A 72,089-nucleotide genomic window follows, 5' to 3' on the forward strand; every position below is an offset into this window, starting at 1 on the left:
GTCCAATAATTTTTAAGATTTGTAGTTCTTTTATTATCTACTCGTGGAGGGGCAATGGAGGTCGCGGTGGTGCTGGAGGCAGAAGAAGAAGAAGAGAAGAAACGAAGAGAAGGCTTTTGTTGGGAGTAAAGAGGGTAGTTTGGGTATTACAATTTAGTAAGGGTAAAATGGGGTTTATGAAAATTTGGACATGTCCACGTCATCAGATAATGGAGTTTTCTAACAATAGGGTACAATTGATAGCAAGTTTGAAAAGCAGGGGAGGGGGAAGATATTTTTCAAAACTTGGGTACTGGATTGATATTAGGCAAACTTAGAGGGGAGGGGGATGATATTTTCCCTTTATTTAAAGGCGAGGTTGAATTATACGACTCGATGTGATGACATATGATGCAGGTCCATTCTTGGCTTGGTCCTGTACTCGTCAAAAGTCTCGGGCACCAGACTGACAAACCTAACCCAGCAATTGATGCAGACATCCCCATTGTCGAGTCTACCTATACATTTAATGTTGATTTGACGGGCCACCGTTGAGTATATCAGAATACTCCAGCACCTTCGCTACCATGCCAAGTTAGATCTTTTCTTCAATCCCCCTATAAATACAGGGCGGGATTCCTAGGTAAAGGATTTGATCCATTTTTTGTCGACTCAACTTGATTCAAACCAATCTTGGACTCTCTTACTCTCGTGTATCCTGTGTGTTTCTCACCCTTGACTAGTTATCTCTGAGAACTGACTTTGGCATCGGAGGATCCCCCAGAGTCTTCTCTAGTCCCCTCTTGAGCCTTTCTTGGTGTGTGCAGGTCCATCCCTCGGACGGCCAAGATCTTTTTGCAGTTTTCTCCCACATCAGTCACGTAGCAAATTTTGAAAATTAATTCAATAAAATACCATCTCATGTATTAGTGTGCATCCATATTTGTGTTTATACAGACCTATGGTACTCTACCAACTATTATATATTCTTCCATAGTTTTGATTATTTTTAATTTTTGAGGCCAATAGGAGCGTGCATGGAAGTATCAATAGGGGTGGGATTTTCACCTTTCATATGGAGACGGGGCAATCATTTTGCTCCATCTTGTGTGTAGGCACAGAGGCCATACTCCCAGATAGAGTCCTTTTCCCCTTATCTTTTTAACCAATTTTCAAACTCAATTTAAACTAAAATTTTACATGTGATTAACGGACCTCAATTTTACACGTCCACAAAATTGACCCCATCCAATCTGTCACGTGGCTGCTAGGGATTTCAAAATGTGAACTGAACTGAGGCTTAATGGATCAATTTAAGTTGGAGTATTGTGAAACTGATTGAAACCAGACTGCACTGAAATCAATCGAACATGGAAAAATGGACCCAAACCGATATAAAAACAATAAACAAATTGATACCAATCTAAAAATCATTACAGAAAACATGGTTTTTTTTTCCATAATTATGTATACATATATACATGACAAATCAAACCAAACCCAATATCAAACCGATAACAAACCAATACGAGAAAACCAAAATAAACCAAATTCAAACCAAATCGAATCTGTTGAAAACCAAATCTCCCCTTATTGCTTTGATTTCGGATTCACTCATTTTCACACCGAAACCAAATCAACTTATTGACAACCCTACACATGGCAAATTTTCGGGCTTCTTTGAGAAATTTATCAAGATACACATGGCGAATATTTGGGTCTCTTTGAGAAGCTTATCAAGATACCCCGTTACATAAAGTTAGGACCAAGTTTCCCACATCCAAGCAACAATGGGGATATTATCGATCATTCATAGATAAAGGGGTAGACATTTTTGGTCATTGATGATTATAATTTTATTGGTTATTTCCAAATGCCCTCCTGAAAATGGCCAAACTTACAGTTGCCCCCCTGAACTTTCACTAATTCCATGTGCACCCCTGCTTTCCAAACTAAGTACCACTATAGTCCCTGCCGTTAGACAGAGACGTTATGTTATAACGGATCCCAGTTTTTGAACTTTGATGGACCATTCTGCTCCCTTGATAGGGTAAAATGGCCAAAATGACCTTACCTAAAAAAAAAAAAAAACCTGCAACTCATCTTCCCCAAATCGTTTAGGGTTTGGGGAAGATGAGTTTTTGAATCAGAAATGGAACAATTTCCTGCACACTTACCCAGTAATCAGACGAGATGTTTGTGCCGAAGACGATTGATGATGGTAAGCTCAGCGAGAAAATCATCGATCCCCTTCATGTTATCCCTGGAGAACTTCTTCACCGCGACTTCGATGTTCTTCTCCGGGAGAACCCCCTTGTAGACTACCCCGAATCCACCCTACCCAAGCTTCATCTTCTCGTCGAAATTGTTGGTAGCTTTCTTCAGATCCCCAAATCTAAACTCGCTGGGTGATGAACCTGAAATAGAGCTGACCAATCAGAGGCTGCCACGTGGCAGAACCAGAGATGAGCCATACCAAGGACAGGAGAAGACCGGGCATGGACCACCCTCAGGCCAATGCCCCCTTGGGCGAACACTCCTTGGGGCGAACTCCCTTGGGTGTGGTCCCCTCGGGAGAACATCCCTTGGGGTGAACTCCCTTGGGCGTGGTCCCCCTGGGAGAACACCCCTTGAGGCGAACTCCCTTGGACGTGGTCCCCTCGGGAGAACACTCCTTGGGAGGAACACCCCTTGGGCGTGGACCCTTGTGTACGGGGACAGATGTGCTGAAGCATGGTAGATAGACGGAGTACTACCACCACCAACTGCAGGACTCACACTGCCTCCAGGACTCTAGGCCACCGCCTGCCAGTCAACGTAGTCAAACTGGACTCGTACACTCAAAATCTATCTACAGTCTATCCGTCCAAGAACCAAGCCCATCATGATACATTGTCTCTAGGGAAGACGACCTATCAAGAGTGAGCCCTGCTATCCAGGGACTCTATCTATTATCAAGGACACCTCACATCAACTGGGACTCTCCACACTGCCACACTCTACTATAAAAGGGAAGGTAACCTACCCCCTCAACCATCTGGAATTCTAATTATTCACTCATTTGTTTGCTCAGAGAGATCTAACTTAGGCATCGGAGAGTCCTAGGCCGGAACCACACCGGTTCTCCTTTGTCACCCAGGGTCTTTTGCAGGTTACGACACTCGAAGGACAGCTAAGCGATTTTTTGACGCAACAGATTGGCGCCGTGTGTGGGAACGATGCTAGCCAATGTATCTACTAGCTTGTTTCCATAATTGTTCAACAATGGCACCACGAAGCAAGAAGACCGCTCCCTCCACTAACAATGCTGCAAGGGAAGGGGGCGGATCACCTCCTCTAGAGAGCTCTCGTCGCAGAGCCAATGACCCTGACCATGTCTCTCTAGAGAGGGGGATCTCGGATAATGATCAAGTTGCGATAGTCGAACCCAACAACAAAGTAGTGGTGGAGGTAGTACCTGACCCCAAAGCACCAGCAACTATGGGTCAGATCAATGACCTACAACGTCAGATCCTCGATGATCAACAACTCTTTCGAGACTACCTGAGGCAGCGGGTGACGTCCCATCACCGCCGGACATCGCCAGCATCAAGGGCAGAGCCTGTACTTGGATAGGAGCCGAACCCTAGGAGATCATTCCCTAGGGGTCAGAGAGATTGGCAAGGCAAACCACCCCCACTCCCCTAACAAGGGGGGCCTTCTCGGCATCCTTAGAGGACGAGGGACCTCCCAGTACGGTCAGATCGTGGAAGGACATCAACACACAGAATGAGGGTACCTAGCCCAAAGATGCATCAGGAGGCCTGTGTTCCAAGGTTGACTAGGAGGAAGTCACACACCAAGGCGGAGCCAAACCTACCTAGAAGAAAGCCTCTCCCGATCATGCCAGGTTTCGTTGCGACTTGACCATTCACCATCTCGCCAATACTCAAGGCGGGAGGGGACTTTGAGGAGAGGACATGAACAAGGTCGTAGTGAACATCTGGTAGGGTGGGAGACACGGGATGAAGAGCTCGATAAAAGACTCCGAGAGTTGGACGAGAAGTTGGAAGGACTGAAGAAGCAGACTAAAGGCGAGATGCACTCAATACCTGGACAACACCCATTCTCAACAAAGATCATGTCAGCCACACTCCCCTCCAGGTTCAGGTTACTCACCTTCGAACTCTACAGTGGTACCACGGACCCTAATGACCACATCAACTATTTCAATGGTATGATGACACTGTATGGTGGATCGGACATGGTTTCCTGCCGAACATTCCCTGCATCCCTCAAGGGTGCAGCTACTTCTTGGTTTTCCAGACTACGACCAAGGTCGATAGGACCGTTCGTAGAACTGTGCGAGCAATTTGTAACCCGCTTCCAGAGCAGCATTAAGCAGAAGAAGACCATGGTTAATCTATTGAACGTAATACAGAACCCTGGGGAGTCTCTCAGGGAGTATGTTAGCAGGTTCACTAAGGAGTCCCTGGAGGTTTGAGACTTAGATGACCAGCCCCAGCATGCAGCCTTGGCTGGGGGTATTAGGGACCTCGACTTGATCAAAGACCTAGCACGTCATAAGACCAAGACGATGAGGGAGCTTCTGGAGCGGTGTAACGAGTTTGCCAACATGGTTGAGGTAGTATAGGCTAGGAAGAAGGTGATCGAGGCCAAGCCACAAGACAACAAGAGGTCAGTGCCAGATGACCACAAAGAAAGTAAGAGGTCAAGGACCGAGCGTCGACAAGAGAAGAGAGACCACCCATCAGGAAGGGCGGACCGTCGCCCAGAGAGGAGTGAATGAGCAGGCAGTCAAGAGTTCACACCTCTAAATACTACTAGGTCTCAAATCCTCATGCAGATCCAGGACCGTGACCTACTCCGTTGGCCACGACCCATGCTAGCAGGACCCGAGAAGCGTAACCTCAACAAATATTGTTTCTTCCACAAGGAGAATGGACATGACACAGAGGACTGCTACCAACTAAAGAGGGAGATAGAAAACCTTGTAAGAGCAGGGAAATTGAACAAATACATAAAAGGGAGACGTGATGGCTGTTCGAGCCAAGGAGGTCGAGGTCGTGACCAAGAAAGGGAGGAACCAAGAAAGGAAGAAAGAAGAACGGATCGAGATAGAGAGAGAGATTGCACAGAAGAGAGAAGAGATGCAGCAGAACCAAGTGGCACTAAGGGAGCCCCCATCCTCACCATTCTTGGGGGACCAGGGCAAGAGTCTACTAGAAAAGCCAAAGCCCATGCCAGGTTCGTGGGAATAGCAAAGAAGCCAAGCAAAGTGGCCAAGACCGAGACGGTGATCTCCTTCTCGGATGAAGACTGGGAAGGACTAAGCTTTCCACATGAGGATGCCTTGGTAGTACAGGTGGAGGTAGCCAACCGACCTGTACACCGGGTGTTGATAGATACAGGAGCCTCAGTAGATGTACTCTCCCTGGAAGCCTACCGATAGTTCGGGTTCAGAGACGATCAACTCAAGCCAGAGCCCACCTACCTCCATGGGTTCTCGGGTGCCACTGCCTCCATCAGGGGCACGATAGAGCTACCCGTCACCTTTGGAGAACATCCTCGGCAAGTAACCATCATGGTGAACTTTATGGTCATCAAGTCCGTGGTGTAGGGCGACCATCCCTGATAGCCCTTAGAGGAGTCATGTCGCCACTCCTCCTGAAGATGAAGTTCCCCACTGACAGCGGAGTGGGCGAGGTTCGAGGCGATCAGAAGAAGGCTAGAGAGTGCTATGCCACCTTCGTCAAGAGGAACAATGGTAGCACTTGAGGAATGGCACTGTGCATGGAGAACTTGGTCAGCAACCAGAGGGATGAATGGACAGAGAGAAGAGGAAGACCAGTGGAAGACCTCATTCCTTGACCGCTCAGCAAGGACGACCCTTCCAAGGTCGTACAGGTTGGCTCACTGTTGAGCAAGGAGTAGAAGGATGAGCTTGGACACCTTCTCCAGGCTAATATGGATGTCTTCGCATGGTCGACCTCTGACATGATAGGCATACCACGATCCATAGTAGAACACCGGCTACATGTCGATCCAACCTGGAAGCCCATCCAGCAGAAGCGACGTAACTTCGCCCTTGATTGACAAGCAGCTATCAAGGAAGAGGTCGAGAAATTGAGCCAGTCCGGGTTCATCAGAGAGGAGAAGTTCCCTACCTGGCTCGCAAACATGGTGATGGTACCCAAGCCCAATGGGAAGTGGAGAATGTGCATCGACTACACTGACTTAAACAAGGCATGCCCAAAGGACGAGTACCCACTACCCAGGATTGATTTGCTGATCGACGCTACCGCTGGACATAAGATGCTGAGTTTCATGGATGCCTACTCTGGTTACAACCAGATCCTCATGCATGAGGATGATGAATCTTACACCGCCTTTCGAACGGACAAGGAGAACTACTTCTACCGTGTCATGCCGTTCGGACTGAAGAATGCAGGGGTCACCTACTAGAGGATGGTCAACAAGATGTTCGAGGAACAGATTGGGTGCAACATGGACGTGTACGTGGATGACATGCTTGTCAAAAGCGTCCAAGCCCATCAACACCTAACTGACCTGGAAGAAGCATTCACTGTACTGAGAAGGAACCAGATGAAGCTAAACCCTGCAAAGTGCACCTTCGGAGTAACATCAGGGAAGTTCCTAGGGTTCATGGTCTCCATACGCGGAATAGAAGCCAACCCCTCCAAGATCAAGGCCATCCAAGAGATGGCACCACCTCGGACGGTCAGGGAAGTACAGAGGTTGAATGGGAGGATCGCCGCCCTTTCAAGGTTCGTGTCACGATTAGGAGATAATTGCCTACCATTCATCAAGACTTTGAAGAACCTCTGAAGTCTTAAAGACTTTGCATGGATGGAGGAGTGCTAGAAGGCATTCGAAGAGATGAAGGAGTACTTGGAGAGCCCACTGCTGCTTGGGCGAGCAGAGCCCAATGAAGAGCTACAGGTCTATCTAGCTGCTACCCCAGTTGTCGTAAGCATCATACTATTGAAGGAAGAGGGTAAGGTTTGGAGACCCATATACTATGTCAGTCATGTTCTGATCGATGCAGAGACCAGGTACACAAGGATTGAGAAGGTGGCCTATGTACTAGTAATCGCAGCTAGGAAGCTAAGACCATATTTCCAGGCCCACACTATCACAGTGCTCACCGACCTACCACTAAAGAAGGTATTCCAAAAGCCAGACATCTCCAAATGATTGATAGCCTGGGCGATAGAGTTGAGTCAGCATGACCTCAGGTTCCAACCACGGACGACCATCAAAGGCCAAGCTTTGGCGGACTTCGTCGTCGAATGCACCCTATCGGAGGTCAAACCAGAAGCAGAAGAACCAGAAGAGCATAATCGAGGATTGTGGGAGATGCTCGTAGATGGCTCAAGTAATGCGGTAGGAAGTGGGGCAAGCTTCATACTTACCAGCCCCGAAGGATTTTGAATCCAGTACGCTCTCCTATTCACCTTCCTAACATCCAATAACGAAGCAGAGTACGAAGCATTACTCGTTGGACTCCGGGTAGCCAAGGCCATTCAAGTCACACATCTGTCTATCCGGAGTAACTCCCAGCTCGTAGTGAACCAAGGGAATGGAGAGTATGAGGCAAAGGATGAGCGAATGACATCATACCTAACACGCGCCCGAGCGCTGATCGAGGGGTGTGTGAAGTTCGAGATGGTTTGAGTCCCTAGGATCGAGAATGTCGCCACCGATGCCCTATCAAGGCTAGCCAATGATGAGCTTCGAAACTTGGCCAGGGTAGTCTACATTAAGATCTTACATGAGCCAAGGTATCAGGAGAAACGGGTCAATGAGATTGAGGAAGGGCCTAGCTGGATGGACCCTATACTCAACTACCTATAGAACGACGTCTTACTAGAAGACTAGGTCGAGGCAAGGAAAGTAAGGATGAGAGCTGCAAAGTACACTGTCCTGGAAGGAGTACTATACAAGAGGGGGGCCACGGCACCACTACTCCGGTGCCTAGGACCCAAGGGAGCCCAGTACGCCCTAGCAGAGGTCCATGAGGGGATTTACGGAAGCGACATGGGGGGACGAGCCCTAGCCTACAAAGTCCTCTGCCAGAGACTCTACTGGCCACGAATGCAAGAGGAAGCAATACAGTATGCCAAGAAGTATGAGCAATGTCAGTTGTTCACCCCAGTACCCCATCTACCTGCCACTAAACTGACATCAATCCTCAACCCCATCCCCTTTGCCATGTGGGGGGGGGGGTGGACATCCTAGGCAACTTCACTACAGCATCAGGGAATAGGAAGTACTTAGTCGTCGCTATAGACTACTTCACCAAATGGGTTGAGGCTAAGCCACTGGCCAAAATAATAGAGAATGAAATGGAGAAGTTTATCCGTGACGACATCATCTACAGGTTCGGGGTACCAAAGATCCTAGTCTCAGACAACGGCAAGCAATTCAACAACCCCAAATTCAAAATATTCTGTCAGAGCTACAACATTAACTATCGGTCTGTCTCGGTAGCATACCCACAGGCCAATGGTCAGGTAGAGGTGACTAATAGAACATTGCTAGAAGGGGTCAAGAAAAGGCTGGAAGGAGCCAAGGGGAAGTGGGTCGAGGAACTACCAAGCGTTTTGTGGGCATACCGAACCAGCATAAGAACACCCACAGGAGAAAGCCTATTCTGCCTAGCATATGGCACAAAGACACTGGCACCAGTAGAGGTACTAACTATGTCCCATAGAGTACTACACTTCAATGAGTGCACCTATGTCGACGGACTACGGGCAAACCTAGACTTTATATATGAGATCCGAGAGAAAGCACTCCTAAGGAATGTGGCATACCAGCAGCTCATAGCCAAGTACTACAATGTCAGAGTTAGAGAAAGGCTATTCCACCAGGGCGACCTAGTGCTAAGAAGGGCCAACGCATCATAGCCATGGAAGGAAGGGAAACTGTCAGCCAATTGGGAAGGACCATATATAGTTTCCAAGCAAATACGTTCAGGGACCTACCGCTTGAAAACTCTAGGGGGCAAGAAGGTAGACCGTACCTGGAACTCAGAACACCTGAAGAAGTACTACTAGTAAAAGTAGTAGTAGCAGTAGAAGCACTGAAGCAACACCGCCAGTAAGAGTAGTAGTAGCAGTAGCAGTAGTAGAGTCGGCTGTCAACCATGGTACACACTAGATAGCAATTTTCCAGGATAATTTGAAAAATCTCATTTGAAGTAAATAGTTGATTTCAGGTATACTTGTCTACTTCTACTACTCAACCGGATCACCTCCACCACACCAAGGTCCGTCAACCACCAAGGTCCGTAGACCATCAAGGTCCAATGACCACCAAGGCGTAATGCCACCAAGGTCCATAGACCACCAAGGTCCGATGACCACCAAGGCGTAATGCCACCAAGGTCCGTAGACCACCAAGACGTAATGCCACCAAGGTCCGTAGACCACCAAGGCCCGATGGCCACCAAGGTCCATAGACCACCAAGGCGCAAGGCTACCAAGGTCTGTAGACAACCAAGGCACAATGCCACTAAGGTCCGTAGACCACCAAGGCCCGTTGACCAACAAGGTCCGTAGACCACCGAGGCGCAATGTCACCAAGGCCCGTTGGCCAACAAGGTCCGCTGACCACTAAAGACATGACACCCCAAAGGACTACAGACCACCAGGGGTTGAAACTCATTGAAGCAACAAGGATCACATAAGTGCTACATCCACATCAAAGGAAGAAAGAATCAAGTACTACAATTCGAGAAGAAAGTAAACATCATAATCCAAAAGTTCAAATCCAAAGAACACATAAGCTCAGGGAGCATCTGATGGAGGAGCGGCATCCGACCCAGCAGAGGACATCATGTCAGCCTCTACAAGGCGAGAGACGCTCTCCTCTAGTAAGACTGCACCCTCCTCTATCATCGTAGAACCCTCCTCGGGAGAAGCACGAACCCCAGCAGCAGCCTCAGGGAGCAGCGTGGTGACCTCCGGGAACTCCGAGAAATCATAACCTGGGGTCTTCTGTAGAACGTGAACCACCAAGTCCCTGATGCTTGCATCATATATCTCCTAGTTGTACTTATAAAAGTACGCAGTGATCTTAGAAGATTACTGATACCCCACTACCGCTCGCTTCCCTGCCTCAAACAGCTCAACCTCGTGACTCTGCCTCAAGGCACGAAGCTCCTCCTCCAAAGCCCGGACTCTAGATGAACTCTGAGCCACTGCTGTAGTAGCCACCCTGTGCTCCTCCGAGACACTCCTCTCACGAGCCACAGCCTCCTCCTGGGAGGCCTTATGACCCTGAAGCTCCCTCTCCATGATCTGCATTGCATGCTTTAGGTGAACCTCACGAAAAGCATGACCCTCCAGATGGAGCACCGCCTCTATAACATGATGCTGGACCTGCAACCAACATGGCTGTCAAGGGAGAGAAGAATGACTCACAAAAGTCATATCCTGGTAGAGGCCCTGCGATAGGAAGGCGTCACTAAACCCCTGAATGACAGAATGCTTCGCAGGGAGCCTCCCCATATCCAACCACTCCCGACATACTCCACGACTGGCCAACGTCGCTCCCTCCTGAAGATCCACAGGAAGCTCCAAAGGGGAGGAAGTCGGCGGGGCTATAGCAGCGTCAACAGAAGAAGAGACCACCCCTTTGCCCTTAGAAAGGGCTGGAGCGGCAGATCCAGGGGCGGAGACGGGAGGAGACGTCCGTGGAAGAATCATGCGTGGCCCAGTCCTCACCGTACCAGAGGAATCAGGACACCCTTTTGCTTGGTCCCAACAACTGCGGAAGGAGAAGAAGTAAAAGCGGACGGAGCCGCACCAGCAGAACCATCCCCAGGAGAGGAAGGCTGAGTACTCCTCTTCCGCAGGTTGGAGCAAAAGACATCAAGATCTGGTCGTATGTCTACTACACAACGACATCCAATAAAAAACATAAAGCAAGTCAGACAAGGGGTACATGAAAGAAAATTATATGAGCAAACACCAAAGAAGCCAAATATCTTACTAGGACTCAACTTCCAAAGGCATAGGAAAGCCTCATAATCCAACTGTTGGACGTCGAATGGGTTGCATCCCTGACACCGCCGGAGGGACTCATGCTCAAAGTCGCCTAACTCAAGGGGGAGGTTCATACTCCTGACATCAATGGCCTCCCAGGCAGACCGTAGTGCACATCGAGGGACCATGGCAAAAAAGAAGCGGTCCCTCCAGGTCTTCACCGAGTTAGTGATCCCCACAAGAGGATCAACAGAAGCAAGGGACCCCTTAGGGAGGCGACGTGCGAAGTGATAACATCCACTGATGAGCACATTTATGTGTGAAATTTTAGGGCATAAATTATACATTTTACCACATTGGACAGAGTTACTCGGTGCTTTCTTGTGCTTTTCAGGGTTTAGGTGAATTCTTGTGAAAATGAAGGAGATGATGCTAAGGAGATGTTTTTAAGCTTTTTAGAAGTGTAAATGGATGCATAGCCCATCGAGTCAGCTTCGCAATGGTTCAAACGGCACTTAATTCCGAGTTGAAACGAAGGAGTTATGGCCGTTTCCGTAACGACGCGTGAAAATGGTCTGTAGGGGTTTATTTATAATTATTGACAGTCGGATGGGGACAAAGTGAAGCGGAAGTTCGGATTTTAGGGGCCTTAATGCAATTATCAAAAGTTACTTTACTGTACCCGAAAGATTCCATTTGGAAGGCTCTGGACAGTCCAACTTCAACTTGAGATATCTTGGGCTCCCTAACTCCGAATTGGATGAAATTTGGGTCTATTTTGTGTGATTTTTCGCAAGGAACACAATGGTGAGACCTATATAAGCACCCCATGCTCCACGTTTTCTGAAGGACAGAATGGGTATTTTATTTATTCTTGAAGGAATCCTAGTCATCACCCTTACTCTCTCTTTCTTCCAACTTCTCAAGGGCACTTCTGGAATTCTACTTGGGATAGATTTATATTTTCTCATCTATGGAAGGTTGAAAAATCAAAGATGCTTTGATTTTATTGCTTGGAGAAGATATCTACAAAGAAAAGGAAGCACTTGTTAGAATTGGAAGTTTATTTTTCTAGGAATAGAAAGTCTATGTAAACAATCTTCTCTTCTTCTTCTTTCTATTTTTTCTTTTTTCTTAGGATTCAAGGCATTGTAAAAGAGGAAAGAGAAGAGAATATTCTCTTTTCTTAGGGAATATTTCTCCTACACTTCCATCTTCTCTCTTCTCCTCTCTTCCACCTATAAATACCCCCTACCTCTCTTGTAAAAATTTGCTCATTCACTTAGTGAAATTTCTTCTCTTCTTCTCCTTCTAATTTGTGATTTTTGGCTTTTCTAAGTTCTAGTTTGCTTTTATAATTTTTAGTTAATGGTTATAATAGGTTTAGTTTATGCTTTAATTTCAATTTAAGTCTTCAATTGGGTTGTAATTTCTTAATTCTAGTTTAGATTTTAAGCCTTCTAGTCTAAGTTCTTAAGTTGAAGACAAGACTTGAAGATTTAGAAGAGGAGGCCATGGTAAGTTTATGCAAGTATTCAAGCTTTTCATTTACATTCATGCAAGCACATCCAGGTTTTACTATCTAAACTCTCAATCTCATTCTCCATCTCCTCTATCTCTCTCTATCTTCTTCTTCTTCCCTCTCTATTTCTTTTATTTTAATTTTATATGGTTGTGGTTTATGGATGCATTTTTATTCCCTTATTTCTTTTTATGTGGTTAGTATGTGTGGCTGCATTTTTATTCCTTTCAATTCGCTTTAGTTTGATAGGTTAGATGCTCATGTGTTAGGACGCCGATTTAATCCCTTAATTTTGTTAGATGCTTATGAGTTAGGATGCATTGATTTTCGTTAGTTTAATTAGTTTAATTTAACACTTTAATTTGGTTCATTTTGCATTACTTTTAAGTTAGTTAAATAGAGTGGCGTATATCTCCTCGTGTTTGACCCGTAGCTACGATTGACCCGTACGGCTTGCGGTTTTATTTTAACTCAAACAAGTTTTTGGCGCTGTTTCGGGGAGATTATTGTCCATTTTATTTATCTGATTTTTAAGTAGTTCAAGTGTTTTAGTTTATTATTTTTCTTTTTTTTTTTTGAAAAAATAAATAAAAAAATCAGTTTTTGAAAACCTCTTCTTGTTTCTCTTCTGTTTCAAATAGTGTGCGCCCAATCTAAAGTTCTTCATATGCTTCAACCCTCCATCTTTTGGTGTCCCTCATAGGATTAAGTTACCTATGACGCTACATCTTGACTTGGTTGGGTGGATTGACATGTGACTTATCTTTGGAGGTGACCACTCTTGATAACAGAAAGCGACATAGTGAGAGTGTTGGAAACATAAACGTATAGTAGACCTCCATTCTACATCGAATCCATATTGAGTCGCACGTAGGTGGCTATAGAAGACTATACGGGTTCCCTCTGTCAACCTATATGGCATCCTTACGCCTTTTGAACCATTGTTTCGATTTTTGAGGGATAGAGATGCACTATCTACCTTGGGGTCCCTCTTGTTTCTAGTTTTTTTTTTTTTTTTTTTTTTTTTTTTTTTTTTTTTTAAGTGTTTTATTTTTCTTTAATTTTTCTAAAGGAGACCTCATATCTATTTAGGTGGCTAAGGTGTGGACTCGTGATTCAAGTAATCGTCTTATTAGAAGACCACCTTCTCTACCACCTTTGACCATGGGTGACCAACAACCCAAGACTCTTAAGGATAGGTTTTACCCCACCAGGGCTGCACATGCCCTCATGCATTAGTCCGCTGTTGTTACAGGGAATAACTATGAACTCAAGACCAACTTCATCAAGATGCTACCCCATTTTCATGGGATGGCTAATGAGGATGCATATCTCTTCCTTAGGGAATTTGAGGAGGTCCGTGTTCTAATTAAGGTCCGAATTTGACCGATGATGCAGTTAGGCTTAGGTTTATACCCTTTGCCCGAAAGACCAGGCCAAGAAGTGGCTCTATGGATCGCCAACAAACTCCATCAATACATGGGATGAGTTCACCATTGTCTTTTTGAGAAAATTCTTCCTCTTCACAAGACCAATAAGCTTAAAAGTGACATCCTCCATTCGGCGAAACCACATGAGTCCTTTTCTAAATTCATGGAAAGATTCAAGGACCTCCTCTTAGAATGCCCTCACCATGGTTTTGACTTGTGGCACTATGCCAAATTATTTATGAGGGTATTGATTATCGACCAAGCAACTTGTAGAGTCTATGTGTCCAGCAGCTTTACTTCTTTTTCTCGAGGAGAATGATGCATGGACATTCTTAACCAACTTGGTCGATAAGACTAGGGAATGGGAATCTTCCCAAGAGGCTGAAAGGACCACTAAGGGGTATCTCATTGAGGGTATGCCAGCCAAGGAGGCCAAACTTGATAGCCTCATAAAACGGTTGGAGTCCATAGTTCTTAAAGAGTCTATACCAGCTTAATCCGGTCAACCAGGTCAACCATGTGTCGGTATGCGTTGGTGCCAAACCCCTGGACACCTTTCGAGGAATGCCCCAACACCTTGGTGGGCAATTCCAAACGAGAATGTAAATGCTCTCTACCAAAATAACCCATATAGCAATACTTACAATCCAGGATGGAGAAATCACCCCAATTTCTCATGGAATCAAGGGAACCAAGCAAGCCCATCCAACTTTAACCATCAAGGCCAGGTTGGTGCCCAAAGGACCAACTATGCACCACAAAGCCAAGGAATGTCTCCTAACCCCTTTCCCCTCGTCCTCATCCAGGACCTTCTATTAATTCCGCTAGGCCTCCTCTCCTTGCACCTTATCAAGAACCCCGTGGTTTACCAATATAGGAGAGGCAACAAGACGAATGAGATGGACAACAAGATAGCTCTTCTCATGACAAGCCACAATAACATGGAAAAACAACTCAACCAGCTTGTCACAATCGCATGAGAGGGAAACAGGAAGTTACCTAGCCACTGAGCCAAATCCTAGGCATCAGGTTCATATTAAGCAAGGTACCCAAGCTCCTCCAACCAATGTTGCACAAGGCCAACAGCACCAAGGGCCCTCCGCAGGTAAATGTTGTTTATGTTTTAAGGAGTGGCCGTGAGTATCAACAGCTAGTGCACCTCGTCTTTATCATCTCATACTCTTGTTGACTCTCCCCCTTCGAAGAGGCCATTGAAGTGCCTCTTATCGTTTCGTTTCTCGATGAACCTAAAGATATACAGATGATTTGGTTGAGGAAACCAAAGAGGATTCTCGTTGAGGAAGTTAAAAAGACCAACCCCGAAAGAATTTATACCCCACCGCCCCTTTCCCAAATAGGTTGGTTAGCAAGAAGTCTCCTTCGTGGAGAAGATATTGGATGTGTTCAAACAGTTGGTGAATATCCCCTTGTTGGATGCTATTGCCCTGATCCCTTATGCTAAAGTCCTCAAAGACTTATGCACCCAAAAGCGGACCACCAATGTGCCCAAAAAGGCATTCTTGGCTGCTAACATTAGTTCTCTAATCTCACAACTGTAGCAGCCAAGCATAAGGATCCGGGAAGCCCCACCATCTCTTGCACTATAGGCCATACTACTATTGATCATGCCTTATTGGACCTTGGTGCAAGTGTGAACCTCTTACCCTTTCATGTCTACCAACAACTGGGATTGGGAGAACTAAAACCGACCAAAATTACTCTTCAACTTGCAGATCGGTCGGTTAAAGTTCCTAAGGGAATGATTGAGGATGTCCTGTTGAAGGTTGGGGAATTTATTTTTCCTGTAGATTTTATTGTTTTAGATACCCAACCCACAGCCAACTTCAAGGACCAAATCCCAATCATATTGGGTAGACCATTCCTAGCTACCAGAATGCTTTAATCAATTGCAGGAATGGTCTCATGAAATTATCTTTGACAATACTTCGTTGACTTCAATGTGTTTAGGTTGGGCAAGCAGCCGACATGGATGAAGAGGTGCATATGCTTCAAGGATTTCCCGATGATATTGATACGTTCTTTGAGATTGATTTTGATTCGGGATTTCAAGAATGTATGCAAGAATTGGAGGGTGTTGATGATACTCCCTTATCTGAGGTCTGGAGCATCCAACCACCTTTGGAGCCCCTTGGACCCCTATCCACTTCCATTCCCAAATCCTCTATTATTGAGCCCCCCACATTAGAGTTGAAGGCATTGCCCTCCAACCTCAAGTATGTCTTCTTAGGACATGATCATACTCTTCCTGTTATTATTGCTTCGATTTGACTTCTATTCAGAAGAAGAGTTGATTAAGCTTCTAAAGGATAATAAGGAAGCCATAGGTTGGACCATGTCTGACATCAAAGGTATTAGCCCCTCCATTGTTCAACATCATATACATCTGATGGAGAGTTCCACACCTTCTAGGGAACCCCAAAGGAGGGCTAATCCTGTGATGAAAGAGGCAATCAAGAAAGAGATCCTAAAATGCTTGGATCATGGCATCATTTATCCTATTTCTGATAGCCAATGGGTGAGTCCTGTGCAGGTTGTGCCTAAGAAAGGAGGAGTCACTGTAGTTGAGAATGCTAAAAATGAGTTGATTCCAACCCGTATCCAAACAGGATGGAGAGTGTGCATTGACTATAGGAAATTGAATGCGGCAACTTGGAAGGACCACTTCCCCTTACCTTTTATTGATTAGATGTTAGAGAGACTAGCTGGCCATGAATATTATTGTTTTCTTGATGGTTATGCAGGCTATAACCAAATTCCTATTGCTCTAGAGGACCAACACAAGACCACTTTCACATGCCCTTATGGAACCTTTGCTTACCGGCGTATGCCTTTTGGGCTTTGCAATGCCCCTGCTACATTCCAAAGGTGCATGATGAGTATCTTTTCTGATATGGTAGAGCACTTCCTAGAGGTGTTTATGGATGATTTTTCTATTCATGGCTCTACTTTTTCTAATTGCTTGCATCATCTCTCTTTGGTTCTTAAAAGATGCATAGAAAAGAACTTGGTCCTAAATTGGGAGAAGTGCCACTTCATGGTAAAGCAAGGTATAGTTCTTGGTCACATTGTGTCCAAAGAAGGGATCAAGGTTGATAGATCTAAGGTGGACCTTATAGCCAATTTACCACCACCCAAGAGTGTGAAGGACATTCGATCTTTTCTTGGCCATGCAGGTTTTTATAGAAGATTCATCAAGGACTTTAGCCGATAGCTAGACCTCTCACCTCTCTTTTGGCAAAGGACTGCCCATTTGATTTCTCTTCGAGTGTCATGATAGTTTTGAGCAATTGAAAAGAGCGTTGACTTCAGCCCCCATTATTCAAGCTCCAATTTGGACAGCTTCATTTGAACTTATGTGTGATGCCTCCGATTTTGCTATAGGGGCTGTTCTTGGGCAAAGAATCAATAAATTGCCCCATGTGATTTATTATGCAAGTAGGACTCTTAATGATGCACACTTAATTATACCACCACCGAGAAAGAATTTTTAGTCGTTGTGTTTGCTTTAGAGAAGTTTAGGCCCTACTTGGTTGGATCACATGTGATTGTTTATACCGACCATGCAGCTATCAAATATCTTGTGCGAAGAAAGATGCCAAGGCTCGCCTCATTAGGTGGGTCCTTTTGTTACAAGAATTTGATCTTGAAATTAGGGATAAGAAAGGGTGTGAAAATTTGGTTGCGCACCATCTATCCTGGCTGCCTAATTCCTTGATCGTTGATTCTCCACAACGAGAATTTTCCCGATGAGTATCCGATGGCGGTGTCTAGTGAACCTTGGTTTGCCGACATTGTTAATTATCCGGTTACTGGTGTGACACCGCACATTGGTCCACCCAAGATAAGAATCGCTTTCTTTTCACAAGTTAAGTATTTCTTTTGGGATGATCCTTATCTTTTAAGACCGCCCGGATCAAGTAACCGGAGATGTGTCCCCGATCATGAGCAACAATCTGTCTTATCTTTTGCCATGATCAGCTTGTGGAGGCCATTTTGGGCCTAATAAGATCGGCCAAAGTTTTACAAAGGTGGATTTTATTGGCCTAGTCTGCTTAAAGACGCTTTTACTTATTGCAGGGCATGTTCTTCATGCCAATCCTTAGGGCGTCTTACTAAGAGAAATATGATGCCCCTCAACCCAATTCTGGTGGTTGAGGTGTTTGATGTATGGGGTATTGATTTCATGGGGCCTTTCCCTAACTCTTTTGGTAACCTGTACATATTACTTGTCGTGGACTATGTGTCCAAATGGATTGAGGCGTTGCTTGTAAGACCAATGACCACAAGGTGGTTGTGAAATTTCCGAAAGAGAACATCTTCTCCCGTTTTGGTACTCCGGCTCTCATTAGTGATCGGGGCAAGCATTTTTGTAATCGGCCTTTTGAGGCCCTCATGAAAAAGTATGGTGTCGTCCATAAGTTGGCCACACCCTACCATCCCTGCACATGGCCAGGTTGAGGTTTCAAATAGGCGATCAAGCAAATTCTTGAGAAAACCATCAACCCGAACCGCAAGGATTGGTCTAACCGATTGGTAGATGCGTTGTGGGCCCATAGGACAGCCTTCAAGACCGATCTTGGTCAATCTCCGTACTGCCTCGGTGTATGGAAAGGCATGTCACTTACCTGTAGAGATTGAGCACAAGGCCTTTTGGGCTATCAAGAAGCTTAACTTTGACCTACGCACCGCAGTGCCCATAGGAAACTCCAACTATCCGAGTTGGAAGAGCTTAGGAATGAGGCATATGAGAATGCCCGAATTTACAAGGAAAAACCAAGGCTTTCCATGATAGGCACATTTTGAGAAAATCTTTGAGGTAGGCCGAATGTTTTGTTGTACAATTCTCGCTTGCATATCTTTTCGTAAGTCTGCGTTCTAGATGGGATGGGCCCTATATTGTTCAAAAAGTTTATCCTCATGGGGTGTTGAAGTCCTCAATCCAAGTACAGGAGCTACTTTCAAGGTCAATGGCCAAAGATTGAAGCCGTACATAGAGATGCCTACTCCAGCTTGACGAAGAGGTCATGAATCTCCATGAGCCTCTTTACCTTGACCCCGATATCCTGGTATGTATCCCCTCCCTTGTCCTTATTCTTTCTTTCTCGCATGCATTGAGGACACTGCATGAATTAAGTCTCTTCAAAGATTGAATTTTGAATTTTGTGAATTTTGATTGTGGCGATAGTTTTTGGGTATGTGCATAAGTCTCTTCAAATTGCAAAGCAAGAGTGAGAGGGAATTAGGTGCCCTCCTAGCATGCGAAATAATAAAAAAATCCCTTTTCAAGGATGTTAGTTGGTTTGTATCCGGTGATGGGGATTGAGTTTGAAAATATGAGTGCTACTTCATGTGATGGTTAGATTCTTCTATGTGTTTATGGACCCCTTTGATCTTTTGGCTAGTAGTTGAGACCAATTTGTTTGTGCCAAGGCAAGGCATGAAAGTGGAAGTGAATGAAAAAAAAGAAAAAGAAAAAACAAGGAACGAAAAGAAAGTGGAATTCCTTAGGACTAGACAGAATCGTGCCTCATGAAGCAGGGTGACTTGATCGAAATTCCTTGGAAGGAAACTCAAAAAAAAAAAAAAAAAAAAAACTCTTGCATCAATGTCTCAATGTCTTATGGATATATGCAAAAGCGAAGCTACCAAGTATTTGGGTGAACTGTGTATGCTCCACCATGTCATTCAGAGAACAAAGAGTGGAGTAGAAATAGAGTTTGTGGTTGAGAAAGAAAAAACTTTTGCCTTAATGCCTGAAAAAAAAAAAGTATGGTCAACAATACTCAATGCCTAAGTCTTTGGTTCCATCGATGCTATGGGGGGTTTACTTGAAGGTGAGTAGTGTTCAGAAAATATGAGGAGATCCCTTGAACTTGATGCATGCTTATTACTTGAATTGATGTGGGGTGATAAAATTCAAGTGTGGGGGAACCTTTGGCTCCTTGATCTTTAGTTGAACACTTTTTTGGGATTATGTGCACTGTCCTACTTATGCCATGATTAAAATTTACAGCATTTATTTACAATTGAATTTTGGGTGTATATTCACTGCAAACACTCACGAGACACAACTCGTCCAATAGGGGTAACCTAGGGGTTTAAAGGCTTGTTGCACATGCTAAGTGCAACCGTGATTCCTACGAAAGTGAGTTAGGATTTTCTGCATTCTAGGTTAATTTTTGTTTTTGCTTTACTTGAGGACAAGTAACGTTCAAGTGTGGGGGAATCTGATGAGCACATTTATGTGTGAAATTTTAGGGCATAAATTATACATTTTACCACATTGGACAGAGTTACTCGATGCTTTCTTGTGCTTTTCAGGGTTTAGGTGAATTCTTGTGAAAATGAAGGAGATGATGCTAAGGAGATGTTTTTAAGCTTTTTAGAAGTGTAAATGGATGCATAGCCCATCGAGTCAGCTTCGCAATGGCTCAAACGACACTTAATTCCGAGTTGAAACGAAGGAGTTATGGCCGTTTCCGTAACGACGCGTGAAAATGGTCTGTAGGGGTTTATTTATAATTATTGACAGTCGGATGGGGACAAAGTGAAGCGAAAGTTCGGATTTTAGGGGCCTTAATGCAATTATCAAAAGTTACTTTACTGTACCCGAAAGATTCCATTTGGAAGGCTCTGGACAGTCCAACTTCAACTTGAGATATCTTGGGCTACCTAACTCCGAATGGATGAAATTTGGGTCTATTTTGTGTGATTTTTCGCAAGGAACACAATGGTGAGACCTATATAAGCACCCCATGCTCCACGTTTTCTGAAGGACAGAATGGGTATTTTATTTATTCTTCAAGGAATCCTAGTCATCACCCTTACTCTCTCTTTCTTCCAACTTCTCAAGGGCACTTCGAATTCTACTTGGGATAGATTTATATTTTCTCATCTATGGAAGGTTGAAAAATCAAAGATGCTTTGATTTTATTGCTTGGAGAAGATATCTACAAAGAAAAGGAAGCACTTGTTAGAATTGGAAGTTTATTTTTCTGTAAATAGAAAGTTCATGTAAACAATCTTCTCTTCTTCTTCTTTCTATTTTTTTCTTTTTCTTAGGATTCAAGGCATTGTAAAAGAGGAAAGAGAAGAGAATATTCTCTTTTCTTAGGGAATATTTCTCCTACACTTCCATCTTCTCTCTTCTCCTCTCTTCCACCTATAAATACCCCCTACCTCTCTTGTAAAATTTGCTCATTCACTTAGTGAAATTTCTTCTCTTCTTCTCCTTCTAATTTGTGATTTTTGGCTTTTCTAAGTTCTAGTTTGCTTTTATAATTTTTAGTTAATGGTTATAATAGGTTTAGTTTATGCTTTAATTTCAATTTAAGTCTTCAATTGGGATGTAATTTCTTAATTCTAGTTTAGATTTTAAGCCTTCTAGTCTAAGTTCTTAAGTTGATGACAAGACTTGAAGATTTAGAAGAGGAGGCCATGGTAAGTTTATGCAAGTATTCAAGCTTTTCATTTACATTCATGCAAGCACATCCAGGTTTTACTATCTAAACTCTCAATCTCATTCTCCATCTCCTCTATCTCTCTCTATCTTCTTCTTCTTCCCCCTCTATTTCTTTTATTTTAATTTTATATGGTTGTGGTTTATGGATGCATTTTTATTCCCTTATTTCTTTTTATGTGGTTAGTATGTGTGGCTGCATTTTTATTCCTTTCAATTCGCTTTAGTTTGATAGGTTAGATGCTCATGTGTTAGGACGCCGATTTAATCCCTTAATTTTGTTAGATGCTTATGAGTTAGGATGCATTGATTTTCGTTAGTTTAATTAGTTTAATTTAACACTTTAATTTGGTTCATTTTGCATTACTTTTAAGTTAGTTAAATAGAGTGGCGTATATCTCCTCGTGTTCGACCCGTAGCTACGATTGACCCGTACGCTTGCGGTTTTATTTTAACTCAAACATCCACCTTCCCCCTTCTTTAACACATAGAAGTACAAGAATAGGGGGATGGTAGCAACATGCCCCAATCGGGCAAAGAACACATAAAAGCCCAGGACCACCCGCCAAGAGTTGGGCAACACCTGCCCAGGGATGAGATGATAGTGCTCCAACACTAACTCCACAAAGCGGGGGATAGGAAAGCGAAGGCCATGGACGAAGAAAATGTAGTAGAGGCAGACCTCATCCGCCTGGTGAGAATAGGCATGGTCATCAGGCCCTGGGACGCGAAGCACGACCTCAGAAGGTATATGGAACTTTCGACGAAGTGACACCAAGTCTGAGGGGGTCACGATGCTAGGAATGTGGGCCGACTTACTCTGAGGATCTCCAGCAGAAGAGGAGGCCTTGGAGACCCTGCTACGACCCCCACGGGAGGTAGAATCCCTAGAAACCTCCTCCTCCTCATTACTAGCAACAAGGGGAGACAATGGAAGGGAAGTGTTCGCAGAAGAGAACGACCTCGAAGAGGACTCCCTGGAGGGAGACCTAACCACAACTATAGCCGGGTCGGAGTGGCTAGACGATGACATGGACATATAACAAGAGCAGGTTAGCTACTTACTTAGAGCGACAACCTCACCAAGTCAAGCAACGGACCACAAGTGAATGGATGTCAACCTGTAACCATCAACATGCACAGCCCGTCACACAAATAATGATACCAAAAAAAAAAAAATGTATGCTTACCGAGTACAAGTGGGAGTGGATCGAGGACACCCAAATGGGAGTGGATCGAGGACACCCAAGTGGGAGCGGATCGAGGACACCCAAATGGGAGTGGATCGAGGACACCCAAGTGGGAGAGGATAGAAGACACCCAAGTGGGGGTGGATCGAGGACACCCAAGTGGGAGAGGATCGAGGACACCCAAATGGGAGTGGATCGACGACACCCAAGTGGGAGTGGATCGAGGACACCTGAACGGGAGTAGATCGAGATGAGGACGTGCGAATGGGCGAAGATTGCTGGACCGACGCGAAAGGGCAAGGTCGCCCCTAGCGGGCGAGGACAGCGAGCGGACGCGAATGGGCGAGGATGTGAACGGGCACCGACCAAGGCGGGGACGCCCGATGGGCGACCCACGAATCATGAACGGCTTCCACCAAGGACGAGCACTGATGTGTGTTGATCAGGCCCCAGACGAAGCGTGGTCAAGGCAAGCTAAGCACCAACCAAGGATGAGCATGTACGCGAAGCAACGGCCAAACACCAAGCCATATGTGCCACAAAACCAACCATGGCCCAAGGACTAGAAGAAGCCAAGAGATAATGGTCAACAAGCAAAAGGATGGTACACCACTCTTTGTCACCAAAAGACAAACACCTTGTGGGCAACAAAAAGTGAAGGCCAAATGCAAAGCAAAGGAGGAGATTCAAAAAGCAAAAAGTGAAAAGCAAGAGAGAGAGAAGTGAAAAGCTGAAAAGCAAGAAGAAGACAAGAGTATATATCTACAAAAAGAAGGGAAAAAGAGAAGAAAAGACAAAAAGTGGGGAGAGGAGAGACCTAAACCCACAACCTCTCCCTTACCAAGCAATTCGCAGGCAAGACCTTGAAGAAGAAATTATTTATTGAAAACCCCTTGAGGGGCACACAAGCATGAAGGATACTCTCTTGAGCACTCCGCTCCAAGAGAGTGGGGGGCAAATAATGAACCCGAAATAGAGCTGACCAATTAGAGGCTGCCACGTTGTAGAACCAAAGATGAGCCATACCAAGGACAGGAGAAGATCGGGCATGGACCACCCTCAGGCCAACGCCCCCTTGGGCGAACACCCCTTGGGGAGAACACCCCTTGGGGCGAACTCCCTTGGGCGTGGTCCCCCCGGGAGAACACCCCTTGGGGCGAACTCCCTTGGATGTGGTCCCCTCGGGAGAACACTTCTTGGGAGGAACACCCCTTGGGCGTGGACCCTTATGCACGGGGACAGAAGTGCTGAAGCATGGTAGATAGAGAGAGTACTACCACCACCAATTGTAGGACTCACACTGCCTCCAGAACTCTAGGCCACTGCCTGCCAGTCAATGTAGTCAAACCGAACTCATACACCCAGAATCTATCTACAGTCTATCCATCCAAGACACCAAGCCCATCATGATACAATGTCTCTAGGGAAAACGACCTATCAAGAGTGAGCCCTGCTATCCAGGGACTCTATCTACTATCAAGGACACCTCACATCAACTGGGACTCTCCACACCGCCACACTCTACTATAAAAGGGAAGGTAACCTACCCCCTCGACCATCTGGAATTCTAACTATTTACTCATCTGTTTGCTCAGAGAGATCTAACTTAGGCATCGGAGAGTCCTAGGCCAGAACCACACCGGTTCTCCTTTGTCACCCAGGGTCTTTTGCAGGTTACGACACTCGAAGAACCGCTGAGCAATTTCTCGACGCAACACTGGGCATCCCCCAACCACAATCTTCACCAACTTCAGATCCCTCTCTTCCGGCAGAGCCTCCACGGATAGCTCCCATCTGAGCACGCAGTTAAACTGCGCCAGATTACCTGTTGATGCTGAGAACCCCATGCAAGAGATCAGAATTAAAAACCAAAATAAAACCACCTGAATTAAAACCCTTAGCCAACAATCAAACAAAAAAACCAAAATAAAACCATCAATCCTTGACAAGGGTTCCGCCACTTCTCTTTGCACACACGACCCCCCCAACATCCTCACAATATATGTTCAATTACTACAAATTGCATAACAGTTTGAACTTTAAAGCTTACAGCTAATTAAAAAGAACCAAAATAGCACTATGTAATCTACTCTCAAAGATCAGCATAACAGTTCTTCAGGGCTGAAACCACCTAAGCCCTCTCACCACGAATCCTCCTGGCCAATTGAATGTCCTTAGGCATTATCGTAACTCGCTTAGCATGAATGGCACAAAGTTCTCAATGATTACGTTTCTGAACTCCTCGTTGTATGAAATTGACATTCCAAAAAAGTAGGTTCCCTAAGTCCATACAAATTGAAGGAGGCGACAATATCTGAGTCCGTTGATGAGTTTCTGCTGCTGCTGTTGCTGCTCTTGTTCTGTGGTGAAGTTGATGAGGAAGAAGATTCTTCCCAGAGCTTGAAGGGTTTGAGAAGCATGACGCGCCCGGACTTGTTTAAGAGTTCGTAGACCTTGTTGTTAGTGTCGGGTGTTAACTGAAGGGCTTCTCTATTGATGGATGCATCGCCTGAAAAATCGAACTCGCCAAGGTTCTGGGCTGGACTGAAGCCGCTGAAATTATAGTAGTTTTGGGGTTTTTCGCTGAAGATGTGGCCGGGGATAGAACTAATAACAGAAGAAAAAACACAACGTCGGCGGAAACAAACATCTCGTCCGATTACTGGGTAAGTGTGCAAGAAATTGTTCCAGTTTTTATTCATAAACTCATCTTCCCCAAACCCTAAACGATTTGGGGAAGATGAGTTGCAGGGTTTTTTTTTTTTCCAGGTAAGGTCATTTTGGTCATTTTACCCTATCAAGGGGGCAGAATGGTCCATCAATGTTCAAAAACTGGAATCCGTTATAATATAACGTCTCTGTCTAACGGTAGGGACTATAGTGGTACTTAGTTTGGAAAGCAGGGGTGCATGTGGAATTAGTGAAAGTTCAGGAGGCAACTGTTAAGTTTGGCCATTTTTAGGGGGGCATTTGGAAATAACCCTAATGTTATTATACCTTAGGTGCAAGAAAACTTTCTCCATAAAATTATATTCTTTCGAAGGACAGGAGATCAGTGCCAGATTGCATGGCCCCGCACCCAAGCACAAAAAGGATGTTGGAAGCCTATGCATACTCCCATTGGTCCCGCACTAGTGTAAGGCCACGCCACCTGGCAATCTTCTTTTTTCCTTTTTCAAAATTATATTTTACCCCCCTCTTGCACACTTTTTGTTTTCTTGGTAAAGCTCCTCTTTTTTTTTTTTTTTTTTTTTTTTTTTTTTTTTTTTTTTTTTTTTGGGTATGATGGGACTTGGATCCTGTCAGCGTGCAGCAGTGTGCAGCGCCTGGGATTGAACAGGCATTTTTACCGCCTTGCCCCCTACCCAACGCCCTGCCTAAACAAGGGTAAGGCGGTCAAAGTGCCTGCTCAATCCCAGGCGCTGCACAAGTGCTGCACGCTGCCCGGATTGACAGGATCTTTTTCCCATAGATTGGGGCTAAATATTTCAATAGTATAGGACAATAGTATATTCTATCCCATGGTGTCCATATGTAATGCTGAATATAACGACAGTTCACCAAAGATGGTGTCATGGTGAGATCCATATGCTGAGTTTAATCTATATAGTCTATAGATATTATGAGTAGATTACGACATTATTGGACTGTGTAGTAGGGACTAGGGACCACAAGAAAAGCGATAGTTGTTTGGCGGCCCAATGACAATGTGACTTCAGCTGTGGTGGTGGTGGTGATGGTGGGGACGGCGGGGTACTGCAGAGGATTTTAAGTGAACGCGATGAATGAGCAGCCCACCTTGTCCTTCCCTGCACCCGCCAACGCCTGGTTGGAGGTTTGCTTCGATTTTATCATCACTACCATTAAGGAAAGAATTAAGAGCGAGAAACAAGGGTGGGGAGAGAGGGACGTACGGGGAAAGTGACGAGGGGTTTCCTTCTACGTCTCCTGTGCTTTCTTCTTCTTCTTTAACTCTCTCAGAAAAGCATAAGAAATTTTCACCGGGAGTGGCTTAATTTGTGGCACTAGGACATTTATCTTGCGACTTTTGGATAGATTTGTGTTGGGTTCGTTTCAAATTTTCCCCTCCCCGGTGGGTTTTTCTGTTGTTGTCGGTGAAAATGATGGTTGCTAACAGTTTCGATCTCTGGCAGAAAGATGCGTTCTTCTCTGCCGCCGAGGAGGTTCAGAATTCCACAGACATGTATGGTTTTGGATTTTCGGGTGTTTTCTGTTTTCAAATATTTCATTTTGAAGGTGTTTGGTGATGTGGGTAGGAAGGGTTTTTGAGTTGTGTTTCTGCTTATTAGGTTGTTTTGTCAAATTTGCTGTATTGTTTTCCTATAATTGATGGGTTTATTCCGTTTCTTTTTCCTGGGTTTGTTTAATTTATAGTTCTTGGCCATTTGAAGGATTTTGGCAGTTGCGTGTATTGGGTTATGGTTTGCAGGTTAATTTTGGTTTTTTATTGGCTTTTTTCCAGAATGGAATCGGTATACAGGACTTGGTTCAGGGAAAGGAGAGATGGTTTAGGACCAGAGGATTCAGAGGAGCTACGCAGGGAGCTGCAAATCACTTTAGGCACAGCAAAATGGCAGGTTGGCTTCAGATTTTATTTCTTCAAATTGTGTCTCTGTTATTTTGTTTATAGAGTTCTTTTAAAATATCATTTCCATGGATCAGTTAGAGAGACCCTGTTCCATTTTCTCATTTCGTTCCTGCAATTGTTAGTTTTCTTTTCTTCAATAATGCTTTGACTGTAAGAGTTTTTGCTGAATCAGTTGGAAGAGTTTGAGAGGGCCGTCAGATTGAGCTATGGAAATCGTTCTGAGGACAATGCAACAGCCAGGCATAATCAATTCATTGCAGCCATAGAAGAACAGATATATCGTGTAGAGAAGGCATTAATAGAATCCCTGGACGAGGAAGGGAAGAAACCCCTGCGATGGGTAAACTTGGATGAGGAAGAGCGTGATGATTTAGCTTCATTTCTTTCTAGAACTCCAGAAACCTCGCAAGGTACTAACGAGGGAAACAACGATCTTAGACCTCCAACAGATAGCTCTCTTAAGGGGAATGATCAAAGGAGAAAAAAAATTGGAGATTTTCATATTGATCCTGCCTGCAGAATAGATAAGCCAGATTGTGTGACGGATTTTAAAGAGGTTGCGACACTGAAGAAAGATTCTAATTATGTAGTAGAAGTAGAAGCAAGAGAATCTCCTGTAACCAAGGATGATTTAAGCTGTCAAGTAGAGAAATCAAATGGTCATAGAAGAACATGGAGTACACCAAGCTTTGGTTCTTGGAAGATTGTAATAGCAGATGAGGATGAACAGAGAAAAACATTAGTGGAAAGTGATGAATCCACAACAAACGGCAAAGGATTTAAGAATAGCTTCAGGAAGCTAAAAGGTGGAGACCATCTCCAGGCTAAAGGAAGGATTTCAAGTTGCCTGAACTTGAAAGGAGTCAATTTTCTTTCTCAGGTCAGATTAAACTTTCCTGTTCTTTAAGTTAATACTTGAATGTTGTTTTATGGTTCATGTACGATAGATAGAAATTTTAGAAACTCTGGGTTTTTAATTAGTAAATATGTTGATTCTAGAACAGAGTGGTTATAATAGATTCCAGAGAAATCTAACTTGTGCACGTTTTGCAGATATTTGGACGGGTGGCTGGATCTCCGAGACAAATACAAGGTTCACAGCACATGCAGTTTTGCTCTCTCCAGCTTGTGCTTGTGGGTGTACTAGCTTTTTTCTTATTTGGTATGCTCATGATCTCTATTGCTTGAATTAATGTAATACATTAATCATCAAGGAATAATTTTTAAATGAGAATTTAGTTAATCAAAACCTTCATTTAACTGGAATTTCTTTTGTCCTTTTTTCTCTTTTTCATTTGTGGGTTGGTTTGGGGATTATGGGGTCGTGAAACATGAGAAGATGTAGATAGAAAACTTCCTAACAACAACTTCAATTATGGTATGAACGATCTGAAGTACAGCATCATAAACACTGGATATGGTTTGATTGTGTGCATTGAGCTGCAACCAATAAGGAATGATATGGTTCAAGTTGAGAAAAGGGGTTACGCCATAAATAACTTGACCTGTAGTAAGAAATACATTGATGAGTATGATTTTATGAGAGATATGAATGACAACAGGTAAATAAGATGAAGCTGTCTTGAGTTGAGTTGAGTTATCTAATCCTCTAAAATCGATACATATTGTATCAGTTTTGATGCAGGAAAATTGGTTTGATGTGCAGTACAATCCATTTATATGGGTTAGTAAGGTTAAAGAGCTTTTGAAGAGTTCTTATTTTAGCCTTTCTTGGGTCCGGGAAAGATCATAATAATAAATACACTTATGTTCAGAGATAAATCAATCATTTTTGGATATTACTTAGTCTAAGTGTTACTCACTTTGAACTTTATGGAATTTAAACATGCATGGGACCAGCTTATAATTTTAGATTTTTAAAGATCCCAGTGCACGGTTAGTGTAATTCTCTGAGGGTATTGTGAAAAACTTCAAGCAGATTTGACAAAGGCAAGTGTGCAGTGTAACTTCCGAGTATAAAATAGGTAGTTGATCTTCGGAAGCATTTTATATACTAGTCTGTCAAACTTAATGGCCCTTGCAACACATTCCAGAAGCCCATGATGTGGGTAAAACAATGTGAGTAACATTCAAATCCTGGAAATGGAAGAGACTGCATTTTACCCATCATAAAAATCATAGGAACCACATATATGCTGGGATTTCATTGTTCATATTTCTGTAAATGTACCTTTACTCAAATTATGTCAGTTCCTATTTTTTATGAATATTATTTTGTTTAGATGTGTTTACAACATAATGGATTTAAATGGCTGGGAATTTCATAGGTGGCAGCTTAGGTGGAAATTCAACATATTCATAGGAACCTCTAGTTTAGTATTCCCTGGAACTTGGGACAAAGGCCTTCTTGTTAGGTTATCTATTCAATTATGTTCAAACCGCAATGATACCTTTTCAAGGGGTAGAATTAAATTCAGGAGGGTACAGGGCTGATATGGACTGAGTGCTTGGCAAATCTTAGGTTTCCACATAAGATGAATGTTATATAATGACCACATCATTTCTCTCTGTGGCTAAAAGAGGATGGTCATCAAAGAATGGATTCTACTAGGTAAGTCAACATCTGTAATTGTTATCCACCAACCTATATCCTCCATTTCTCTGGCTACAGTTTTGTTAGTTAAGGAAGTCAGATGATTGACTGCGGGTGGACCTTGGTTCAACGGTAAGGTTGCTCCATTATGACCCAGTGCTCATGGGTTCGAGTCTCAGGAATCAGCCTCTCCGCGAAGTGGGGGTAAGGCTACATACATTATGACCCTCCCCAGACCCCACAGCGGCTCAGATGATTACAAAGCACTCAATGAGAAGTTTGCCGTGGCCAATTATTATATGATGCGATCCCGGGATCGAAACCTTATGGGCTTGCTATGGACCCACCCAATCTCTAAATAGACCAATATGTAAATGGGATGGGAATCTTATAATAAAACAGAATTCCCAAGGGCCTATTGGTAGACAAAGAAGCAATGTGACACAAAGGGACTTTATGATATTAAGGAAGGGGTTGACTAGGTATTATGTAAGCTAAGAACATTTGGTAACTAAGATTAAAAGAACGGGGTTAAAACTAGAATTGAGAAGTAATAAGGGACAAAGAAGATAATAAGAAGATGGAAGGGTAGATAGGTCTTTAAACCAAATAAGAAGAATAGTGAGGGGAGGGGGGGGGGGGAAGAAGTCATCTTAAACCTTGTGACTGTGTGCAAGGCGGAAGACCAGACTATGTTCAGATAGATAAAACTCTTTCAAAACAGATCCAATGAATCTGAAATCATAGGAGATGGTTCTCCACTCAGATTTCTTCTGAATCTGTTTATACCCCAATTTTGGCTAGAAGGAAAAAGAGGTTATTTGAATTTTTGGGTTTAAGTTGACTGAGGTTGGTTCTTATTTGGCCGGGATAAGGCACGTGAATGCATGACCGATTCGTTGTCTTTATTGGAAGAGTTTGACGGTTAAAGAAGAGAGGTTGTAACCACCCATTGTAGGATATGGGTAGGTACTTTATTGGAAGAGTTTGAACGTTAAAGAAGAGAGGTTGTAACCACCCATTGTAGGATATGGGTAGGTACTAGGTAGTTCTATGGATTGAAACCGTAAGTTTATATCATCCCCAAGCCCTTTGGTTAAAAGTATAAATAAGGAAGCAAAAGGAGGAGACGGGACACTTTTCACTGAATCAACAAAATCTGCATTTTTACTTTTGGAGTAGGAGTAAATTAGAGTTAGTGTAATTTGTTCCAAGTGTAATCCCTTTCAAGAGGTTTTATACTATGAACTTTCATCGGTCAACAGAACAAAAGATTTCTGGAAATACAAAGGCATCTCCAATTTCTGTTTCTGTGTCATCTACTACCTCTCTGTTCCAGCATGGAAGAAAGTCCTTGGAGTACTGAGGCAGGAGTAGAATCCATCTTCGCCTGAAACAAAGTTTTAAATAGTTTCCTTAGTCAACAACTGTCTCCAGGCCGAAGAAATTTGGGGAAACAGAATCCAATTGATAGCAGGTCAAAAAATCATGGAAGATAAACATAGCTCCTTGAAATTGATCCCAGCAGCAGGATAGGTAACTCTGTTCTGAATTTTCAGTCCAGAGGCAATCTTATGAAACCAAACTGGGTTGATTGCATTGCCTATGGGGAAGGATGTTACCACTAAAATCTGAGAAGGAAAAAGAAGACAGGAGAGAGATCAAAATCAAAATAAGGTTACTGCTAGTACCGCTAGAACAGTGTTTTTTAAGCAGTTGGTGAAGGAGAGTAACAGTAATCGAGAAGGAACAGTAGGATAATGAGAAAACAAGAAAGGAGGGAAGAGGTGGGAAACTAACCTGAGAAGGGAAGCCAGCAGTCGAATCACCTTCACCTCTCACAAACTCGGCATAAACTAAAATATTTTCATTCCAATTCCAAATCTTTTTTTGGGTGAATGGATAATACATTAAAGAAAAGAAAGACAAAATCCAAAAGCAAGCAAAGGCTAGCAAGGGTGTAAGACCCCAACAAGTAAAAACAAAACAACCATCAAAAGGGATACAACAAAACCAAGGGGGGCAGCTAAAACAACCAAACTAAAGGGAGAGGGGGAGGGGGGGGGGGGAAGAAAAGAAATCCTAATTGGTCTCTAAAACTGAAATAAAAAAATAGACTAGAACTTGACTCGCAAACTCTAGTTCTACTAACATATCTAATCTCAACATAATAAAAAATAAAAAAAAAAGTAAATTACAAACTTATCACTATTGATTGAGCTCGACCCTGCCTTGCACCTGCATCATTATGCTTCATAGTTATAGGACTTGTAATTGTAATATTAGTAATACGTATATGTTAGCACAAATAGTCCAACGTAATACTCTATAATTTTATTTTTGACAAAACTCAACTGGAACACTCTTGTTTGTTTGAAAGATAAAAAGACATTTTAAAAACTGTTTCATAGCCCTCCAGAATAAGTCTGCTGAAAGGTCAATTGTGCACCTAGGCAAGTCTTTCGCTCCCAAAATGGAAGTCTTCTTCCTCTTACTCCTAAGTTGAGCCTAGGCTTAAAACACTCTTTTGGCTGGTCTTGACATGCAATACATAGGTGTTATAATTGGAGGAATTAGTATGGAAATCTCAGATCTCCTAAGCAAAGTCTGTCAATATCTTTGGTCCTGAGCTGCATACATGCTGTATATGGCTTTGTGGATCCTTGGCATATTTATCAAATGGACACCATAGACTTCTCTAAGTGAAAATGCTGTCTGGAATGGAATTTAAAATCAATTACTTCTCAGTGTAGTACTAAAGGTGAGACTTTCTTTTTCATTTTAGCTTTATTTTGGGAGTGTACAATTCAACTCTTAAAGAACAATCTTTTCATATTGTGGATACCCTCTCATATCTTCATTTTTCCCCCCTTATCTTTTTTGGCCTGGATCATTACATAACAATACTGAAAACTTATCTTTTTTTTTTTTTTTTTTTTTTTGGAGAGGGTGGGGGTTGTTCAGATTAGGAGGGACCTTCAGCCATCATTTTTGTTTTCTTTATTTAATTATTGTTCTGTGTTGATAGAAATCATGCTAAAACTTGGTTTTAATTACTTGCAGTCCCTTTTGTACTGTACACAACATAAGGAAGATTGAGTCATGATCAGGATTAATGGTATCGTGCAACCTCGTAAAATCATTTTATGTGATCACCAATGTTGCATCTTTCGTTTCCAGTTGTATTTCCTTTCTACCAATGAAAATAGTAAGATTGTACAAGGACATTTCATTCTTGTACCTCAGCACAAAGCATATCCTATTGGAATGTCAATATTAATTGCCCAAAAAGGATTCCCAGTTAGATGCAGAAATAGAAATAAACAAGCATGGGTTGGACGAGGATTTGTTTCAAAAGCATTAGAGGCTGATGCAGCAGCTCTCAAACTTTTTGAGTATATTGATGCAGAAAGTTCCTTAATGGCAACAGACTGTGAGGAGACAGTAGAACCATGGTTTGAGGAATCAATATCGGATCAGTTGATTCGTATCATTATTGGTAGAGACTAATATTGATTCTTGATTGATCCCATATCGATGGATCGGTATGAAACAAGGGTAAAAATGAGAAGTTCTTTCTTAAGAAAACAAGGGCAAATTTGTCTGATCTAAATCGGTATGGGCCGATGCAATACTGATCCTGATACCGATTTACTAAAACCCTGGGTGGAACTGCTCAAAATGTATTACCAAGACTGGCCATGAGTGGAGTTTTCAGTTTTATTTGACGCTGAATTTGTCAAGATCCATTAAGGACTGTATGGTATGTTATGTGAGCAAAGACTTGGGCTGTGTTTGGTATGAATTCTTGAAATGGATTCTGGTTCGATTTTGCATTCTCGGATGATTAAAGTAGTTGTGTATCGTTCAAGAATGCGAAATCAACCTAGAATTCATACCAAACACAACCTTAGTATATATACCTTGCTCACGCTCTAGTATGTAAGAGATAACTAACTAAATGGTCTTATCATGTTAGACACTCTTAACCATTGATGGTATTTCTAATATAATTTCTCATTTATTTCATTAGAGAGGGAGAGCGACTTATTGCCCAAAATCATAGGATTTCCAATTAGATGTCAGTTCCTGTAGCTGATTCATTGTAATAGTTTTACGGACAGACGCCCATAAGAAAACATTGTGTTCGCTACTATTTCAATCATTTTCACATTGTTATATTTTCTCCGCAAAGATTTTGTTAGGTCTTTTCTTTTAAGGCCTGATTTGGTATGATTTCTATTTCAATTTAAGAGGATGAGTTCTATTTCAGAAATCTTTTGCACCGAATTTCAGTGAAATAGAAAAGGGAAATTTATGAATACCCCCTGTGGTATGGGTTTATTATCGATGCATCCATCTGTACGCACTCTTTACTCGTACCTCCCCTACTTTTCATATTAATTAATTGATAAGTTAGTCCAAGCCGTTAACTTTGGACAAAAAACGTTAGAATTTTAACTAAATTGACCATATTACCCTTTCAACTATGAAACCTTCCCAAACCGAAAGAAGAAGAACGGAGAGGCGGTGGCGCTGGTTCTTATCCTTGCTCAGTAGTTCTTGTCCTTCTAGGGAAGAGAAAGAAAAGAAAGATTATGAGGAAGCAGAGCAGCCCTTCTTCCTCCGCTTTACCTCTGGTTCATCCTCTCCTGCTTCTCACTCTGTTGTTTGTAGCTAAGGATGGTGGCATTGTTAGAGTTGCAAAGGGAGGGAAGAGAAGGGTTTCTATCCCAGATGAGCTGGAAGACGCGATCGATGACGAAGAGGATGATGCTACGAGGAAATGGGCCCAAAAACCCAGCCCATCGCAAGATTCCGAATTCGATCCTCCTCCGGATTTCAGTAAGATGGATCCATCACAGATTCTGGCCGAAATGATGAAGCAGCAATCTAGCCCCTCTTTTGGTTTCGTCAAACTTCGATTAGGTGTTCGACGTTCGCCGGTAACCCTAAAGATACTCTTTCTTTTCCCCTAATTTCTCATGTGCTCATAGTCAATTTCTTCCACTTCTTGATAATGTTGACTTGCAGGTTTCCTTCCAAATTTGAGAATCTGAGATGGGTCTGTTCAGGATATGGTTTCGGAGATTGCTATGAAATGGACCAAGGTTCTCAAGACTGAATCAATTGAGGTCAAGTTCATCTGGGTTTGGTCGAGCAGGTGCTTGGGTCGTTGATTTCAGATGATTACAGGTGTGAGGGTGGGGCGAATAGCAGGTTTCAGGCGGGAGTAGAGTCTGAGCGTGGATAGGTTGAGGTGCAGAGCACAGGTGTTGTGGTCGTAGGTTGTGGATGATTGCAGGTGCACAGGGGAAGAAGAAGAGGAGGACATTAATGTAATTCTACCCTATCAAGGGTATGTTGGTCCTAAAATTTCTAAAACATACATACCTACCGTTTGTGACTAACAAGAACAACTAATGATTTGGACTAACTTATCAATTAATATGAAAAGTAGAGAGGTACGAATAAAGAGTAGGTACAGATGGATGCATTGGTAATAAGCCCATACCATAGGGGGGTATTCGTAATTTTCCCAATAGAAAATTAAGTGGAATAGAAATTCTGAAATAGTTGAGGAGCTGTTTCAGAATTTCTATTTCATTTGATTTCATTCTTGCTCTTTAATGAGCACATGGTTAATTTGATGGGTAAAGTAGTAATTTCATGTTACAAATAAAACACCGCCCTTCTTCTCTTAATGATCTCACAATGTTACGTGCACATGGGTAGAGAGACCCTTATTTGTAGTTATAATTTATGTTAGGTATATTATAGGAAGTTATTCAATAATGAGAGAAATGGGATTGGTTATTATAAGTTATCAGTGAATGTCTAGGAGTTATTATAAAAGTGGGATACTTAATTAGTAAGTAGTTAGCCTTGGATGTATTCTTATTTAAATGCAACTTACGTGATGAAAAATAAACTTTGATTTGTTGAATCCTAAATTATCTCTTAGAAGAGGTCGACTACTTTCCAATAATTTTTGGCGCCCTTTCTTTATCTGTAAAGCAAATCTCTCTTTCTCTCTCTCTCTTCTTGCACATATCACACCACCACTACTACCCTGCCACCACCACAACCGCCACTGCTACCACTTCTATGCCACCATCACCACCACCATTCCTAAAGAAATATAGAGAATTTAATCTCAGAAATTAAACCACCTAATGGATTTTTTTTATTCTTGAAATATTTCATTTTGATACAATGAAAACAATTTCAATTTTTTGACCAAAAAATCTATTTGTTGACTATTTCATGAAATCAATAAAACCTCATAATGGCTTAATAGGGTTGACCTTACAATGGAAGATCCACAACCACAATATACCTTAAAATAACAATTTTCCCATATTCACAAATAAAAAACAATTTTCCTCCAACCTCATTGTACTAATGACTGCTCCAATTGATTTCATGGGAAATTAAAGGGAAAAGAAGTGAAAATTTTTTAATTTAAAAAAGAAACTTTGTAATCATTATTTGACATGATTGTATAAATTACATAGATTTCTTACTATATTTAATAATGATGTTGTTTAGATGTAATGTTTATTTTACTTTTCAAATCCAAATCATTTAGATGCGAAGTAAAGTAAATTGAATGAACATAGGTGGTTCAATTTCCCCATATACACATATGAATGATAGATATCATGATGCATGAATGCATTAATTGATTTTTCACCTAACATCACATCATAAGTCAGGTCTAGTGTTATTGCAACACCCTAGGTAGCATCTCCGGCTCTCCACCACTCATACATGGATGGCCGCCCGACGATGTCAAATTCGAGTTGTGTTGGGAGCCTGCCGGTCCCAGTACCTATATATCGGAATCATTGGTCCCAGTATCTAGATCGGAATTGTTGGTTTACCCAGCAAACCCCTAAAGTTAATCCCACTTCCATGGTTTCGGTCCTACATCGAAATTGCCTCTCCCAGTACCTATCGAAATTGCCTCTCCCAGTACCTATATCGGAATCGTTAGTTTTCCCATGGAGGATTATCCAACACATAAACCTAGGGATGTAAACGGATCAGATTCGGCTCAGATAGTGCTATATCTGCGTCCGCATCCGATTAGCTTTTGGATGGATTCAGATAGTGCTAAACGGATATGGACACGGATATGGATTGGATATTTTATCCGTTTACATGTAAATATAGCTTTCCGGATAGCTATAGTATATCCGTATCCGCATCTGTTTAGCTTTCAGACTGATTCGGATAGTGCTAGACGGATACGGAAATGAATTTCGGCTATTCATTTACACCCCTACATAAACCCCTATTGACAAAGGTTGTAGCACTGGGTATAGTATCATCCTAGCCAGCATACAACTACATGCATAATAGGGTACGTACACGTGTAAGCCAGAGATCGAGTCCATAGTTCCTACATTGGAATCACTATCCTCTCTTCCCTTCTAGCTTACACATGTACATATAATTATTTTCACTTATCGATCCAAAGTCCGGCACACACTTACGACACTTGGATCCCAACAATCACACACATAACACCATCACCATTCGTTCTCATAGCTCAACACTTAACCATATTCATTCACTACTCACATGCATGCCTGATTGGGCTGTAATCTTAGATAGAAATCATTATTTATTTATGATTTTTATTTGAATATTTATGAAGGATTTGATACTGTTATGTGATTTCTATGATTGCAAGCCTGGAAGGAGAAAAGCATGACTCAGTGATAGAATCAGTCCCTTTAGTTGATTTTGGATGTTTATCAGCTGGGTCAAGGGTCCGCATGTGTGCAAATCGTCATCTCAAGAGCATTATCATAATTTGACAGAGGGGGATTTTCAAGAAAAATCGATATTAGACTCATTGTATCAGAAAAATTAAATGGTTAACATTTAATTCTTGGGTCGAATTGATTCGGGTCAAGGAAAGAGGGATTATGGCAAAAAAAAATAGATTATGACAAAGTTGGGAAGTATGAAGGAAGAAAATAAAATAAAATAAAAGATAGAAGAGAGAAATCTACTCTTGGGAGAAAATATCTCTCTCTCTCTCTCTCTCTCTAATTTGTTAATTCAAAAACTCTTAAACATCTTTTTACTTTTTTTTAAGTCATCTCATCTCACACGTTCCCTCCCTCTCTCTTACTCTCTTAGTCAAACCCAATTCCTATGGATTATTTTTTCGATTTTTTATTTCAAAACCCATATCACTTCTCCCCTAAAAAAGAGGGATGGATTTCAAAAAGAAGGGAGACGGATTGGATTTCAAAAGGAAGGGAGGAGAATTAAAAAGGGGATATATATTCAACAAGGGAGAAAAGGAGGGGAGTTCGGTCTTAGTTTTTTGAGAGGAGGTTAGCTCTACGGTTTTGGGAGAAGAAGACTTGAAGAAGAAGAAGAAGAGGAGAGGAAGAGCATCTACCATCGCCATTGCTGCCATTGCTTCTACTCTCTTGTTCCCTCTAATTCCTTGGCTTGTATCCCTAACTTCTCTTTATTTCATTTATTTTAAATGAGTAATTAAACTTGCTGCTGTTTTTGGGAAGATGATACTTTAAGGATGATTTAATTATTCATTCTCTTTTATTATTGATTGCTTGAAAAAGACTTAGGCATCTCATTGTGATTTTTGTGTAATCATGTTTACATCTAGTTAGGGTAATTTGTTTCTGTGATTCAATTTAACCTACCAAGCAATAGTATTGAATTGATTCATGTGGTCATATCGATGATACGGTATACCTGAGTGGATTGTGCGTACCCGAGTTCTTTGAACTTTCGATTCATTGTAGCGATCGGACGACAATTTTGCCAAGATACTTTATACCTAGAAGGGACCCTATTTTTTGTGGTTGTCATGGTGCTTGTAGTCGCCATGAGCCAAATATGAGAGAGTTTGAGTGATAAATCTGAATTAAAGTTGATTCAACCTAAAAATAGTATTTTCTCACCATCTTTTATTTGATTTAATCAGCTGCTAGTGTTAGCTTTAATTTAATTAATTTGTATTTTTAGTTCCACCTTAGACTTGATTTAATTTTGTGCAACTTAGCCTCTGTTCCCCGTAGTTCGATACCCGTACTTTCCACTGTATTAGTGTTTAGTTAGGTTTATTTTTGATTGGTTCAACGATTCGATCAAATTTTGGCGCCGTTGCCGGGGAACTAGAGCACGATTGCTAGAGTTTTATCGAGTCTTTTAATGTTCTTTCAATAGCTTGCTTTATGCTTTATTTCTAATTTTCGTTTTAGGTACTTCAAATTTTTGCATCTCTTAGTTTAATAGCCTACATTAGCATTAATTTTGATTTCTTTTTTTTGTGTTAACATAGCTCAATTTACTATTCATTCTGAATTTGTCTTTAGTATTAGTGATAGACTCACAGTTTATTTTCTACTGTAGGTATTGAATCGTTGGAGATTGTTTAAGAGGGGATACGGTTCAGCTGGAATTGGTTCTTTCAAAAAGACACCGATGCAGTCTAGATAGCCTCTGTGATATTCTCTAACTTTTCTCTTTATTTTTCTTTTAATAGCTAATTTCAGCCTTGTATGATTCGGTCCCACGTTGGCTTAGTTGCCCTTGTATGCTTCGGTCCCATTCAACTTTAGGATTGATCTTGGTACGCTTCGATCCGCGCTAGTTTAGGATTTCATTTTATTTAGGGTAGTTTAAACTTTTCATTTTTTTAAGGATAGTTTTAATTTTAGTTTTAATTTACATGTGTTCTTTTTATTTTAATTTTATTCTGTAATTTTTCTTTACCATTTTTGTAATTTTCTTTTTCTTTTAGTATAGGTTACCCTTGTATGTGCGGTCCCACGAGCTTAGTTGCCCTATTTTGATCGGTCCCACATTAGGACATTTGACCCTATACTTACTACATTTGGACCCCAATAGCTAGGTTGATACACTTGTATGCTTGGTCCCAGCCTAGTGTAGCTTGGTCGTTGTATGCTTGATACGCGCTTAGCCCGACTTGACCTATTAGATGTTGACCCCGAAATTGAACATACTTGTAGGAGGATTAGACACCGTATCAGGATGGGTGATGAGGCAAACCCACAGGCCAGGCCACTGAGTGATCATTTCACTCCAACTGCATACCAGCCCCAAACCAGCATTAGGCTACCTACAATTGAGGCTGCTCATTATGAAATCAAATCAAGCATTATCTAGATGCTACCATCGTTCTATGGACATCATAATGAAGAGCCTTATAAGCATTTGGATGAGTTTTTGGAGATTTGCTCTACAGTAAAATTCCAAAACCTCTCAGAGGACGCCCTAAAACTATTGCTATTTCCATTTTCCCTCAAGGATAAAGCCAAGCATTGGCTGCATTCCTTGGATTTTGCACAAGTAACCACATGGGCAGAAATGCAACAGCAGTTTCTGAAAAAGTTTTTCCCAATAGGCCAAACCAATACCGTTAGAAGGGTCGTCACCACCTTCTCTCAGAATAGTGGTGAAGAATTTCATGAGTATTGGGAAAGACTGAAGGAACTACTTCGGAAATGCCCCCACCATGCTATACCAAAATGGCAATTGGTACAGTGCTTCTATGATGGTCTTAGTGACCAATATCGTCAGATGGTGGATGCCTCTTGTAGAGGAACGTTTATGCATAAGAGCAAGAATGAAGCATGGGATCTTTTTGAGACCCTAAGTGAAAACTCCCAACATAGAGCTTCAGCCTCAAGGACTGACGTCCCCACGCTTGGGCAACCAAAAAAAGGTGGACTCTATGAGATCAACCAGAGTGCTGGCATAAAGGCACAGGTTGACTTGCTGTCAAAAAAAATGGACTACCTGCTGTCTGGAGGACCTGCCCAACCCCCATCAGTCTCAAGGGGATTTTCTCCACCTGAGCAAGCTGAAGCTTGTGCCCTCTGTGCTGACTCGAATCACTATGTGACTGATTGTTATTTAGTAGCACAATATCCTGAATTTATCCAGGAAAAGGTACAAGCCGCTTGGGGTTTTGCCAACTTGGGTAACAACCCATTTTCCAACACCTATAACCTGGGATGGCAAAATCACCCTAATTTTTCATGGAAAAACTCTCCTAATCCACCATTTAGGCCACCGTTCAATGCCCAACCTAATGCCTATAGGGGTGGACAACAACAACCTTACTCTCAACCTCAACATACCCCATCTTTTGAGAGTGAGGTAATGAAGATGCTGAAAGGTATTGAGCAGAAAGTGGGAATCAATGACCAATTATTGCACTCCCACACTCACTCTATCAGCAAGCTGGAGACCCAAATTTGTCAACTTGCCGAAGCTGTCAATAAAAGAGAGACTGGCCAACTACCAAGCCAACCTATTGGAAACCCCAATAGTGCTTAAATAGGGAGGGGTGAGGAACAAGTCCAGTTAGTTAGAGTGTTGAGGAATGGTGAGAGGGTGAAAATACATGACACACCACCTACCTATGAGGACTTCCCCTCTAATACCCCTCAACAGACCACACCAAGCGAGTCAACCCTGACCCTAGGCGAAGTTGAATCAGAGGCACTGAGGCCTCTCATTGATGGGAATAGAACCATTACACCTTCTTTGGTCCATTCCCAAGAAAATACTGAGAAGCAGAATGAGCGACCAGTTGGGGAGGGACCTCAACCGGATAAGTATACACCCCGAGTCCCTTTCCCTGATGCTCTCAAAACTCCATCCTCTCCCCCATATGGGAAGCAAGGAGAGAAGATGAAGGAGATGTTGGATTTGTTTCAACAAGTCCACATCAACCTTCCATTATTGGATGCAATCAAGCAGGTTCTAGCTTACGCTAAGTTTCTGAAAGACCTATGCACTTAGAAGCGTAAGCTGAGGAACCAAACTCCCAAAACCATATACCTCACAGAACAGGTAAGTGCAGTTATCACTGACCTACCCCCCAAACTAAAGGATCCTAGTACACCACTCATCTCTTGTGTCATTGGAGACCTCTCCATTGATAAAGCATTGCTGGATCTGGGGGCTAGTGTGAATATCTTACCTGGTTCGATTTTTGAGAGGTTTGGATTAGGACAATTGAAGTCCACTAAAGTCATACTTCAGTTAGCTGATCATTTTGTGAAAAGGCCTCGTGCACTTCTAGAGGATGTTCTTATGAAGGTAGATGATTTATACTTCCCAGTAGACTTCCTAGTACTTGATATGGAATCTACCTCAGCCAAGCTTCCCCCTATCATACTAGGGCGTCCATTCTTGGCGACCGCCAATGCTTGCATTAACTGCAGGTCAGGTGCCATGGACATATCATTTGGGAGCAAGAAGCTTCAGCTAAACATCTTCAATGCATCCCTAGGACCCTACAGAGAAGACGAGTGCTTTGCTTTGGATATGATTGATGAAGCTGTATCTCAATACACTTCCCAGATCCTTACTAATGATCCCCTGCAACTTGTGATGTCCTATGGAGAAGAAGGCTTTGATGAAGAGGCCTATACTGAAGAGGTGAACGCCATGTTAGATCTTAAACCCTCTTCCAGGCAGCCTCCTTGGACCTATAGATATGAGCCTCTGCCACCCTTGGCTACATCCCCTAAGCCCTCTTCTCTAGAGTCCCCTCCATAACTGGAACTCAAGCCTCTGCCGCATACCTTAAAATATGCATTCTTGGGCAAGGAAGAGACTCTGCCGGTTCATATCCTTTGATTTTACTGATAGGTAAGAGTCCCTCCTATTGGAGGTTTTATCAGATCACAAAGCTGCGATTGGCTGGTCTTTAGCTGATCTGAAGGGTATTAACCCTTCTGTTTGTATGCACCGTATCTACTGTGAAGACGGAGCTAAATCCGTGCGAGATCCATAGAGGCGCCTTAACCCTAATATGAGGGAAGTAGTGAAAAATGAAGTAGTAAAGTGGCTTGACGCGGGTATTATATACCATATTTCGGATAGTCAATGGGCCAATCCAACTCAAGTTGTCCCCAAGAAATCCGTAATCACGGTCGTTCCTAACGACCAAGGTGACCTTGTCCCAACTCGTACCACTATGGGTTGGCGTGTTTATATCGACTACAGAAAGTTGAACAAGGTCACGCATAAAGACCACTTCCCTCTGCCCTTTATTGATCAAATTCTTGAGAAATTGGCTGGGCAGAGCTACTACTATTTTCTTGACGGTTATTCGGGATACAACCAAGTCCCCATTTTTCCCAGTGACCAAGAGAAAACCACTTTCACCTGCCCATTTGGTACATTTGCCTTTAGGAGGATGCCGTTCGGGTTGTGTAATGCTCCGGCCACCTTTCAAAGGTGCATGATGGCCATATTTTTTGACATGGTTGGCCATTCGCTTGAGGTTTTCATGGATGACTTCTCCATCTTTGGGTCATCTTTTGATGAATGTCTCCATCGTTTATCTCTTGTTCTTCAGCGATGTGTGGAGCATAACCTTGTTCTGAGTTGGGAGAAGAGCCACTTTATGGTTTGTAAGGGTAATGTACTTGGTCATGTAGTGTCTTCTCAGGGCATTGAGGTAGACAAGGCCAAAGTGGATCTGATTGCCAAACTACCCCCTCCCATAACTGTTAAGCAGGTCTGTTCCTTTTTGGGCCATGCCGGGTTTTACAGGATTTTCATCAAGGACTTTAGTCTCATCTCCAGGCCCTTGTGCAATCTCCTTGCCAAGGATGCCCCATTTGTCTTTGATGAAAAGTGCCTGACTGCTTTCCATACCCTTTGGACTGCATTGTCTGAAGCACCTATTATCCGGTCACCAGACTGGTCTCTACCATTTGAGATCATGTGTAACGCCTTTGACTATACCATGGGTGTTGTACTTGGTCAAAGGGTGGATGGGAAGCCATCTATTATTTACTACGCTAGTAGATCCTTGTTTGATGCTCAGTTGAACTACACCACTACTGAGAAGGAGCTCCTAGCAGTAGTCTTTGCCTTGGATAAATTTCGCTCCTATCTTTTGGGCTCGAAGGTGATAGTCTTCTCGGATCATGCAGCCCTTAGGCACCTTCTTTCAAAGCATGACACCAAGCCAAGGTTGATCCGATGGATTCTTCTTCTTCAGGAGTTCAACTTGGAGATCAGGGATAAGATGGGGTCAGAAAACGTTGTAGCAGACCATTTATCCTAGATTCTTCTGGATTCCTCTCCTACATTGGAGTTGGTTCAGGAAACTTTCCCTGATGAGCAGTTGTTTTCAGTTTCGTCGAAACCGACTCCATGGTACGCAACTAGTGAACTATCTCGCTGTAGGCCAATTACCTCATGATTGGGATAAAGCATCTCGAGATAAGTTTCTCTCTAGTGTGCGATACTACTACTGGGAGGATCCAGAGTTGTTCTGATACTGTTCGGACCAGGTTGTTCGTCGTTGTGTCCCTGAGAGTGAGTTTCAGAGCATATTATCATTTTACCATACTCTCGCCTGTGGGGGACACTATAGTGGCAAGAAAACTACTGCCAAGGTACTGCAGTCTGGTTTCTATTCGCCCTCGTTATTTTGGGACGCACACACCTTCTGTAAGGCATGTGTGAGATGCCAACAAGTTGGCAATCTATCCCGAAGTGATGAGATGCCCCTAAGCCCTATCATAGTGGTTGAGATTTTTGATGTTTGGGGTATCGATTTTATGGGCCCTTTTCCTGCCTCATTTGGTAATGAGTATCTTCTTGTGGCAGTTGACTATGTTTCAAAATGGGTAGAGGCCAAGGCTATGAAAACCAATGACCACAAGGTGGTTATCTCTTTCATTCAAGAGTACATTTTTAGCCGTTTTGGATTTCCCAGGGCCATCATTAGTGATGGGGGCTCTCATTTTTGACATTGGAGGGTAGGGGTTTACTGAAGAAGTACTCTATTAACCACAAAGTGGCCACCCCTTATCATCCCCAGACATCTGGTCAGGTGGATGTATCGAACCGAGAGATAAAACAGATATTGGAGATGACAGTTAGACCGGACCGTAAGGACTGGTCTACTCGGTTGACTGATGCTTTGTGGGCTTACAGAACTGCAAATAAAACTCCTATAGGTATGTCTCCATATCGATTAGTTTTTGGTAAGGCCTGTCATCTTCCAGTTGAGTTGGAACACTGAGTATATTGGGCCATAAAGACATTTAATTTTGATATGACTCAGGCTGGTTCCACTCGCCGTCTCCAACTATTTGAATTGGAGGAGTTGCACAATGATGCCTATGAGAGCTCACGCATCTATAAGGACCGAACTAAGACGTTTCATGATAAACACATAGTTCGGAAGTCCTTTGTGCTTAATCAGCGTGTTTGGCTCTTTAATTCTAAATTGTGTTTATTCCCAGGGAAATTGAGATCTCTGTGGGATGGGCCTTTTGTGGTTGTTTCTGTTGCACCTCATGGTGCTATTGAGATCAGGAACCCATAGAATGGGAAAACCTTCAAGGTTAACGGCCAAAGACTGAAACCCTATGTTGATGGCCTTGCTGATGGCCAATTAATTGAGTCTTTAGACCTAGTGGATGTAGACTATGATTATGCTTCTGATGGACTACCCTGAGCTTTACTGTCGTCTGGCTGAAGATGTAAAACTTAGTGCTCTTGGAAGGCAGCCCATGTTTCCTTTATTTACAGCATTTGTTGTTTTCCTTTTTACGTTGTTTGGTGTTTTATGATTTATTGTGTAGAGCCATCTCCCGTAGCAGAGTTAAAGTCTCATTGTGTTGTTATCTCCAGTGATTTCACTCGTTGCCGTACACCCAGACCCCAGGTGATTTCATTCCTCATCCTTTGTTTCCCATATTGTTCTCTTTCTGTTATTTCTAGTCGCCTCTCCCAGTACCTATATCAGAATCATTAGTTTCCCCATGGAGGATTATCCAACACATAAACCTAGGGATGTAAACGGATCAGATTCAACTCGGATAGTGCTATATCTGCGTCCGCATCCGATTAGCTTTTGGATGGATTTAGATAGTGCTAAACGGACACGGACACTGATATGGATCGGATATTTTATCCGTTTACATGTAAATATAGCTTTTCGGATAGCTATAGCCTATCTGTATCCGCATCCGTTTAGCTTTCGGACTGATTCGGATAGTGCTAAACGGATATGGAAACAGATTTCGGCTATTCATTTACACCCCTATATAAACCCCTGTTGACAAGGGTTGTAGCACTGGGTATAGTATCAGCCTAGCCAGCATACAACTACATGCATAATAGGGTACGTACACGTGTAAGCCAGAGGTCGAGTCCATAGTTCCTACATTAGAATCACTATCCTCTAGTCCCCTCTAGCTTACACGTGCACATACAATTATTTTCACTTATCGATCCAAAGTCCGGTGCACACTTACGACAGTTGGATCCCAACAATCACACACATAACACCATCACCATTCGTTCTCATATCTCAACACTTAACCATATTCATTCACTACTCACATGCATGCCTCCTCACCCAACCACATTTACATTCACAATCTCACACATACCATATCCACAATCATGATCTCATCATAGCAATTCGAAAGTAAATATGCTTTTAAGAATCTACATTCAACATGGGAGCACCCTACAATACTAGACCTAAACTAACGATCATATAAGATATGAAATTCCAAGTAATTGAGCATAATTGAGCATAGTGGGTACACATAATTGGCATACAATTGATAACACATGCATGAATGGCATTCACATAGCATAAGTGCAAAACATTCCAAAACAAGGTCAAGTGTCCAATTTTCTCACCTAGTATCCCAATTTGATTGTCTGATATACAGCTCAATACCCTAGATTCCGATACGCCTACGTGTGTATTTGGGTTCCCTACATACATGTACAAACATATAATTAACCAATATTTAGGTTCCCAAAAGGAAGGGAACCATCAAAGGTTCATAGGTACTAACACAAGACACCAACACATGTGTTTTACCCTGACCGGCAAATGCAGTTTATTATTTATCTATCGGTGTGCATCTGCCGATGTCTTCCCGAGAGACTCCGGTGGATACATAGCATCCTAACCGATAGATGGGTTCATGGGTGCCATCTGCCGGTGTGCATTTAAGCCTCCAAATGATGTTTTGGTTTTGAATCCTTAGGTTATTGGCTCAAATGGATTATACCTATAAGTTGGGGATGGTTTTCTCACCATGAGGGTCACCTAAATCAAGGGTTTCTTGCATTACATTCCCTTGGATTCATAAGCTTTATGGTTTAAATAGGTTTCTTTAACCAAGATGAGTACATGGGGAAGTACATAGGGGTAGAAGGATTCAATTAAAGTCCCCAATGTTGTTTGATAAACAACCATATGAGAATATTCACAAACCCTTTGAGAAATCCCTAAGGTTGTGTTTGGTTGAGTAAATCTGTTGGATATGGTCTGATTCTGGATGGTCATCCACTTGAGTTACCATCTGTGGAATTATTCCAGAAAAAAAACTCTTTGGTTATCATGATTTTGTGACGTGAATCTTCTTGAAAAACTGTTTGGTCACACTGTGTCTGTCAGTTGGATTCACCTTGAATCTATCTAAAAAACTAGGGTTTACTCAAATGAGTTGGGCTTTCAAATAGGAAAGGGAATGGCTATTGTAAGGATTCATTTAGCTTCAACGTACATAATGGCATTAGTACCTTCCATTTATGGCTTCCTCACTTAGAATGGTGAAGCTCCATTAATGGTTGGACATTTCCAAACCTAAACTAAGATGAAATTAATGGAGGGAGAAAGAGATGGAAATGAGAGATGAAATACTCACCAAGATGATGGTGAGAATGGCTTGAGTTCCACCTCTCGTCTTCTCCTTTTTCTTCTTCTCTCCAAATCGATTTGGAGTTTTCTAATTTGGGGAAACGAGTGAACAGTGATTTTGGTCTCTATTTATTGTACTCCTCATGGCCACTAGGGCATGTTTGGCTGGACACTAAACCTTAGGTCCCAATTGATTATTGGGCCCTTTAATCCAACTTAGGCCCACAGTCCAAATTCTAAATTGAAAAGAGGAAGGTCCTAAGGTCCTAGGCCCAATTTAGTGTAAAGTGGGAGTAGGTAAGGCCCACAACTAACTATGCAATTTAAAAGCTACTAATCATGCTTAAAACATAAAATACATAATTACATAATTAGTAGCTCTCCTAATCGAAGTCCTCCGAAGAACTTCCTCATCTCGATACACACTTCGCAAAGACACTAGGTGTCAATCTTACGAGACACTAGAGTCATTCTTCGATACTTTTCACTTCTGGGATTCTTGCTAGGAGGATGATCAGTAAACTTTCTATCAACAAACCTTCCCCACTCTCGACTGAGGAGTCTCTCTTCAACAGGCTCCCCCGTTCTCAGACCAAGGATTTTATGTGTGGACTTGATTGTCAATTTAAATAGCTCGCTGGCGTAGGGAGCTTCCCAAACTACGCTACAACACACACAAAAGTTTAAAGTAATATGGATTGGGGAACGGGTATAACATTAATTCTAAGGCTCTATATGATGCTGAAATTTTCATTCTTCTTGGTGATTGCAGCTGAATGAATACATAGATGACACTGAAGATTTCATCAACATTAAGCTGTGAGAGCTGATAGAAGCATCATTAGTCCATCTTCCTTCTAGAAGCTGTTAAAGTATATTAAATAACCTCATTCTTTTCTCTGTTTTCTGTTTTTGGTTATGAACAGAGAAATGTTCAGAAACAGCTAATAAAATTTGAATTGCTCCAAATAGCAGCTACTTTTGTTACTGCAATTTTGTGCTGTCGTGACTGGATTTTTTGGGATGAACTTCCAAGTTCCAACCTGATATCTTCAAGTACCCATCTGCCTTCAACTGGGTCTTGATTGCATGTGAGTTTATGTACATATCTTTTTTGTTGTATTTCAAACAAGAGAGTATTGTAGACAAATCTTTTCATGTGGGAACAAATTATGCCTTTATATTTTTATAAAAACAGATTTGTGCATCTGAGTTCAAAGATTTATTTTGTCATGTTTCCAGCAATTCCATTCTTAAGTGCTCAAAATGCATTGCGAGAGAAATTCTAGTAATTTGTGTAAAAGATTTCAGATTTTGTAGATTTGTGTTGCTTGAAGGTATAGGAGTAAACAAGGATTGTTAGAACTTTGTAATATTGTTCTTATAGGATATTGATAAGGTTACAGGGGAACTTTGTGTAATGTATAATGCTCTAAAGAAATTCTTTTGACTTCAGTTTTAATGTTCCCAAGCCCTAGCTGTTGTTGATACTTAAGAGCTAAGGCCGGTCCAAATTCCCTGGATTATACCCACCTTTGTCCTCTCTCTTTCTCTTTCCCCCTGCAATACCATAAAATAAAAAGAAACAAATAATTGTATTTCCCTGGCACAAAAAAAAAAAAAAAAAAAAAAATCAAATAAGCCAACATCTTTGTAGTCAAGACCAATTACATACGTTGTAAATCTCCTTGAACTCCCAAATAGAGCCAAACTGACCACTTGCTGAACATGACAACATTAGAGACAAATTCGAATCCATAGTTAAAATAAGGGAAAATAAAGAAGATAAATATATTTTTACTAAAAAGTCAAAGCATCCAAATGTTATGCTTGCATTAAGTATGCAAAAGATAGTGGAGTACTTTTGCCAATCAAATAGTCCAAAATCAAGAGTCTCTTTGGAAATGAGAACACTTGAATGAGATCCGAGAATAAAATCCTCTTTTCTCACCCTCTGCCCGCCATGACTAGCCAGAATAAAAAAATAAAAAAAAAGTGGACAGATTCGTTTTTTGTTTTAAGGGTTTATTTGGAAAGGAGATGGGTGAAGTGGGAATCCCTTCACCCACACCCTTTCTTTTTCTCTATTTGGGCTATAATTATGTTTATGGATCCCGTGGCGGTATTGACTCTGTTTGACTCACACCATATGGGTAAGAGGTCAAACACCATCCTCTGCAACATATATTTTTTTTTATTTTTTAGGATGAAATATTGGTACTTGTGTAAGGGATATGTTTTGTGATGCATGTGTGATAGAATTGGTACCTGGACATGATACAAAATGCGGTGCTCCCCAGTAGTGATGTAGTAGGATTCTTGAATGTTAAGAGCTGGTTGTAATTTTTTTAATATTTTATTTTTTGAAAAGTCATATAATGGGAGCCTACTGCACTGCGTATCATAACCTCGTATTGATTCGGCATATCGCTTCAAGTACCAATTTGGGTCTCTTGTGTTAGTCCCTTGCGCACCCGATGTATAGCGCATTAATTGTGGTTTTGAGATGCCATTTCCTCCTATTTTGTTCGAAATTAATTAAAATTATACATTCCCAAACTCACACATTGTGAGATTTGATTATGAGTCTAGCGAAATTTTTTATCTCACCATGTGGAAGAGGGAGCCATTAATTTAATTAGGGTTTCCTGAACAAAATTATTTTGTGAATGTATACTAAATGTCCTCCCTTGCACATTATGGTAATGACCACCAAGAACGTTATTGCTGACCTTAACCAAGGTAACAAGTTGGATGGAACCAACTATGACATGTGGCATCATAAGATGAAGTTCTTACTTAATGAACAAGATTACCTTGAACACCTGACCACTGAAATGGCTAAACCCGATGAGGGTATTATCGCTCATCACCATCAAGAAAAGGAAGCCTATAAGGTTTGGTTTAAGAGAGACCGTAGTGCTCACTTTATTATGTTAAGTTTGATGCATGATGATCTCATCGGTCGGTATGAAAAGTACGAAACTGCCAAGTCCATGTGGGATCTGGTTAAGTTAGAATGTGGCGGTATATCAACTACAAGGTTGCGGGTCATGACCTTGAAGTTTGAGATGTACTATAAGGACCCCAAGCACAACATGGTTGAACACCTTAGGGTTGTGAAAAACATGATACGAAAGTTAGATGATGCTGGGGTACACCTTACCGATGAGCAGCAAGTTCAAGCCGTCATTAGGACGTTACCTGATTCCTAGGCCTAAATGAAAGTGATTCTCACACATAACGACAGTGTCAAAACTTTCAATGCCATTGCTACTTATGTGGAACTAGAGGCGGAGCGCTTAGAGGCGACCCAAACTCAAGCCCTTGTGGCACAAGCGGGGCAGTGCAAGACTGGGTCTAAGCGTAAGAGACAAAGGAACACAGGGAATTAAGGGCAAGCTCATAACGCTGCACCAAGTGGAGGCAAATCCACCAAGCGCAAATGTGGCAAGCGAGGTGGAAAGAGAGACATCACCAAGGTCAAGAGCTATAACTTTCAGAAGATGGGGCACTTTGCTCGTGATTGCACTGAAGCGAACAAGGTACCATTTCTATCCCTCTCTCCTTGTACTTTTGTGTGCACGCGTGTTTTGGTTGCCCAAATCCAATTTGACTGGATTGTGGATATAGGAGCAACAATGCACATAGTGCGTGATCAAGGGGGGTTCGTAGATTATAGGAAGATTCTGGATGTCTCCCAAAACATCTACATGGGAAATGGCACAAGTGAAGTGGTTCGAGGAGTTGGTACCTATCAGCTCACTTTGTGCATTGGGCACATCTTGTTTCTTCATGATGTGCTATACACACTAGAAATCCAACATAATCTACTTTCTATTACTGCACTTTTGACTTTAGGTTATTCATTTGTTTTTTATGGTGACACTTTTGAGATACTTTTGAATGGTAGTTCTTTTGGACAATGCAAATTTGAGAATAGTTTTATTAAATTAGACTTAATACTCCTGTGGTTGCTTCTTCATCTTTTGTAATTAATATTGATGTTTATTTGGAATCAATTGTATGGCATGTTAGACTAAGACACATAGGTCTAGATAGGATGGGATGGTTAACTAGAGAAGGCCTTCTTGGCCCACTCGCTAAAATCAATCTATCGACATGTGAGCCATGTTTAGCTGGTAAGGCCCACTGGAAGCCCTTTAGAAAGGCAATCCGGGCTACCCAGACCCTAGAGCTTGTCCATTCGGACATCTGCAGACCAATGAATGTGAAGACATGCCATGGTGCTTCTTATTTCCTTACTTTCACTGACGATTATTCGAGATATGGTTGTCTTCCTGATCGCTTACCACTACGAAACATTAGATTGCTTCAAACGCTTTGTAGCAGAGGTTGAGAATCAACAAGGAAAGAGTTTAAAAACTCTAGGCACTGACTGAGGACGCGAATATCTGTCAGATTAGTTTAAAGAACTGTGTGAGGAAAAAGGAATCACCAAGCAATTAACTATTCCTTACACTCCGCATCAAAATGGCGTGGTAGAGCTAATGAATAGGACACTACTAGATATGGTTAGATCAATGATGGCACAAGCCAACCTCCTAATATCCTTCTTGGAGGATACCCTTTTGACCGCTGCTATCCTTAACCTCGTGCCCTCACAATTAGTTCCTTTCACTCCCTATGAATTGTGGAAAGATGCAAAGTCCACTTTGGGGCATATGCGACCATGGGGATGTGCAAGATATGTTCATAGTACCTCCCATAAGTTTGGGAAACTTGGCCCTAGAGCTAAAAAGAATATCTTTATAAGATATTCTGATAGTTCAAAAGGCTATGTAATGTACGGTGAACATCAAAATGGAGGAATGATCAAAATTGAGTCCCAGGATGTTGATTTTCTTGAGATCGATTTCCCTAGTATTAGAGACGCTAGCAGAGATCTTGATCTCTTTGAGATAGAGACTGATGAAAATGTCTCACCTACTCTTGGCGAGGATGAGGAATTAATAACTCATCATGAGATCGCCAGAGAGGGTGAGAGTGATAATCAGCCCAGTGGGAGTGCGCCACTTAGTGAGAGTGTACAAATGTACGGTGAACATCAAAATGAAGGAATGACCAAAACTGAGTCTCGGGATGTTAATTTTCTTAAGACCGATTTTCCTAGTATTAGAGATGCTAGCAGAGATCTTGATCTCTTTGAGATAGAGACTAATGAAAACATCTCACCTACTCTTGGTGAGGGTGAGGAATTAATAACTCATCATGAGATCACCAGAGAGGGTGAGAGTGATAATCAGCCCAGTGGGAGTGCGCCACTTAGTAAAAGCACACAACCCGTAAGTCAAGATCCCTCTGCGTGAAGGAGTGCGTGAGCACACATTTCCCATCTTCATTTTGAGATTGAGGGGGATGTCCTAGTCTATGTTCCAAGGGATGAGGATGAACCTGCCTCAATAAATGAGACACTCTCCTCTCCAGCTAAGGAAATGTGGCAAGCTGCTATAGAAGATGAGTTAAGTTCTATGCGTAAGAACCAAGTCTGGGAGTTAGTTGACCTTTCACCTGGACGCAAAGCCATCGAGAACAAATGGGTCCTGAAGGTCAAGCGCAAGGTAGCTGGTTTAATTGACAAGTATAAAGCACACCTTATGGTGAAGGGATATACCCAAAGAGAGGGTGTAGACTATGATGAGACATTCTCCCCTATAGTGAGAATGGCCTCAATTCATCTCATTCTAGCCATTGTAGCAAAGTTGGATTTGGAACTCTACCAAATGGACATTAAAACTGCTTTTCTCAATGGAGAATTGGACAAGGAGATCTTTATGGCTCAACCCGTGGGTTTTGAGAAGGAGGGACAAGAGCGCAAAGTATGCCATTTTCAGTGTTCCATCTATGGCCTTAAGCAATCATTCAGGTAGTGGTACATTGATTCCATCATGCCATTACCTCTATAGGTTTTGACATGATTGAAGAGGACCATTGCATGTATGTTAAATGGTCCAAGAAGGTTTCCTTATCATATTCTTATTTGATGATGACATCTTGCTAGCTGAGAATGACATTGAAATGATTGTTGCCACTAAATAGTGGCTGTCCTCTACTTTTAAGGTGAAGGATATGGGTGAGGCCAACTTTGTGTTGGGTGTAAAGATTGTGAGGGACCGCACTAGGAGACTTCTTAGTTTATCTCAAGAGACTTACATAAAGAAAGTCTTAGAGCGATTCTATATGAACAAATCGAAACCCATAGACACTTCAATGGACAAGGCATGCACTTTGAGCCTAGACCAGTGCCCTAAAACTAATGAGAAGATAAACCAAATGTTCAAAATAACCTATGCAGTAGCAGTAGGTAGTCTGATGTATGCGATGATGTGCACGCATCCAGATATATGCTTTGTTGTTGGCATGATTAGCCGTTACCAAAGCAACCCAGGACCAGTTCATTGGCAGGCAATAAAGAGAATCCTTCGATACCTATGTGGAACTACAAACCTCTCGCTCACCTTCAGTGGTTCAGACTTGAGACTGAGAGGCTATAGTGATGTTGATTGGGATAGTGATAGAGACGAGCGCAAATCCACTTCAGGGTATGCATTTACCCTAGAAAGTGGATCTATTATTTGGAGTAGCAAGAAACAAACCTGCATCATCCTATCCACGATGGAGTCGGAGTAAGTCGCATGTTAGACAATAGTTCAGGAGGCCGTTTGGCTCAGAAGGTTCTTGCAGAGACTTAGTGTTTTTTCTCACTCAAATGACGTTGTGCTTATACATTGTGATAGCACGGCAGTGCTTGCATTTGCGAAGGACCCCAAGTTTCATGGTAGAGCCAAGCTCATTGATATACGGTATCACTACATTTGAGACATGGTCGTGCAAGCTGAAGTCGTTCTGCAGCATATCTCCACTAGCAATCTGTAGGCTGATCCTTTGACAAAGCCCATTGCCAGAGATGTTTTCCTAGTTCATGTTAGGAACCTAGGACTCTGGCAGATTTGACGTGTCCATCAAACCCGGTTTAGTCTGGTTCAATCCAATATATTTTGGTTTAATATTATCACATGCGATATAAATTTTTTGAGCATTATGTGTCCGTAAGTATTACTTAAAATGGTAGTCATGACTCACTGTAGGTGATGCCACGGTCCATGAGATCATGGTGGTTCACCTTGGGAAACCAATAAAAATATAAGTTTTGAGTTCCCAACTCTTGGGATCTCTAGGGTTGTCCCCAAGGAACCTTAGGGTTGCCCTAGGGCACCCTATACTGGCTTGAGCATCCTATTTTCAATTTAGGGTTTTCCATGGTCGCCCATGGTGCCCTACTGGAACTCTATTAGGATTTGGTATGATAAACCAATGCCCAGTCCATCTCTTTGACGTCCCATAAAATTAATGGGATCTATGTCATAAAGAAAACACATCTCTATTCCATCCCATGGAAACAGGGATCCATCCCATACCCGAATGCGTAGCGGAAAACAATTGATTCAAGTTACTTTCAGATCCCATGAATAATCATACAACTAAATCAACAGGAGTTAAGATAAATTTTTTAACCTGATGAGTCTCAAGTGTTGCTCCTCCAATAGACAATGGTTCTTCCTCCAGTGAGCACTCCAAGTAAACAGATCTGAACCTCCAATGGTGCAGGCAAGGTTCTTCAAGCCAATCCGAGATCCTCTTCGGTTCCTCAGTCACAAATCTGGGTTTCCAAAACGCTAACTCTCAAAGTACTAGAGATCTAGAAGAAGGGAAGAGAAGAGATCACAAAAGAGAGAGGGGGAGAGCCAAAATTCGTCTAGAGGGGGGGGGGCAGCCAAAAATGTGGAGCACTGCTGCCCCCTTTGCATTTTTGGTGGTTTTATAAACCTAGGGTTTCTAAAACACTAGATGGAAAAAATCCCTGTGAGAGTCTGACTCTCTCTCTCCTTGTTGGCTTTCCTGTTTAAACTCAAAGTGCTTCTAATTGGTGAAGAAGCAGAATCTAATAGGGAATGATATAATTAATTAATTATTTAATTTATTGATAATTATAATTAGCACCATATCCATTAATTAAATAAATAACTAATTATTTTAGCAAATTCTAAATAACTCCCTACAATTATCATGTACAACCCCCTCCCACTAATCAACACCATCATTATGGAATTTAGGGCATGTATACTAGTACTACCGTAGCGCTACGCTTTCTCTTATGTATATGTCAGCTTTACTTTTAGGTTTGTGGGTTGTACTGGGGAACGGAACAATCTTATATATGTATATCACATCATTTCCCGTATTGCTACGCTTTCTCTTTCATTATTATAATTGTAGTTTATCTGCAGTACTCTGATTTTACTTGAGGTAATGTTATGAATGTCAGACCGTGAATGTATTAACTGCTTCTAGATCCGTGGGATTTGGCGGATTGCCATTATGCAATTCGGGTCACTTACCTAATCCTCCTAGGGGGTGGTTTGGGGTGTACAGAGCTTGGTATTAGAGCATGAGGCTCTTCTTACATTCATTGGTTGCAGAATAGGAATAATAATGTACCAACATTAAAACATGTATTAAGGTAAAAGCTACAGGGAGGTAGATGTAATTAAAAGACAAAGATGCATAATTACATTAATAAGAAGATAACTGTGCCCGGGCCACTACAAGGAGTTAGATTGAAAGTACTACTTTCAATTTACATGTGCTGATAAAAAAAAAATATACATAAACTATAAAAAAATATATATATAAGACAAAGGTCAGAACTACATAATGACAAGACAGGCTAGAACATATGGAAGCTGGCTGGAGTACTACTCTGTTGGTGGTAAATCACTCGGTGGAGGCTGAGACTGGCGCGAGTCAACATGATAGAATGTATCCCAAAAGTCTAGGTGTCGCTCCACAGATCCCACTCTGCTCTCAAGGGACGAGAAGCCCTGATCCATCCTCGTAGATAAGTCGGTGAGCTGGGTGCTGAGGCCCTGGAACTGAGACATCATCTGCGACCACTCAAAGTACTTTGGCACATGTGAGCTAGTGGCACCTGTCGCCTCATACGGGGACAAATCTGTAAATTATGCATCAACCCCCTCAAAGTCACCCTGCATCTCTCTCTACTCATCACCTTGCTCCTCGCCCTGCACCTCCATCTGATCACCCTCCTCAGGATCACTCCCTGGCTCCCCTGGTACCTTCATCTTCAGGATCGAGGTCTTGTTAATGGGCCTAGACTTGTCCATATACTCGCCGCCCCTGGGAACCTCAAAGTGTTTGAAGACCAAAGTAAGGAACTTCCCATATAGAAGGTTCCCATTAGAAGGGTTTTGGGTGTGATGTAACATGACCTGAAGTAATAAATATGGGAGGTTTATAACTGGACCCCCTTGCTTGCTCTCAGTAGGGAATATGTAATGTAGGCCCTCATCATAGAAATACTGCCTCTATTCTCGCCTTTCGGGTAGATGTTGAACGAAACACATCTACTAATAACTCGGGCACTGGGCTTATAGGAAGCCTTAGATTTAGGAGTACTCTCTGAACCTGTCAGTGCTTTGAAGACCCTGCTCTTGGTCTCTAAAGAGAACATGTCTAAAATGTCTATCCTGGGCTTATAATAGCGCCTCTCACCAGTGTCTGGCAGCCCTAGGATCCCTGCTAAGGTGGTAGTGGTCAGTCTAATATCCACCCCCTTAACTCTGCTCATTAACCCAAACTCCTATGCCCCAGATGGCACTAGGTTACAATAAAAGTATCGAACCAAGTTGGGATAACATGGCTCTGTGGGTGTCAACATAGAGGCCCAACCCAGGATGTTGAGCCTAGTGTACAAGTTGTACTGGTGAAAGTCATCCACTTATACTACCCTTCCATTTACAGTCTTCAGGGACCTAAATTTGTCCCAATCCCTAGCATACTCATACCTAGAAAATAGGAACCGATCAAACTCTGGCTCCTCTGATGATGAATCCTCCCTTGGAGAGGTAGGTGGCACTAAGGAAGATGAGGAATGCTCGCTCTCGGACCGTAGCCTCTTGCGTGCTACAGATTTCCTCACTGTTCTATGGCTAGTAGACATTTGGCTACAAAAAGGGAAGAAAAGAAATAGTTAGGGCAAGAGAAATTGATAAAACCCTAGCTAGAACAAGAAAAATAAGGAAAATGACCTAAAGATAGGAAAAAGTTAAAGAATCTTACCTAGGATTGCGTAGAATCGCGGAAGACCCAAGGAAATGCAAGGAAATGGTGTGGAAGAGGTCACACAAGGCTCCAAAGCTCTGCCCTAGGTGTTTAGGAAGCTTTAGGAAAGAAATGAGGTGAAATGGGACCCTCTCGGACTGTTATATCTGGGCCCCGATTCTCTAGGTGATAGCACTGGGCGATGCATCTAACGCCCAGAGAATGAATTTTTGCTGTATTTGCATATCAGCTTATGAAATCTTGGTTTTTACCTAAAAATGCTTCAATAAAAACAAAAACATGAATTTTTATGAAATATGCATATAAAGGGGATAATAAAACAGTAACGTAAAAAAAAATATTAAATTTAAAATATTTGAGAATAATATGTTTAAGGAAAGTTAAAGCAATGCTTATGGGATGTTGAAGCAAAAATAAGACACATAGGGAATTTAGGAATTTTTTTATGTGAATAAATAATAATAAACAAATATGCCTATGCCTAGATGTAGGTGATGTGTACATAAATGAGTAATAATATGTGCCTAATATTATGTGTGTATGAACCGAGTGGTGTGATGCAATGCAAACTTGAATATAGCTATGTAAGTATGTTGTAATACGTACCTATGAGGGTTTAGGGAGCGTAGATTTTACCATACCCACAACCTAAGTTAGCCAAGAATAGGATCCAAGAGGTGGTACAGTCAAGCTGAACCCCTAGATGCTAAGATGCCTCGAGCCAACATATTTGTTTTCTCCTGTTCATAAGTTCCTACAGCCATGTACTTAATTCTTTTAATTAAGTATTTATAGTGACTTGATGCTTAGAACCTCTTCATGATAGGACTTTGCTACCTCATTCCAGCCGGAAGACCTTAGCAACATGTGATATATTAGGCAACTGAGGAGAAGACTAATTAAGATACGTGAGATACGAGCCCGTGCCGAGAACCAATTAGTAGTTTACTTGGCTCTTGCGGACGTTAGTGAACCTGTGGATCGAGCTACCTACCTATACCTAACAAACGAGGTTAGAGGTGACATAGCCTACCTTTACATGCAGAACATTATCACTAGTTGGCAGTTACAGAGATTTTCCTGTTAGACTCAGGTACATATTTAAAAGATCTTTGGTTAAAAATTTTAAAATCTATCATATAGTGTCATGCATAGCTTATCCATGCTTAAAATATTTAAGAACAGAACACAAATAAAAGAAACACTTTATAACAAACAAAAGAAAACATATCTAATAACACACCTTGCTGGTACGACTACATAAATTCACTGGAACAATGGACTGGGTATGTAGATGTATTGACTAGGAGTAATTTTGTTTACCTCGATAAGGAGTGTTGGATTATTGAACATGTTGCTCTTTTCAGAAAAGCAACCATGGTCAACACAAGAAGTTCTTGAGGTGGTTGTAAAGGAAAATGCCCTCGCGTTATACAGGAGGTTGAACTGCCAAATGGAACTGAGGCCCAAAATTCTGAAGCATCAGCTGCTTCGTCAGGGGCACCAGTGGCTGCTCAAGCCACTGCTGCAGCGCCTCAACCGGGTATGGCAGCCGACGAGGTAACTGCGTTCATGACCACTATGATGCGAACCATGCAGCAACAATAAGAACTACTGGGTTAAATGTCTATGCAATTTGCAACCATGATGCATGAGCGTTCAACACCACCTCCACCACCCAACCGGCCCGTACTTTTCCCACCACCTGTGCCTCAACATTTAGTGGAAAACTCTACCGCCAAGGTGATGGAGAGATTCAGGAAACTCCAACCAACCACATTTTCCAGATTGAATTCCGAGGCAATGCAGTCGAAAAGGTGGATTAACGCCTTAGAGAAGGCATTTAATGTGCTCAAGTGCAAGGAAGCGCAAAAGCTGATATGTGCGGGTTATCAGGTACAGAATGAGGTTGAAGCTTGGTGGAAGGCTACTAAGCCAAATCTGGTAGCCACTCATCCGAATCCCACGTGGGAGCAATTTAAAGAGGTCTTCTTCAAGAACTACTTCCCGGAGAGCTTTAGGGACAGGAAAGAAGCTGAATTCTCTGCACTGGTACAAGGGACCAAGTCAGTGTTGGATTACCAACAACGGTTTGAAGATCTGTTCCATTTTGCTCTAGAGCACCTGAGAGGGGAAGTTAGTAAGGCGAAGAAGTTTGAGAAGGGACTCAAACCTGAGATTGGATCAGTTCTGTCAATTATGGACATTCGGGACTATGCTCAAATGGTCGATAAGGCGAAGACCATGGAAGACAGATTTAAAGAGAAAGAGAAAGAGAAAGCTGTGACATCACTCGGGTTGGGCAAAAGGCCAAATAATTTCCAGACCTTTGGTTGGCCGAACAAGGTTTTTAGAGGAGTCAGTTCAAACCCCAATCCGACTCCGTACCGTAGGCCGAACGTGGGTCAGAACCCTTTCTGCTCCACCTTTAATCGACCTACTCAATCGGCTACGAGCCAAGCGACAACGGCAGCTTCGCCAGCTCGACCAGCCACAAGTCAAGTGAGCCAAGCCTCAACACCTATTGTTCCACCCTATAAGTGCTACGTGTGCAACAAAGAAGGGCATATGGCCAAAGAATGCAGACTGCGTGGGTACAACAATAACTTGCCGAATCAGCCCTACGCTAGACCTTTTCAGCCACGGGACAATCATACGCGAGGAAAGGTATTCGCAATGACAAATGAGGAAGCTGAGGCGAACCTCGATGTAATGACAGGTAAGTCCGTTGAACACTACTAAGTTGTAGGGAATAACTGGTCATTATATGTAACCTAAACTATATACGAACCCTATGTACCCTGAGTGTCTCAACCATTCCTGCACGAGTGCTATTTGACCCGGGCGCATCCCACTCGTTTGTTTCTACCACCTTTGCGAGTAGGATGGAAGATCAACGAAGAGACATCAGGCACGATTTAGTAGTCAACACACCGATGGGTAGTGTCGTGAGTTTGAAGGAGGTCTACGACCCCTGTCTGATAGGGATTTGTGGGAAGAGTTTGGCCGCACGACTAATAAAGTTCGATATAAAGGACTTTGATTTGATATTAGGCATGGATTGGCTATCCGCCTATGGGGCAAACGTCATGTGTGTAGAAAAGAAGATAGTATTCAAGTTAGAAGATGGGTCCGTTTTCACCTACCAAAGTGGACCAAAAAGGAAACCCAGAAGGATAACCTTATCCACCCTCCAGGCTCGAAAGTTGCTAGAGGAAGGATGCCAAGGCTTTTTGGCCACTGTGATAGACACGGAGGCGAAGATAAAACCCTTGGAGGAACTTGACGTCGTCAGAGAATTTTTTGATGTTTTTCTAGAAGATCTGACCCAACTACCGCCTGATCGTAAGACAGAGTTCGCGATTGACTTAATTCCTGGTGCAGCACCGGTATCCAAGGCACCATATCGAATGGCACCTATTGAATTGAAGGAGTTGCAGGTTCAATTGTAAGACCTACTGAAGAAAGGTTTTATACGACCTAGCGTATCTCCCTTGGGAGCACCCGTGTTGTTCATAAAGAAGAAGGATGGTAGCATGCGGCTGTGTATTGACTACCGTGAGCTAAATAAGCTGACCATCAAGAATTGATACCCGTTGCCACGCATTGATGACCTATTTAACCAACTACAAGGAGAAAGAGTTTTCTCCAAGATTGATCTTAGGTCCGGATACCATCAGCTAAAGATAAAGAGCGGCAATATTTACAAAATAGAGTTTAGAACTCGATACGGACATTATAAATCTCTAGTCTAATCGTTCGGGTTAACTAACACCCCGACAACGTTCATGGACATGATGAATAGAGTATTCCATGACGTGTTGGACAAATTCATCATTGTATTTATTGACGACATTCTGGTATACTCCAAGAGCGAGGAAGAACACGCTCGGCACCTTACTTTTGTGTTGTAGCGATTGCGGGAGCACCAACTCTACACCAAGTTCATCAAATGTGAATTTTGGCCTCACCAAATTGGATTCCTGGGACACATCGTCACCAAGGACGGCATTAAAGTGGACCCAAGCAAGGTAAAAGCGGTTCTTGAGTGGGAGACTCCGAAGAGTGCCACTGAGATCCAGAGTTTCTTAGGCTTGGTTGGATATTACCATCGATTTATTGAAAATTTCTCACGTATTTTGGCACCCCTGACAAAGCTAACGAAGAAGGGCGCCAAGTTTGAATGGAATGAAGCATGTGAGAAAAGCTTTCAGGAATTAAGAAGTCGGTTGGTGACGGCTCCAATTTTAACCATTTCGGATGGAACTGGAGGAATGGTGGTATACACTGACGCATCCAGAACAGGATTGGGTGGCGTCTTAATGCAGAAAGGTAAAGTAGTCGCCTATGCCTCAAGGAAACTGAAGGAACACGAAAAGAACTACCCTACTCATGACTTGGAGTTGGCAACGGTAGTCTTCGCATTAAAGATATGGCAACATTACCTATACGGTGAAAGGAGTGAAATCTTCAATGATCACAAAAGTCTGAAGTATTTCTTCACCCAAAAGGAGCTGAATATGAGACAAAGGCGGTGGTTAGAACTGGTGAAGGATTATGACTCTGAGATCTAGTACCACCCTGGCAAAGCAAAAGTTATAGCAGATGCGTTAAGCAGAAAATCTCAGACTGTATCCCTCGCTTCTTTGGTTGTAAGCGAGCAGCTGATAGATTAAGCTCGAAAGTTTATCTAGAACTTGTGATAGGAGGGACGGCTATACAATTAGCAGCTATGGATTTGTAGCCATCGATACGAGGGGAAGTAATTGCGAAGCAACCATTGGACCCCGAGTTAGCCAAAATAATTTGGGAACTACAACAAGGAGTCCATAAGGACCCAGATTTCTTATTGGCCCATGATGGAGCATTGAAGTTTTGAGACAGATTGTGCGTGCCTGATGATTATGATATCCAAGACCGAATCCTTAAGGAGGCACACAACTCACCCTATTCGATCCACCCAGGAAGCACGGAGATGTACAAGGATTTGAAGAAGTACTATTGGTGGATTGGAATGAAGGAGACCATAGCGATATATGTGTCTAGGTGCCTCACCTACCAACAAATTAAAGCAGAGAGACACTGACCGTATGGATTGTTGCAACCGCTCCCTATATTTGAATGGAAGTGGGAAAGAATTACTATGGACTTCGTGACAAATCTGCCCAACACCAGGAAGGGCATGAATGCGATTTGGGTGATTGTAGAAAGACTGACAAGGGCAGCCCACTTCATACCAATCAAAATAAGTTACTTAATGGAGAAGCTTACCCAACTGTATATAGAAAATATAGTTTGCTTACATGGCATGCCTGTCAGTATTGTATCTGACAGAGATCCTTGATTTACCTCAAAGTTTTGGAGAAGTTTACAAAAGGCACTCGGATCTCAACTAAATATTAGTACGGCCTTCCATCCGCAGATGGACGGACAGTCAAAAAGAACTATCTAGACTTTGGGGGACATGCTCAGAGCCTGTGTCCTAGAAATGAATGACAGTTGGGATGCCCATATACCATTGGTGGAATTTGCATACAACAATAGCCACCACTCCACCATCATGGTACCGTTTGAAGCTCTCTATGGTCGAAAGTGCCGGACCCCGTTATATTGGGGCGAAATTGGAGAACAAAAATATCTCGGGCCAGAGATGATACAAGCCACCTGTGACAAGGTGGATATCATTAGAGAGAAAATCAAGGCAGGCCAATCAAGGCAAAAGATTTATGCCGATAATCGAAGGAAGGACATTGAATTCAATGTCGGAAAAAAAGTATTCCTCCGGGTATCTCCAACAAAGGGATTGAGACGTTTCAACAAGAAGGGCAAGCTGAGCCCAAGATTCATTGGTCCTTATGAAATTCTCAACAAAGTGGGACCCGTAGCATATCGACTGGCATTACCACCATCTTTACAAGGCTCCATGATGTTTTCCATGTGTCGATGTTAAGAAAATACATCAACAACCCGACACATGTACTCTTAACTGAACCTGAGCAGTTGGATGTGGATATGACCTATGAAGAACAGCCTACAGAGATCTTGGATAAGAAAGAACATAATCTATGTAACCGTATGGTCGCCTTTGTAAAGGTTCGATGGGGGAACAATCCCATAGAAGAGGCTTCGTGGGAACGTGAAGAAGAAATGAAAGAAAAGTATCCCCAACTCTTCAAGCTACAAGGTAAGCAAATTTTGAGGATAAAATTTTTGTAAGGTGAGGAGAAATGTCAAACCCTGCCCCTGACTGACTGGAATTTTAATTGAAGGACAGGAACCCCTGACATGGCATCCAAGAACACTGTGGGGTATCACCCCAGTGACTGAATTTGATGAAGAAACCCTGAGGATGTGCTCCTACATACCTGTCAGAAGATGGATTTTCTACCCTAGTGAATGGAAGTTGGCAATTTTGCTGATCTGACTTGGGGATCTTCACCCATGGGCTACAAATTAGTGTAGGGAGGTGGTAAATGACCAAAGTACCCCTCCCCACATCTATCCACATGTATGAATACCTTGGGTACCCAAGTGGGCCCCATAGGGCTTGGAAACCTTATTTGTGATGGTCTTGCAACACTGCCAAGTTGGGGACTGTACTGTAAATCTAAAATAACCTAGAAACATATACTACTATGGTAAATGACCATTTTACCCCTAAGTCACAATCTCTGGATGATACACCGGGACATAGGCCTAAGGCCCAGTGCAAGACCCAGAGAATTCCAAGTGATGTTCAATTGTGCACTGAGTCAACCCAGTGAGCCTAGATCAACCCTAGGACATCCAAAAATAGTTTGAAATATTAAATGACATATTTTTTTATTTATATCTAGGGTTTGATCCCGCACTCGAGGCCTACAGCCAAACTACTGTCGGAACTGAAACTACAACTGAGTTTATAGAACCAGACCCAGGTGAGTGAAATATTATCGTGTATGTACGTGTAACAGTATTATTATACCGGCATTAAATTCTTCAATTGCATTGTTTGTTACTTAATTAAATTCAATTTCTCAAATATTACACATCGTGTGACTGATGATCAATTCTGCTTGAATATATCATGATGATTGTGATTGATAGACTAGATGTCGTAGTCGGCTTGGAAATGAGGCCGGTGGTAGATCGTAGTATGGGATACGGTTGACACCGCTAGACTCATACGATGCCATATAGACATGGGGCTAGAGTTTCATCACCCGTGCTACGCACCCTTGCCAACAGGGGTTGAGGTGTTGGATAACTGTGATGAATACCGTAAAACCTCGGGCATTTACGCTGGGAAGCCTCAGCACAGCTAGGATGCGCTAGGGCAAATATGTCAGGAAGCCTTGGGCTACAAGCTTGGGAAGCACCAATAGGTGAATCATGACTATATACCACATAAAGTTTATCCTCGAATTACATGTCGGGAAGCACCGAAAGGTGAAATTATTATTGAGTTGGTTACCTCACATGTTCAATCTAGAGGGCCGATCGGGCTGACTTGGGTAGGGAGATGCTGGAGCCGGCTGGTCCTCTCCGATAACTCAATAGGTGTATCATGGGAAAGGGTAACCAAGCCTACACTAGGGATACATGTATTGGGGATTGTAGTAGCACTAATCTAACTTAGCTGTATTGTTAGGTGGCTAATAATTAATCTGGACTTGCATATCATGTAGGATCATGTGGATTGTGGTTGCATATGCATACATGATGATATGTTTTACTCACGGGCTTAGTGGGGCTCACACTTTGCTATATATGTTTTCTATTAGATGATTCTGCAGGTGGATGCCACTGTGGCATGGCGGCTCATTACGAAGAGGAGAGCCCTTGTGATTATGATGATATTGGTGTGGACCCCGACGGAGGTCGTACCGATGATGCGAGCATTCTCAGTGGTTATTAATGAAGACCAGTGAGGGGTTCTCTTGATGCTTTTTATCTTGGGGACTCCTTTTTGTTTTTGATAGGAGTTTATCCCCGTTCCTGTTTCTTGCTTAGTTTTCTTTTCTTTTGTTTTTGGGTTTGAGTTATCTCGCCCTGTATATATATGTATTTTCTTTTCACTTATGTATATGTTAGCTTTACTTTTAGGTTTGTGGGTTGTACTGGGGAATGGAACAATCTTATATATGTATATCACATCATTTCTTGTATCGCTACGCTTTCTCTTTCATTATTATAATTGTAGTTTATTTGCAGCACTCTGATTTTTCTTGAGGTAATGTTACGAATGTGGGACTAAGAATTTATTAATTGCTTCTAGATCCATGGGATTTGGCGGATTGCCGTTATGTAATTCGGGTCACCTACCTAATCCTCCCAGGGGGTGGTTTAGGGTGTGACAGGTAGCCTGTGACAAGCCTAGTGTCCTTTTCTGGCGATCTCTTACGAGTTTGATCCCAAGGATATAGCTAGCTTCACCAAGGTCTTTCATCGAGAAAGTTGTGGACAACCACTATTTAACCAATGAAAGAAACCCTACATCGTTACCCATCAACAATATGTCATCTATGTATAAAACAAGAAAACATACTGCACTCCCACTGATCTTCTTGTAAACACATGGTTCATCCATGTTTTGATCAAAACCAAAGGGTTTGATTGATTGATCAAACCTGATGTTCCAGCTTCTGAAAATCTGCTTCTGTCTATAGATGGACCTTTGTAATTTGCATCCCTTTCTTTCTTCCTCCAAGGGAAAGAACTCCTTTGGCTATTGCATGTAGATTTCTTCTTGAAGAAATCCATTCAGAAATGCAGTTTGCACATCCATCTGACAGATCTCATAATCAAAGTATATGGCGATTGCCAATAAAATCCTGATGGACTTCATCATTGCCACCGGTGAAGGTATAGCCCTTTGCCACTAGTCTCGCTTTGAATCTTTCGACCTTTCCATCCGTGCCCTTCTTCCTCTTGAAGATCCATTTACATCTAATTGGCTTAATGCCAAGTGGTGGATCGACCAGAGTCTAGACCTTGTTGGAATGCATTGAATCAATTTCAGAGCTTATTGCCTCCAGCCACCTAGTGGCATCAACATCCTTAAGAGCTATAGAGTATGTTATTGGATCATCATTCGATTCAACCGACACCATATGGAACTCTTCCACTGTTTGCTCTTCTTTGGTGAGAAAAGTAAACCTGGTGGGTGGCCTTACAGTCCTCCCAATGCGTCAAGGTTCTTGAGGTATTTGATTTTCAGCGGGTATGTCAATTGCTCTCACTTCTGGAAGTTAAGTTTTTGAGTTATCCAATAACTCTTTAATGACTACAGGTTCAGACCTCTTGGTCAACATTTCTTCCTCCAGAAATGTGACATGTTTACTTACAATGACCTTTTGGTCAACCGGGTCATAGAAGTAGTAACCTATTGTGCCTTTAGGGTAGCCTAAGAAAAAGCATCTCGAAGTCCTGGATTCCAACTTGTCTGTCTATTATTTTCACACATATGCTATGCAACCCCATACCCTAAGGTGTTGAATGCTGGGCTTACGCCGTAACTCAAAGGGTGTCTTAGCTACAGACTTAGATGGAACCCTAGTCAAGATATAAATAGCCGTTTCTAAAGCGAACCCCTAGAAAGAGAGAGGTAGCTCACTATAAGTGAGCATCGTTCGGACCATATCCAATAAAGTCCGATTACGTTGTTCAAATACACCATTTTGTTATGGTGTTCTAGGATTAGTTAATTGACTAACAATCCCTTGCGATATGAGATGTTCATTAAATTCATCCGATAGATACTCCCCTTCACGATCTGATTGTAAGGATTTGACGTGTTTATCGAGCTATCTTTCGACCTCGGTTTGGAACTCTTTGAATTTATCAAAGGCTTTCGATTTTCTACGCATAAAGTATATGTAACCATATCTAGAGTAATCATCGGTGAAAGTTATGAAATACTTAAATCCATACCTTGTTTGTATATTTATGGGCCCACACACATCAGTATGTATTAACTCTAATAGATCTGTGGCTCTAATACCTTTATTGCTAAAGGGTTTCTTGGTCATTTTGCCCTAAAGGCATGACTCACAGGTAGGGAATGGTTCCACCCTCAGACACTCTAAGGGCCCATCCCTTTTCAATCTACTAATTCGGTCCAAATTAATGTGACCTAATCTTAGATGTCATAGATATGTTGAGTTCACTAGAGCTGTTTTCCGTTTCAAATCAACATTAGAAACAATATTCATTCTAATAGGGCAATCTAAGAAATATAATCCACTTTGTATGTATCCAGATGTCACAAAAGAATTATTAAAACGAATAATCAATTTAGAATTAAAAGAAAAACTATACCCGTCCAAAATGAGTATTGAAACTGAAATAATCTTCCTTTTAAAAGAGGATACATAGTAACAATCCTTTAAAACTAAATTAACAGAACTAAAATTCAAAATAAAAGTTCCCACAGCCATCCCCATGGTTTTAACTCTAGTGCCCATCTGAAGATGCACCTCATTTCTTTCCAGATTCCTTGTCTCCTTGAACCCCTGCAAATCATTGCAAATCTGAATAGTAAAACCACTATCCACCAGCCAAGAATTGAATGGTTCAAAGGATAAATTAGACTCATAAAGAATGTGAACATCACATGTACCTTCATTAGCAGCCTCTGTATCACCTGGCTTCTTGTTTTTCACAGTAGCCAGGAATGCACGGCAGTTCTTTTTCCAGTGACCCTCCTTCTTGCAATAAAAGCACTTGCCTTTAGCTTTCTTATTGCTAGACATCCCACCCTTGGGTTTTAGGGGCTTACCCTTATTTTCCTTTTTCTTCTTCTTCCCATTTGAAGAAGGCTTCAAATCAGTAGCATGGATCTCAGCCTTATCCTTGTTCAAGGTGGCCTCCGCTTCTACCAGTGCATTAGCAAGCTCGGTGAGCTCCAGTTCCTTATCTGACATCTTGTAGGACATCTTAAAGGATGCATAGGCGAAGGTGAGTAATTCTAAGATCAAATCAGTCTTGTACCGTAATTCAAACCTGGTCCCCATGGATTCCAGTTTCTCGAATAGATTAATCATTTTTATGACATGGTCCATCACTGGAGTCCCCTGGGACATCTTGTAGTTATGGATCTGACTCACTACATCAGAGTGTGAATGTGTCAGCTGTCGATTGAACAATTCAACAAGCTTATCCATTTTACCGCCTGAGGTATGTATATCCATGACTGAGTCCAGTATTGACTTCTCCAATGATCCTAAGATATAAAGCGATGTCTTGGAGTCCCTCTTAAGGAAATCCTACATCTCCTCATATGCCTCAAAACCATCTGGGTTGGGTTGAGGAGGAATTTGTTCATCAAGAACTGTGTAAAGTCCTTTTGCAGTTAGGAGCAATTTAATGCTCCGGTACCAATCAACATAGTTTGTACCATTTAGTTTGTATTCACTAAGGAGTGTTAACAGGTTGGAATTAACGACAATCATTGAATAATAATCTACACATGTATAAGTAAAAACACACACATATCAATAACCATTGATTAAAATTAAGTATACACATCAATGGTCTTTCATGATTTAGGTCTCCCTTATGACCCAAAAAATGAATTGGATACCTACAACCCTTGCATGCGTAACTTACCCTGTCGGGAGTCACTATACACACTGTAGTAGTATGGACTAATCTGTCCGCCTCATGGGCTTCCAATATTTTTGACCACCTGGGTGTCATGTCAAAATTCTGTCGGCTAACATACACCCAAGTCATGCATTTACCTATTGCATTAGTTAGAATCATGAAATCATGAAAGATGGCCCACTATCGCAGTGCCCTCTCACTATCCATATCCTAACGTATCTAGATAGAGGTAAATATAGATAACCATGTGATAATGAGCCTGGCAATGTCCTGTCGGCGTATGCAAGGTCATATCACACAATCTCTACATTTCACTTCAATAGCAGGCTATGAACATGTCTACTAACTTAGACTAGTCTATATCATATATGTATTATTATCAAAGAGAGATAAAGTAACTCTCACATACATATCATAGATGGAATCAAATAACATAATTAATCAAAATTAATTAAAAGTGATGGGATGGCGGCATTTTTATCAGAAGCAATTAAAGAACCCTCCCAATAAAATCAAAACTAATAACTTTCTTTTAATTATGGATGCATCAATCATGCCATGGATGTACCAAATGCCACGCCTCAATCATCTCCTCCGTCCGATCATGCCTTCAAAGTTGGTGACTTAAATATCCATAAGCTTTGAGCGCCACATGTGGATCATCATCAACATATCCTAGGAGTCCTAACTCCTCTAAAATTACAATGGAAACCTAGGAAAAATATTCTATACACTTTCCTTTCCATAATAAATAAACCCGCATGGAGAAACCAACCCACCATTTTGGGCTGCCCATGGGGTGGAGTACATTTGTTTATAAAAAGGAAAGGGGGAGAGAGAGAAAGAGAGAGAAGCATCACATCCACCCATAATCTCAATGCATCACATACATCAAATTATCATCCATTTTATTAAAAAGCCAATCCCATAATCACATTGTAATCTAACATTATGCATGGGCATCATTAAAGCAAGCAAACATAACACTGGATTTTTTAAATTATTAAACCACCACATCACATGTGATAATATGTATCTAAACCCATAATCAATTAAAATCTCATTTTAATTCCAAGTGGGTGGAGAGAAAAATCTCTTCACCCATCTTCATCCTCCAAAACAAAACAAATAAAAATCTGTTTTGTAAAAACCCTTTTTTTTAATTAAAACTAGGAGGGAAAATACTATAGAAAAATTCTGCTCAAAAGCATAAAGGCTCAAGGGCACAAGCAGCGGGCAGCACCCATGGGCTGCGCGCAGCCCGTACTGGGCAGGCCACGTGCGCTCATGGTGTTGCCTGTGGCTTGCTGCAGGCGGCTGCTGCGCACACCAGGTGCACAGGCCGTAGGCAGCAGCCTGCGCATAGGCTGCGTGCACGCAGCTTGTGTGTTGGCTGCTGTCCGCCCGCCATACTAGCCGCGGGCAGGTGGCATGGGAAGGAGAATTAGCGTGGGGATGGTTGGCAGCGTGCGCTCCATCCCCACATCCATCATATAAAATTTTTCCTTCCCTTCCATGGATACAATTTTTCAATAATTGAAAAAAATAAAATCAATCAAATCCATGGTCAATATAACCAATCACATGGGCAAGTTGCTACAATCTAACAACCTTGTAACTACTCATGTGCACATGGGAAGGTTGTTACAACAACCATATAACCACCCATGTGCATCTTCAACAAATTCAATAAAAAATCTGACAACTTGCATCCCATACATGATGATTACATTAAAACATTAATTAGATAATATCCATGGGTGAGAAAGGTGGCTCTGATACCACACTGTAGGTGATGCCACAGTCCATGGGATCATGATGGTTCACCTTGGAAAACCAATAAAAATATAAGTTTCGAGTTCCTAAACTCTTGGGATCTCCAGGATTGTCCCTAGGGGAGCCTAGGTTTGCCCTAGGGCACCCTAGACTGGCTTGGACATCCTATTTTCAATTTTAGGGTTTTTCATGGTCACCCATGATGCCCTACTGAAACCCTATTAGGGTTTGGTATGACAAACCAATGCCCAGTCCATCTCTTTGATGTCCCATAAAATTAATGAGATCCATGCCATAGAGAAAACACATCTCTATTCCATCCCATGGAAAGAAGGATCCATCCCATACCCGAATGCACAGTGGAAAATAATCGATTTGGGTTACTTTCACATCTCATGAATAATCATAAAACTAAATCAACAGGAATTAACATAAATTTGCTAACCTGATGAGCCTCAAGTGTTTTGCTCCTCCAACAGACAATGGTTCTTCCTCCAATGAGCACTCCAAGTAAGCAGATCTGAACCTCCAATGGTGCATATAGGATACTTTAAGCCAATCCTAGATTTTCTTCGGTTCCTCAGACACAGCTCTGGGTTTCCGAAACCCTAACTCTCAAAGTACTTGAGAGCTAGAAGAAGGGAAGAGAAGAGATCACAAGAGAGAGAGGGAAAGCCAAAATTCATCCAGAGGGGCGGGGGCAGCCAAAAACGTGGAGCACTGCTACCCCCTCTGCATTTTTGGTGGTTTTATAAACCTAGGGTTTCTAAAACACTAGATGGGAAAAATCCATGTGAGAGTCTGACTCTCTCTCTCCTTGCTGGCTTTCCTGTTTAAACTCAAAGTGCTTCTAATTGGTGAAGAAGCAGAATCTAATAGGAAATGATATAATTAATTAATTATTTTAATTTATGGATAATTATAATTAGCATCATATCCATTAATTAAATAAATAACCAATTATTTTAGTAAATTCCAAATAACTCCCTACATGATAATAAATTATCATGTCAACCCCCCCTCTAATCAACACCATCATTATGGAATCCAAGGCATGTA

At 42.1% G+C, this 72,089-nt stretch overlaps 2 protein-coding genes across 4 annotated transcripts; both read left to right on the forward strand.

Moving 5' to 3' along the window:
• The first annotated feature begins 26,534 nt into the window (after positions 1–26,534).
• Positions 26,535–32,985, forward strand: LOC122660389. 3 transcript variants are annotated; one of them, XM_043855683.1, is made up of 5 exons: positions 26,536–26,820; positions 27,100–27,214; positions 27,398–28,105; positions 28,279–28,387; positions 32,843–32,985. In XM_043855683.1, exons 1-5 carry the CDS (start codon positions 26,738–26,740, stop codon positions 32,866–32,868), a joined length of 1,041 nt encoding a protein of 346 aa, XP_043711618.1. In that variant the 5' UTR covers positions 26,536–26,737; the 3' UTR covers positions 32,869–32,985. The 3 variants fall into 3 exon arrangements, with proteins under 3 accessions (XP_043711619.1, XP_043711618.1, XP_043711620.1); XM_043855684.1 differs by lacking the exon at positions 32,843–32,985 and having other exon boundaries at positions 26,535–26,820; positions 27,398–28,079; positions 28,271–28,519; XM_043855685.1 differs by lacking the exon at positions 32,843–32,985 and having other exon boundaries at positions 27,398–28,030; positions 28,268–28,519.
• A 1,392-nt stretch (positions 32,986–34,377) lies between these two features.
• LOC122659278 lies at positions 34,378–34,959 on the forward strand. The gene is made up of 2 exons (XM_043854409.1): positions 34,378–34,725; positions 34,855–34,959. The coding sequence occupies exons 1-2, from the start codon at positions 34,378–34,380 to the stop codon at positions 34,957–34,959; spliced, it is 453 nt and encodes a 150-aa protein (XP_043710344.1).
• The last annotated feature ends 37,130 nt before the right edge of the window (positions 34,960–72,089 follow it).

This window comes from Telopea speciosissima, chromosome 4 (genome assembly GCF_018873765.1).
Source record: "Telopea speciosissima isolate NSW1024214 ecotype Mountain lineage chromosome 4, Tspe_v1, whole genome shotgun sequence".
In the NCBI taxonomy this organism is placed as follows: Eukaryota; Viridiplantae; Streptophyta; class Magnoliopsida; order Proteales; family Proteaceae; genus Telopea; species Telopea speciosissima.

What these genes read in the sequence shown, in the direction of transcription:
- LOC122659278 (XM_043854409.1), top strand. Translation starts at nt 34,378, where the DNA reads ATGAGGAAGCAGAGCAGCCCTTCTTCCTCCGCTTTACCTCTGGTTCAT. An exon ending in TAGGTGTTCGACGTTCGCCG is followed by an intron (nt 34,726 to 34,854) that starts GTAACCCTAAAG and finishes GGGTCTGTTCAG; the next exon opens with GATATGGTTTCGGAGATTGC.
- LOC122660389 (XM_043855683.1), top strand. Translation starts at nt 26,738, where the DNA reads ATGATGGTTGCTAACAGTTTCGATCTCTGGCAGAAAGATGCGTTCTTC. An exon ending in GAGTCAATTTTCTTTCTCAG is followed by an intron (nt 28,106 to 28,278) that starts GTCAGATTAAAC and finishes CACGTTTTGCAG; the next exon opens with ATATTTGGACGGGTGGCTGG. An exon ending in ACTAGCTTTTTTCTTATTTG is followed by an intron (nt 28,388 to 32,842) that starts GTATGCTCATGA and finishes AATTACTTGCAG; the next exon opens with TCCCTTTTGTACTGTACACA.